We start from the raw sequence: 72,089 nt of genomic DNA, 5'->3' as shown, positions 1-72,089 counted from the left end.
AAAAGGAAGATGGAATTTGGTCCACTGATATCTTAAGGGAACAGAAAGGTAATCCCATTCCCTCAGATGGTGCTTTCTCTTTTGCCCCATAAAAAATTTAAAAAAAAATTTTTAATGTAAATCCCTTGCTGAAACCACCCAGCACCTGTGTTTTTCTTTGCTTTCTTAGACACTTTGAGTGATCAACCATCCAAATCTCATGTTCAGAGATTTTCGTGGTGAATCTGGTTGGTTTTCCTGAAGTTCTTTTTAAATGGTTAATGGAAATTAACCAATGTGTATAGTTCATAACTCAGCTCTGGGATGGCAGCCTTGCCAAATTTAATCCCTCCCTCTGACATATCAGGTGCAAAGTATACTCTGCAGAATCAGCATCCTAGTGGCACATTCCCGGTCCTCGCTGAACTGCCTGTCAGGGAAGCAGCATCATTTTCCAAGGAAATAAATGGAAGATCTTCACTCTTGTACCGCTTGGTGGCCTGTGGTTCATCACAATTAAGATCTACCTGAAAGAAAACTTCTAAATATTGAATTTTTGTTGTTTTCAAATCCAGAATCCAAAAATAAGATCTTTCTAAAATGTGAGGCAAAGAATTATTCTGGACGTTTCACCTGCTGGTGGCTGACGGCAATCAGTACCGATTTGAAATTCACTGTCAAAAGCAGCAGAGGGTAAGTGAAACCACGCTGATCTCTTAGCATTTTGTGACAACTATTGCATTAAGAAAATAAGGGCAACCTAGCAATGGCCTATCAGTTAATGATAAGTGAGAAAACACAGTCAAATCTGTATTTTTTTTCAACACCCCCTCTTGCCTAAATTGGGAAAAGAACATGGAGATTTAAGCTAATCACCTGAACAAATGTGTAGGTTAGAACAGGACATTATTGGGGCCTGAGAATAGCCTCTGCTGTGTTTGAACCCACTCATCCAGATTGCCTGGCAATGCTTCATTAAGGCTCATGGCACCATGGGGAGGCATAAAAGGGGAAATCGAAGCTACAAATGACTTGCCAAAATTGCACCCTGAGATGAAAAGAGAAACAAAAGCTCTCGGACACAGATCTTGAAAGCCCTGAAGCCGACTCCAAAACTCTGAGGCCTCCAGAAATTTTCTCAGGGCCATTTCAACTCCTTTTCCCTCTGCTGACGTCACTAATCTGAAGTTCATTGTTTGTCCAATACACTTGGACTTCCCCTAAGAAACCAGTTTCCATGGATACCGAACCTATGTTAGCCGGTCTGTGTGACTTCCCTCACTCACCATCTAGGTTCCTGAACAAGGCAGGGTAACAGAGCAAACCCCAGGTGATTAACTGAGCAAATTAACCTCTGGAGTCTTCCTTTTCCATCTTTAAGATGAAAATCCATACTAAAAGGATGCTTATACAAGGGCACAGAGACATGGAAGCCAATGTTCATTGTAATGTTTTTGGTAATCAGCAGGGGAAAAGCTAAATAAAGCGTGGTACATTATCCCCCAGCTTAACGTGCATTCATCAAAATGGATAACCCAATCTGTGTGGTCTGTCATGGAGCGCTCTCCATATGTTCAGAGGAGGAAGAGATGGTTACAAACCATATATATATGTATAGTAGGATCCTATTTAATGGAAAATAAAAGCATTGTCTGTGTATATAGACAAAATATGTGTGAATGCATATATACATATGGATATATGATTGGTCTGAATATTCATAGACTAAGGTCTGGAGGGACACAAGCTATGAATAGTATTTCTATTTGGGGAGTGAGATTATGGTTGAAAGAGGCACACACGTTTCATTTATACACATTTTTATCTTTTTAATTTTTTATCATTAGCATGTGTTGATTGTGTAATTAGAATGAGAAAAACGAATTTAAAATTCTAATAAGGAGATTTAACCCAGGGCTCTGGATCTAGAAATTTCTGGATTCATTTAGGCCAGAGGCATGTAAATGCAGAGCTGTCTCTAAATATTTGTACCACCTCTTGAAGCAAAGCTTGTTCTCATGGGGAGGGCAGATTCTTACCCCCTTAGGAGAAATCAAACCAGTTGGAGAAATTGTGTCCTCAAACAGCTGCCTGGCTCCAGCCCCTAGAAACTCACCCACAATTGTGTGACACAGGGTAATGTCTGTCTTTGACTTCAGCTCCTCTGACCCCCAAGGGGTGACTTGTGGAGCAGCGACACTCTCAGCAGAGAAGGTCAGAGTGGACAACAGGGATTATAAGAAGTACACAGTGGAGTGTCAGGAGGGCAGTGCCTGCCCGGCTGCCGAGGAGAGCCTACCCATTGAAGTCGTGGTGGACGCTATTCACAAGCTCAAGTACGAAAACTACACCAGCAGCTTCTTCATCAGGGACATCAGTGAGTTTGCTTGATTATACGTACTTACTAAGGATATAAATGCCATTTGTCACATGTGCACAATGCCCCATGCACTGAGGTAAGGGTTTACATGCATTATCTCTTTTATTCTAACCCCTCCCCCAAAGTGTACAATGTAGATACTATTGTCTGCATTTTAAGGAAGAGAAAATTGAGTCTTACACAGGTTAAATAAGTTGCCCCAGATCTCACAGATAACAATTCAGACCCAGTCCTGCCCCACTAGAAAAAAGTAGGCTCTTGGGGCACCTGGGTGGCTCAGTCAGTTAAGCAACCGACTATTGATTTCGGCTCAGGTCATGATCTCACAGTTCATGAGTTCGAGCCCTGCATCTGGCTCCCTGCTGACAGTGTGGAGCCTGCTTGGGATTCTCTCTCTCCTTTCTCTCTCCTCTCTCTCTCTCCTCTCTCTCTCTCTCTCTCTCACACACACACACACACACATACACACACTAAATAAATAAATACACATAAAAAAAGGAAAGAATAAGTAGACTCTTGGCTATACTTGTATTCTGCTATTCTGCTGTCCAGGAAGCTTCCACAGGGAACCTAGGAGGAGCCCCTCAAGCATACCATACCATACCAGGCTTCCATACTAATTGTCGTTATTCCCAACCAATCTTTCTCCAGCACTGGAAAAGAGTCTTCTTTATTGGAATATAAGACCCTCCAAAATGGACATCGATTTTTTTTAATTTGCAGATGGAGATTTTGCCATTTGTCATTTCCTTTGCCATTTATCCACTGAATTTTCATCATGAAGTAAAATGTATAAAACCACAGAATTTGCTCTAGCATTTGTGGAGAGACTGCCCTTGGTGGGTAGGGAAAGGTTTGCATTTACATAGGATGGCCAGGGAAGGTCTCTTGGAGGTGACATTTAGCTGAGTTCTAAAGGAAAAAAGAAAAATGTCAGTTATGTTAATAATAGAAGAATATTTGAAAAGCATCTACCAGGAACCATGGTCTTTGGGATTTGGACATCCCATAGAATGTCTTCTCTGCCCTTGTCTAGACAAGGGTCCAGAGTCTTCCATGATACTCGCTACTGTATCCTCTGTGCACAGTCTAGTTAGTGACTGGCATGTGACGGGTGCTCAGTCATCATTTATTGAATGAATGAATGAGCATAGAGACAATTTGATAACTGCTGCAAGACGAGTCAGTGCCAGCTGCCATGAAAAGACAACGGAAAGAGCACTAAGTGGAAATTCTCTCATCTCATCCCCAGCAAGGGGCTCCACTCAGCTCCAAGTTCAGTGCAAAGAGGCATATTGACCACAGAGAGGGTGGTCCTTCACCACGTAGCCCAGATATGAGTCTTGTCTCTACAGAATTTCTTCTGAGCACTATGCAGAGGTGGTTCCACTGCTATGGCTCATCTGATTGTGCAGTGGTGAGAAGGATTCTGAGCCTCTCTAGGGGTCAGCCACAGAGGCTGTGGCCACCTTCCACAGGCACCAGCAGCAGGGGTGCCTCATGTTTGCCAACAGGTGCCCAGAGAAGTGAAGTAACTACCTATGGACTCACAACTGGTCAAAGGTGAAAGTCGGTTCAGAAGCCAAACACCATACACCATACACCAAAAAGCCCCATTAGGAAAATAAAGGGTGTTTCTTTGGATTCTTCCACAGTCAAACCGGACCCGCCCAAGAACCTGCAACTGAAGCCATTAAAAAATTCTCGGCATGTGGAAGTGAGCTGGGAATACCCTGACACCTGGAGCACCCCACATTCCTACTTCTCCTTAACATTTGGCGTACAGGTCCAGGGCAAGAACAACAGAGAAAAGGTAAGATGTGATCCAGGCTCCGTGTATTCAGTTTTATGCACATCCAGGGATGAGGATACCAGTAACTAACATTTATCTAGCACTTTCTAAGTGCCTGAGACTGCGCTGAGGGTTTCACATGCATATCTCACTGAATCCTTAAGGTAACCCTGCAAAGCCAGGCAGTATTATCACCACTTCACTCGTGGAGTCATGGAAGCTCAGAGAGGTTAAATGACTTGCTCAAAGTTACTCAGCTAGGAAAGAGGAAGGATCAGAACCACGGAATTCAGTCTAGGGGACGCAAATGGCCTGCACCGAACCACGCTACCATTGCCTCCAGTATGGTTCGTCATTAATTCTTGCACTCAGAATTGATCCTCATATAGGAAATCTGGGCTCCAGGCGCCTAAAATTATTGCTTGAATTTAGCAAGTGTAATGAATGATAGAACATTCATGCTATGTCTCACCCAAAATGGATAATTCCCAGCTGTTCCACATATGGTGAAATTTATCTTATTGGACAGAATGTTAGCGTTCACACAGGCTATGACAATGGCTTTCAAACTTCTTGCCTTGGCATCATAATTCCCAGGTCCAAGATTCACTTTTATAAAGCCCAACACTGCTTCAACCCTGGTTTTAGAAATCACTGGATAAAGGCCTTATTCAGGATAGTATTTAGCATTTAGAAGGAATTCAGTCATTTAGTCACTCCCTGAGCATTATGTTTTGTAGGAGGGAAGGGCTATTCTGGGTGAATTTTACCTAAATATTATTTAAAAACTTCATATGTATCTTCCCTACATAAGATTTATATCATTAATAGATAATATCTACTGAATACTTTCTACCTGATGAAAGTCTTCACTAAGAGTTTTACATGATGATTACCTTTAACTTTTACACATCTTGAGGTAGGAATGATTATTATCCCTCTTTTATAAATGACGAAACTCAGACACAGAGCCTAAAGCATTTTCCTGTGATTACACAAATAAAAGTAAACAATGCCTGGATTTCAGCACGTTTTCTGATAAAAGGATCAGGATATAGTATTTAGGAATATCCAGGGGGCAGCTATAGCAAATCTGCCCTAGTCCCACCATCGCCCAGTACAGACTGAGTGTGCATTGGGCCTTCAGGCAAGGTAGCTGTGCTAAAAAGATGTGAGCTGGACGGAACCATTCCTCCCTCTGGGCTGAGGTAGAAAATGTGTTTAGAGCTTCTATCAGTAGGTGGCGCAAGTTCTATACAACTCCACTGTTTATTGCAACTGTGAAGCCCTTAAACCCAGGTGTACTTGTTTTGAGAGACCAAGCGTTGCAAAAATAGGCCCAGCCCATCTTGTGACTGCATTGCCAAAGACATCCCTCTCCTTTGCAGAAAGATAGACTCTCCGTGGACAAGACCTCAGCCAAGGTCATGTGCCACAAGGATGCCAAGATCCGCGTGCAAGCCAGAGACCGCTACTATAGCTCATCCTGGAGCAACTGGGCATCCGTGTCCTGCAGTTAGGTGAGCAGGCCCACAAAGCCCAGCCCATACCTGAACACTCAGTGGACCCAGGTGCAGGGCTTTGGTGGGGGGCAGTGCAGGAGAATAAAGGGGAGACAGGGTGCCCGGCACATAGTCACTAGAGTCAGAAACATATATTTGTTCATTAACAGATATTTATTTGATGCCCATATTGTTCCAGGTACTGTGCTGGGTACAGAGATACTGCAGTAAAGAAAACATACATAGGTCCTGTTGCTCTAAGGGTCAGCAAAAATGGCTTGCAAGCTGTTTTCAGGACTTAGAACCTTCTCCTAGGCACCCTGGGGGGACACTGAAAGCAGCCATATCCTAGACCACATAAGGGCAGGCTGGGCCCTTCTAACATGGAATCCCTAAAACCCCATTGCTCCAATAATATGTTGTGCGAAGTAAGAAGGGTTTGCTGCCACATTTCTAATTCACATAGACTGTTGGTATTCTTTTTCAGGTTCCAATCCCAGGATGAAACCTTGGAGGAAAAGTGGAAGATATTATGCAGAAGTTTTTAAAGAGACAATGGAATAAGCCCCAAAAGTTATTTTCTACCTAATTTGCTTTTTGCAAAGGTTCATTATAATGTCTTTGTAGTAGTTTTACATTGAAATGCCAAATGCCCACTGAAGCAATTAGCTACTTTATTTATAGATTTTCTAGCTAGCAGGTTGCCACTGACCTTAATGCTATTTAAATATTTAAGTAATTTATGTATTTATTAATTTATTGTTATTGAACACTTCTGTGTCAAGATGTATTGTATGTTTCATACTCTCAGGACCTGATCTGTAAGGAATAGGCCCTATTATGCAAAATGTGAATTTATGTGTTATTTATACTGACAACTTTTCAAACAAGACTACAAGTGCATCAGTTTTATGACAACCAGTGAGAACACAGTGTTCTGATGCCAGCACCAATAATATGTTTGTGATGGATGGGAACACAGAAACAGTTAAACAGAAGCACGGAGACATGAATCCATTTGAAAAGGTTCTGGTGACCGAGATGTTAGTTCCTGTGTCCATGAAGATTTCCTTGAGGTGGTGTTGCTAAAGCAATTCAGGACCACCTGCACTTCTAAGCAAGTTCAGTTGTTTTATTTTTGTTGTTGGTGGTGGGTTTTTTTGGGGGGGAGGCAGTTGGATGCCTGAATTTAGAAAGGACTAAAAAAATAACTGAAATTGAAATTCAGCTTCAGCTACCCTGGCAGTCCCCACCTCCATCTATCTGTAAGACATCGGAGAGTGACCCAGAGACATTGTAAGTGTCTGGAAAGTAAAAAGGTCTTAGGATCCAAGAGGGAGAACAAGTATAGTACGGCCAAGCAAACAAAATTGTCAAAACTGCCAGCTGCTTTTTAATAGCCATGCAAGAAAACACAGAGTTGCAAAGAAAACAATCAAGAATTGCTTACTCATCAGCATGAGTGACCCTGACTGGTGGATATGACCGGACAGTGCCAATCACTAAGGTGCTACTTTTAAGTAATGAATGTGCTTTCTGTAAAGTGATTTCATTTGTTTTCTGTTTACTTATTTCTGACAGTGAACTAATAAAAATATAATTCTTCTTTGCAATAATATTTTGGGCTTTCTCAGCTGACTCAAGTATCCTGTTCCCGCATTTACCAGGATTGCATTACTTTTCCCCTGCCATTTAAGAATTGCCCTTCTTTGAAGCAATTTCACTTCCAGTTTTGCAGAGTTGCCCTTTCCTTTTATAGGACTCCCAAAGTCAGTGTCTTGCTGAGCTCAGGGAATGTCCCTGCGGTCTGACCACGGGGAACTCTGCAAGGGCACTGAACTGCATTATGCCCTCTTCAGGGGTTGGATGTTCTTGCTTCTTTCGCCTTCTATCCTGGAATCAACTCTACTTGCTCCCAAACTGTCATGAAATAAAGCACCAACCTGGTAGAGTCATGAGCATCCCAGCCCATAGGTCCAGACCTGATGTTTGCAGAGGATTTGTCACATGTCTGGATGTGTGCTAAAACCTTGGGTTGAGGAGATCCAGACAACCTTGGGTTGCCTTCCCCAAACAGTGCCCATTCCTGGCACAGCTTAGAAGGCAGCGATGAAAAGTTAACTTCAATAGCACTAAATGCTAAAATGTTCAGTATATATGGTGCCCTGGGGTAAGAACAAAGGAGAAGAATCAGTGTAACCTAGAGTCACCCAGGAAGGCTCAATAGAGAAGGGGAAGTCAAAGAAAGGGCAGAGCCTACCAGTTTCTCTTTGGTGCCTCCCATGGAAAGAGCAAGTGGTGGGATCAGAGAGAAGGAGTACAGTCTCTACTATCTTCAATAGCCAAATGTACATATCTGGGCTTCCTTGCAATGGCAAGGTAATTATAATAGGGATGCTTTAAGTGTCCTTATTTTAAGTGTCTCCTGGAGCCCTTATTCTACTCTGCTTCTGACCTGGAGGAATGGTGGAAAGATTCTATCATTCTCATCCAACATTTGAAACCTATCATCTTGAATTATGAGCCCATACTGGATAGCACGTGGTTGGTTAATAACTATTTGTCCTCCTACAGGGTCTTTCATCTAGAGATACCAAAACACTTAATGGGCATTTAATGAACAACACTAACCAAGAAAAAATAATTAATCATACTTACAAGTACAGACACCAGGAGGCCTTTCCCAAAACTTCCGGCCAGCCTGGGGCAGAGCTCAGATGTTCCCTCTCCCAGCATGCACAGTGCTTTCCTGACATGACCTCTTAGCATCCAATTAAGTTGAATTTCAATGAAGAGTTTTTATCTTTGAAGGACATTCTCCAGGACAATCCTTTTTTTATGGGGAATCTAGCCGCTACAAACACATCAAATGTTCTACCTAAAGAGCTCAGGACCGGGAACCAGGAGACTGGGCCCTGGGCCTGGTCAGCCCTGCTACATGACCATGTGACCTTCAGCAGAACACTGGACACAACCTGCTGCTTGTCCCATCAGTAGTCACTCTCAACTTCTTTCCCTCCCAGTGACCTTCCTGAGCTCTAAGATTGGGAAGCTAAGTAATCACTTTTCTAGTCACCCTGGCTGCCCAGCAAAGCCATGAGACCTTGTTCCAGCTCATGAGATATGAGAAAATTCTGCCTGTGTTCTCCTGAGAAAAGAGAACCATAGCCAATCACTCTTGCCCTCCTTCCTCTCTTGAGCAGATGACATTTAAGAAGTTTCAGAGAATGGGGCACCTGGGTGGCTCAGTTGAGCATCTGACTTTGGCTCGGATCATGATCTCATGGCTCGTGAGTTCAGGCCCACGTCGGGCTCTGTGCTGACAGCTCAGAGCCTGGAGCCTGCTTCAGATTCTGTCTCGTCTCTCTGTCCCTCCCCCACTTGCGCTCTGTCTCTCTCTCTCTCTCTCTCTCTCTCAAATGTAAATCAACATTTAAAAAAAAATTTTTTTTAAAGAAGTCTCAGAGAAAACCCTGCAACCAGAATGGAAGCCACCATGATGGGACTGTAAAGCTACATAGACTTTGGGACTCAAGCAAAATCAAAAAGCTGAACCAACCCCTCTAACCACTTACCCCAGACTTCTTGTGTTAGAAACATAGACCCATATGTGTGTGTGTTTTTTAACCGTGGTAAAATACACATAAGATAAAATGTACCATTATAACCATCTTTGGGTGTCCAATTCACTGGCATCAACTACTGGGAGGAAATGGGTCAGAACACCAGGTCTGCCCCTCACAGCTGGCATGCCCCTAGGGACACCCTGGAGCCACATCCAATGATGCCAAGTGGGGTCCTGGTGATGCCCTGTCTGCCTGAAGAGAGATAACCAGGGTCAGGAAGCTTGTTCCAAGGGCAGCCGGAGCCTGAGCAGGACCAACCGGGCGGGCGGGGTGGGGGTGGGGGGGAGGGGTTGGCAAGCAGCTTCCATGGGAGAGACACCTCTGCTGTTACTTCATTCACTCAACAGTTACTGCTGTGTCCCTGGCACCATCGTCAACTTTCTGGATACAAGGCTAAACAAGACCTTGCTCTCTCACTGTTTCCAGTCTCCAAAGGATGAAATGCTTGAAATTCTAATCACCGAAGGTCACCTCTTGAGGGTTAAGAGCTCTATAAAATGAGATGATCAGTTTAATGGGGTTAGCACAGTACCTGGCCCACAGTAAGCACTCAATAAATGGTAGTTATTTCTACCCAATAGCTCTGTGATCTTGGGCAAGTTACTTCACCTCCTCAAGCCTCACTTTTCTCATCTGTAGAATGGGATAATAAGAGTACCCACTTGACAGGGTGGTTGTTAGGATTAATGGAATAACACTTAGAAAGTGCTTATAAAAATACCAGATCCATAATAAGTACTCAATAAAAGCTGATTGTTAATATTCTTATTATATTACCTATACCCTAAAAAAAGAATAATTCGGGCCCCTATGTCTTTGTGGGCGTAGGGAAATGGAGAGATTGTTGTTAGGAGGTAGTGATGTTTCTTAGAAGTGGGTCAGGATGAAGGATGCATTAATGAGCCAATGAAGAGATCAGTCAAGCTCCTCAGGGCAGAAACCCTTTCTTATAAATACACATCTGGGGGGTACCAAGATGCACCGAACCCAATTCCTGCCTCTAGGGATTGGATAGTCTGAAAGGGGCAAACATGGGGAGTACATATATTAAAATATAGCCAGGCTGGGTTAAGGGTATGCGAACCCTAAATATTTCTTTTTACAAAGGTTTTCAGCTCCGGGGAAGATCCTTTTCATTCCCTTTAACCTTCCTGGATGCAATAATTTGGCATAAACCTGCCAATTCACCTTACCCATAAATCCGATTTTAATCATCTCTTTCCTTTTCATTTCAGTATGGCCCCTCTTCTAACACAGCATTTGCGAGCAGACTGTATTTGGACAAGCCTTTCTCCAGAGGGCCATATTATAACCAAGGAAATGAATTCCCTCTCTCAAGCTCATAAAATGCAAAAATAAAATCAGCATTCTAGCTGAGGGCAGAGGAAACCAGGCGCGCATACTGAACACCCGCCTCCTGCAGGAAGCGCGCTTGGCGGAGCGGATTTGCATTTACCTTCACGCAGGCCTGGGTTCCGAGGCGCGGGGCGTCCTGGCAGCCGGCCTCCGCGGTCGTGCGCAGCCCCTCCGCCTAGTGCAGGCCGGTGTGTGACCCGCTTCAGGGCTCTGCAGATGCTCGCTAATCTCCCCTGCCTCCTTTCGAAAGGAACACAAACCGCCTCTCCCCTGCCCATCGCCCCAGCTGACCAGGGGTCTTCCCTGGCTCTTTGCAAAAGGACCATTGCTAACCCCAGCATGGGGGGTTCCAGAGAGCTGAGTGTTGTGTCAGTGACCCTGGGGTTTGGAGGAGAGGGAAAGTTAGGGGACAAATCATAGTGTCCAGTGGGCTTCTTCCTTCCCACACCATCATCCAACAGGCGCACACCAAACACTGGTGGAGTGGGGGCCCCACTGCCTGGAAGGATCCGAGGCACAGAGTGTGTGTGCACCTGGCTCTGAAGCAAGAAGACCTGGGTTCAAATCCCTGCTCCCCACTTACCAGCTTTGTGCCCTGGGGCAATTCCTTAATCTCTCTGTGCCTCAGTTTCCTCACCTCTAAAACAAGTACGCTGGCCGTGCCATCCCTCCTGGGGATGTTGTGAGAATTTAAGGAAACCAGTTCCACGGCACCCAGCACCTAGCAAGTATACCTCCAAGGCCAGTTGCAGTTTCTGTTTTCATAAAGTCAAGCCCAAAAGGGGAAGCAGTCCTAATTCCTCCTTTTCTTCCCTCCCCATGTAGATGAGGGCCGGTTTGGGACATGTACATAAGCTTTCAGTCCTGACTCAGAAATCTGTGTCCTCCCACCCACCAGCCCTCTCCTGCCAGCACACAGCAGTGACATCTCCCCCGGATCACAGCATACAGAGCGGTACTCCATGCCAGCAACTACTGCATAGGTCTCTGCTCTGCCTTACGAAACATTCTCTAGCCATGGTTGACCCCTTTCTCTGAAATCCCTCTGTTTGCACTTTTGGGTGCCTTAGAGGCTAACCAGACCAATGGTCTCCCAACTTGTTTGAGCCAGAATCCCTTTGCTCAAGCGGAATTCCTAAATGAAGTCCCACCATACACAGGCACCTGGGAGGATGGTGGCCAAAGGGACTTTAGTTTTATCAGCAATGCTCTAATTCTTTACAAGAAGAATGCATTATCATATTTCCTGCATGATTAAACATTAATTTTTTATAAAGTCCTATATGTAAAGCAGACAAAAGCAGAACTACTCTGCCTGAAGCCTCCCACCCACTCAGCCCAGCCACCCTCCCTACTCACCTCTATAGCCCTGGGGCCCCACGTTGACACCTCCAAACTCTTCAGAGCCCAGTTTGAAAACCTCTCATTTTATAAGATGAGGAAATTGAAGGCCAGAGAAGTTTGGTGCCTTGCCCAAACACCCAGAGCCTGATTCTTGCCAAGGCTCAAACTTGAACCTGAGTCTCCTGACTCCCGTTTTGGCTGTTCCTGACATGTTAAGTAATAATTCCCAGAAGATTGCTATTAAACTGACCAGCCTATCCCCAGTGAGCAGCAGCACCTGAAAACCTAGGGGTTCCCACAAACACTTGCATACTAATTAGCTTCTTAAAATAGTTGCCCAGCTCCTTGGAATGTGGTGTCTGAAACCTTAAAGCATCCTCTGCTTTACTCCAGGGAGAGTAGAAAAGAACCGGCAAGGACACGCACCCTATAAGACAAAGGAAGTCATAATTCGGGCTGCCACAGCACTGCTACCAGCCCTAGAGCACCTGATGCGAATAAGAAAAAGGTATCTCTTCTTCAAGGCAAGCACAGCCCCATACCAGGGTACGTGACTTACTGAGTGGGGAGCAGGCTAGATTTCTGCTCCCTCTTGACCCCTCAACCAGGGACCCTTGTGCAGGACACAACCTGCCCAAACACACATGGCAACGATGGTCATGGTGAGAGTGGTAGGTGCTTGGAATAAAGGAAGTTGAAGGGGAGGGAAGGCTTTCATTCATTCATTCATTCATTCATTTAGCAAATAATGACTCGGTGTTTACTGTGCCAGGCCCACAAGTGCAGAGAAGAATACATGAGCAAGGTGGGCAGGTCTAGTGCCTCCAAGATCTTACAGCCTCAAGAGGGCTGAAGACAACAGCACAGACAATAAGAGTACAGTGTGGTTGAGTGTTAGCACAGGTAAGGAAAACTGTGGAGTTATCTATGGGGATTTGCCTTCACGGATGCTTCAGGCTGCAGGTAAGGGAGACCCCATTAACAAGTGACTTGAGCAATAAGGAGCTGTGAGGGCACCTACAAGAAGTCTGGAGGTAAGGTATGGCAGGATGTAATTGGGCAATTTGATGACATCATCAAGAACTCAGACGGTTTTCAACTTTCTTCTCCACTAGCTTCAGTGTGCAAGCTTTTGTCCTGGTATTTGCCCTTTAAGATGGCTGCTGCAGCCATCATATCCTCATGTCACCATGCCTGAGGACTGGAAAGGCAGTTCTCTTCTAAAATTTAGAGGGTTTTAAAAAAAAATTTTTTTAATGTTTATTTATTTTTGAGAGAGAGAGAGAGAGAGACAGAGACAGAGTGCAAGCAGGAGAAGAGCAGAGAGAGAGGGAGACACAGAATCTGAAGCAGGCTCTGAACTGTCAGCAGAGCCTGATGACATGAACCATGAGATCATGACCTGAGCCAAAGGTGGACGTTTAAACAACTGAGCCACCCAGGCGCCCCTAAAGTTTGTTTTTAATCAGAGAAGACAGTCTTTCCAGAGCCCTTGGCAGATATGCTCATGCCTTACCTACCAGGAGGATGGGAAAGCAAGAACCTCACAATTTCTCTCTCTAAAGTGGGAGGCAGGCCCTGACAGCAAGGGAGGAGCTGAGTGGGAAATGGTTACTGTTTAGGCAACTAACAGTGCATGCTACAGGACTGCAAAGGATGACCCAGAACCTAGCTTTGAAGGCGGGCATCTGTGGTAGGCAAAATTATACACCCCTCCCCCAAGATGTCCATGCCTAGTCCTCAGAACTTGTGAATATGATGAGATCATCCCAGATGATCCAGGTGGAACGAGTGTAATCACATGAGCCCTTAAAAGTAAAATACGGTAGAGGGAGAAGTCACAGATGTATGAAGCATGGGAAGGATTTGACCTTCAAGCTCTTGCTGGCTTGAATACGAAGGAGCAACATTTCAGAGAAATGCAGACCTCATTCCTATAGCCACAAAGAGCTGAATTCTGCAAGAACCTGAACGAGTTTGGAAACAGATTGTTCCCCAGAGTTTCCAGAAGGGAACACAGCCCTGCCTTGGTGAAGCACTAAGCAGAGAACGCATCCAGGCCCACCTGGACCTCTGACCTTTAGGTCTGCAAGATAATAAATGGGTATTGCTGTAGGCAGCTAAATATATGGTAATTTGTTGCAGCAGCAGTCAAAACTAAAACAGTTCCCAAATTAGAATGTATCACATGCTGTGACTTTACGAATTAAGAAGAATTACCAGGTAAAGGGAATAACATGAGCACAAATCTGAAAGAAAGACATGTTGGAAACCAGAAAGCTCCTTTGAACTGAAGCATAGTGTGAGGAACAAAAGGAAAGGAGTAAGATAAAAAGATAAGAAATAAGAATGGGGAATAAGGGAATAAGTAGGAACTAAATCCTACTAAAGTAAACCAAAGTAAGAGGGTCCTCAAGTGTCAAGCTTGGGCTTCACCGTGATGGCAACAGAAAGTCATTGAAGGGTTGAAAGCAGAAAAGTGATGGAGTCAGATTTTCATTTTTTCTGGATCGTTCAAGTTGCTATGTGAAGAATAGACAGGGAGAGAAGGCAAGTAGGCAAGGTAAAGGTCACAGTAGTGGTCCAGGTGAGAGATTATAAGAGATTGGACAGGAAAAATGCTAGTAGGGATGAAGATTAGAGGATTACTTTGAAAGAAATGAAGGAGAGAATTGACTGGACCTATTCATTGGACATGAGTGGTAAGAGAAAAGAATCAAGAATAAAGCCCATTCATTTATTCATTCATTCAATACACCTTTGTTAGAACCTTCCACAGTACGTGGTCCAAGGACTGAGGGAGTCACAGGATGCTGCCTAAAAAACAGGCAAAAAGAGACATAGCCCTACTTACATAGAACTTCGAGATTTCTGATTTGATCACCTTATTCACTGAGAGAGAAGCAGGGTTGAGTGTGGAAGGAACAAAGATGAGGGACTAAAGACGATGAGCTCCCCTTATATCGGTGGACATATACATGGGACAACCAATGGTAATATCCAATAAGCCTTGGATATATGGGTTCAGAGCCCAAGTGTGAAATTTGAGCTAGAGATAGAGAGCTGGGGATCACTGTTATATGCAAGAAAATTCCCTTCAGTTATTTAGAAGACAATGCCTTTGAGGAGAGGGGAAGAATTGGGAAATGGGAATGTGCCTTCAAAAGCTTTCACTTCCACCTTTTTGCCTTGGGAACAACCCTGAATAAAATCTGGGACTGTCTTCTTCAAGTCATGCTGGCTGAGCTGGTACCAGGAAGCCCAGTGGTGTTCAATAGAGGTTAATTGAGTAAGGAATGACTCAAGAAGGCAAACAAATGAACCCCAGTGGGCAATTCTCTCTGGTTATTTGCCATCAAATGGAAGACATGTTTACTCTCCCCTTTTCCTAAGTAGTTCCACTGCCCTAGGATGCAGTCCCCCATGATTTGAATGGCTGAGTTTAATTCCAGTATTCACTTAAATTATTTGCTCACTTCCAAAATGGAATCTCTCCTTGGATGACTAATGCAACTTTCTTGGGAGGACTAAGATGTTGGATGTTCAGGGTTTCCAAATAAGCATTTGATTTAATCATGCTGGGGTGATTGTAGAAAAATGGGTGGTATCCACATGTGTACTTTACTATTTTTCACCTCTGGAATTTATATATGAGGTATAAAAAGAAACTAATCAAAGGCAACCATTTTGCATCCCATAAGAAACCTTTGGGATTGAAAACCAGGAGCAGTAAGAAGTATGGGCAGTCAAAGGGTGTCTGAGAGGCGCAGTCGGCTCAGGTCATGATCTCACAGTTTGTGAGTGCAAGCCTCACATCAGGCTCTGTGCTGATGGCACAGAGCCTGCTTGGGATCCTGCCTCTCCCTCCCTCTGCCCCTCCCTAGCTTGTGCTCTCTCTCTCTCTCAAAATAAATAAATAAAAACGTAAAAAAAAAAAAAAAAAGAAGTATGTGCAGTCATTAGGAATATGCCCACGTCACACTGGAGAGGTTTTCACCCACTCAGCCATGTACTAGCTGTAGTTCCTTACCACTATAGCATCAGTTCTCCAGGCTACCAATTGGAAGCAATGATAGCAGTTCCTGCAAAGGGCAGAGTGAAGATGAAATGAGATAATGCATGTGAAGAGCTCAAAATAGAGCCTAGAAAATTGTGTATTCTCAATACATGTTAACTAGTGTATTTGTTTGCTAGGGCCAATTAACAATGTACCACAAACCAGGTGGCTTAAACAACAGATATTTATTGTCTCATGGTTCTAGAGACTGGAAGTCCAAGATCAAGCTCTCAGCATGCAAGCTGTGAGGGTGAATCTATGCCTCTCTCCTGGCTCCTTGTGGTATGCTGGCTACCTTTGGTGATCCTTGGCTTCTGCTGCACTACCCCAATCTCTGCCTTAATCTTCCCCTAGCATTCTCCCTGGGCGCCAGCCTGGGTCCCAACTTCCCCTTTTTGTAAAGACACTGGATTAAGAGGCCACCCGCCTTCAGTATGACCCCATCTTAATTACATCTACAATGACCCTATTTCTAAGTAAGGTGATACTCTGAGGGTGTTAGAACTTCAACGTGTGAACTGGGGGAGGGACACAGTCCAACCTATACCAGTAGGTTAATATACAGTATTATATAATAATATATACAGTGTATATACAATATTATGTAATAATAATAATAATATACAGTATTATTACTACTATCATCATTCCTATGCTCAGTTCAGCGTAGCTTACCAAGTAAATATATCTATCTTTGTTTTTAAGTTTTTATTTTGAATTCATTTCAGACATAGAAAAAATTGCAAACATAGAACAAGAGCTCTCTTATAACTATTACTGAGCTTCCCCTAATATGAATATCATCCATAATCTTAGTAGTATCTAAATCAGAAAATTAATGTTGATACAATACTATTAGCTAATGCACAGGCTTCATTTTTGCCAATTGTCCCACCAATGTCCTTTTTTGGCCCAGGATCCAATCCAGGATGAACATTGCATTAAATTTCATGTCCCTGTAATCACCTCAAATCGAAGATAGTTTCTTGGGTCTTTCTTAGTCATTTGTTATCTTGACATTTTTGAAAAGCAGTGATCAGTTATTTTGTAAAATGTCCCTCAATTTGGATTTGCTTAATGTTTCCTCATGATTAAACTTGGGTTCTGCATGTTTGTCAAGAACCCCACACAAGTGACATCTTCCTGTTCTCAGTGAGTCCCATCAGGAGGTGCATGGAGTCAAAGTATCTCAGGGCTGGTGATGTCAACCTTGATCACTTGGCTTAGGTGATGTCTACCAGGTTTTCGCACAGGATATCTTCTATTTTTTTCCTTTAGAATTAATGTATCTGGTGGAGGGATACTCAGAGTATGTTAATATCCCCGTCATACTTTTACCCACTAACTTTAGCATACACTGATGATACTTGCCACAACAATAGCTTTGCCTGATGGCGATTTTCTATTTTCATCATTCTTTCTGCATCTATTAATTCGGATTCTACTATAATGAAAGCTTACCCTTCTTATATTCTTTTTAATAAAACATCCCTAAATCTGAGGTTATCAGAGGTCATTGTATTGACTCTCCCAGGATCCTTCTTGGATCTGATTCTTGGGTCTACACAGTTCTGAGGTATTTACTTATATGCCTACATAAATGAAAAAAAATCTTCCTTATTTTGCATTTAAACCTCATGGTTTTAGTTCCCATTAATAGAATCTTTGAGGGAAGCATGCACTAAATGCTTTGCGGGATAAAGAGGATGTTTAAATTATTCAAGAGAAGTGCTTTTATACAATTTGGATGTACCCATTTACACATAAAAATTAATGCTAATTAGATATAATTTCCATTTATTCATTAAAACAATCCCAAAGCATTCCAGAAATCCTTAGTTAGCCTAACGTTATTTTAGGCACTTGAAAACAAAATTGCTTTTCTTAAAAAAGAAAAATCCTGACTTTGTCTTTTATGAAAACACTATTGCAGTAACAGTAGGGCCTTCTTGCTCCTCTTTTCCAGCTACCCTCCTCATTTCCTTCTCCTAATCCATCAGGCACTCGTTCCACAACCACTACCAGAGACCCTACTGTGCGCCAGCCTCTTGTCTAAGTGAACAAAACCGACCTGAACCCCTGCCCTATCAAGCTTCCAGATTCATGGAGGGAGATAAACCACAAACAAAGTAACAAATCCCCAAAGCGGTGGCTGCCTCAAAGAAACATGAAGCAGTGAAAGAGAAGAGAGAATAAGGGGCAAGGGAACCTTTAATTTAATTTAGGTAGAATGAACGGGATGACCCCTCAGATGAGGTAGATGAGTTCAAATGTGACAGAGAACTGAAAGATGTGAGAGAGAATCCCCGAAGCTGGGGTAGAGGGGGTGGGGGCGGGGGTGCTGGGCAGAGAACATTCCAGGAAAAGGAGTAGCAAGTGCCAAGTTCTGTATTCACAGAAATATATATATATATATATATATATATATATATATATATATATTTGTGTATTCTTCCCCAAACTGGTCTACTTTTGCTATATGCACACAGCCCTACTTTTACTAAGGCTTAAGCTTGCTTTTAGTGTCTTCCAAATTCCTCACCTCCATTTAATTTAACATGTAGTTTCAAGTATCTTTCATCATCTGGAAGAGTATTGTATATACTATAAATAGATAGATAGATAGATAGATAGATAGATAGATAGATGATAGATAGATAATAAGCATACATATACAGAGAGTGTCCAACTCCTTTTTTTTTTTTTTTTTTTGGTGATTGACAGCTGACAGATTTAAGCCTCACCCCTCCCTCTTACCTCCTGACCCATACCCACATTAGGGCAATCTGATAAGAAAGCCTGGGTGCTCCCTACAGCATCAGAACCAATTTTTTTGTGAAGATTCACAACACACACACACACACACACACACACACACACACACACACACACTAGCTACATGTGGCTACTGAGCACTCGAAATGCGGTGAGATGTATAATATATGTAAAATACACACTGGGTTTCAAAGATAGTATGAAGGAATGTAAAATACTCCATTAATAACTTTTGTGAGCCACCTTTTATGTGGCTCAGTTGGTTTAGCATCCAACTCTTGATTTTGGCTCAGGTCATGATCCCAGGGTCATGGGATCAAGCCCTGCATCGGGCTCCATACTGAGCATGGAGCCTGCCTGGGATTCTGTCTCTCTCTCTCTCTCTCTCTCTCTCTTTCCCTCTGCCTCTCTCTCCCCCTTGTGCTCTCTCTCTCAAAACATTTTTTTAAAAAATAGCTTTAAATATATATATATATACATATATATATATATAATTTTTATGTTGATTATATGTTGAAATGATCTTTTGTGTACATCAAGTTAAAATACTCTTAAAATTCATTTCACCTGTTTCTTTTAACTTGTGTTAGGGTGGGTACTAGAAATTTCTAAATTACATATATAGTTCATATTTGTGGTTCACTTTCTCTTCCTGTTGGAAAGCACTAATATACCAAGGTATTAACAATGGGTATATCTTAGGGTTTTAAAAAAATATCCTTCTTTCAGCTTCTCTGTATATTTTGAAAATGTATTTAAAAGTAAAAAGGTACTTTCCTGCAATTCTTGTCAGTGGAGGTAGGGGGACTGTTTAACAGCCTAGGGGTGGAGAGATTGCCCTGCTCAAAAATTCCAGAAAGTGAAAATATTTTCTAATAAGTCATAATTCTAAAACTGAAGTCCATCCCCTGTCTGTAGGTGCTCTGTGAGGGATAGGCAGCTTCCTGTAAGCTTTGGAGGAAATGACATTCTAATGGTGATTATAGAGTTTGCAAATGCATTGATGCGTCCAGGCCTACAAGCCCTAGGTCCTTAGATGTAGGACCTGCTAAATGTGATGTGCTGTTGTCATAGGAAACAAGGCATGACTGGCCCCACTTTTTTGTATGTGCATGCCTGGAGTGGCCATTTGTAGCTGATCCAAACTCTGGTCTGTACAAACCTTCAGTATTCAGATCCTTCTTCACCGACCAGGAGGACCAAGCTTAGGATGGCTGTCCAGGTACAGACCAACCTGATTTCCTGGGTAATGTTTTGGAACAAACTGCGCATACTTAGTCATGCAAAAATGCTATTGTTTTCAAGAGGCCAGAATTCAGAACATACTCGGCTGGTCCAGCGACTGAATTGCTGACTCTCAACCCAGCCCTTTGTACTTAGGTGGCCAGCTCTTTCTACCAGAAGAAGAATGGATAGTAAGAGAAGAAGGAGCAGAGGAAAAAAAACAAATGGATTTAACTGAATGATCACGTAAAAACTGTAAATTTCATGTCACTTTTCAGAAAAATTCACCATCTGTTTTCAATGATTTGTGATTTTGTTATTTGTCTCTTCTTTACACAAACACATTTAGAAAATTAAATCTGAGTAATTTCAATTCTGTAAATTTTAAAACTTCACTGGGTAAGAGAACTATTGAGTACTGAATCTCAAAAGACAAGTATGTATATACAAATAAGCAATTTGTGCTTTATATTTGGCCCTAGAGTCAAAAAAGGGAAGAAATTAACTTTGAAATAATGACAAAGTTATTTGAATATATACAAACAAACTTTCATTTTTGGATTCACTTTTTAACTCTATAGACTGAAGCCATCATTAGCTACTAGAATTTGAATGCCAAGTTTTTTTTAATAGTTATAATGAGTATAATTCACATATTATGCAATTGACCATTTAAAGCATATAATTCAATGGCTTTTATTATATTCACAAAGCTGTGCATTCATCACCACAATCTATTTTAGAATATTTTCAATATTCCAAAAGGAAACCCAGCACTCCTCAGCCATCAGGCTTCAATCCCAGCATCCCTCTCCTCCCCGAAAGCCCTAGGCAAGCACTGTCTACTTTCTGCCTCTGTGGGTCTGCCTATTTTTTACATTTTATATACCTAGAATTACACAATATGCAGCCCTTTGTGACCTCCTTCTTAGCACAATGCTTCCAAGGCTTAAACAGGTGACAGCTAGTATCAGTATTTCATTCTTTTTATTGCTGAACCATATTCCATTGCATCCATATGACACATTTTATTTATCCATTCATTAGTTGAGGGACATGTGGGTTGTTTCTGCTTATTGGCTATTATGAATACTGCTATGAATATTCATGTACCTAAGACTAATTTTAGGCTTAAGTAATCCTTGCTTTATGACATGGATGCATCCAAGGAAAGTGAGTATAGAGCAAACTTCTGCAAAGCAAACTTTGCTTACCAGAGATTGCCAGTCATAAATCATGTTTTCCCAGGAAGACATCTAACAGCCTGATTTGGAAACATCAAGAAAGCCCCTCCTGAAGTTGTTTGGTCTTTTAACAGATTCGAACACGTCGATATTTATTGCAAAACTTCCAGATGAAACATGCTGTTTGTGGTGGATTAATAGTTTTGAACTATTAAACAATGTTTTTCTGTGTATTTCTTTGCACCCCTGTCCTGCTCCTCAGTCAGTCATTCACTGCCTCAGGGAATGGATAACTCAGAGAAGAGAAGAGAACAAAGTAATTGGCTTTTGGCTTTTGAATCTCAAAACCCAGGCAATAAATTTGGGAACATAGCTGATGAGTCAGATCAAAGCTTCCTGTCCCACTGCACCCCAACCAGATTAAGTTTTTTGAGAATTGAAGAAAAAGGAGTGTATGAGGAAAAATGAGCCCAAGAGGAGAATATGAAAGAACTCCATGAAGGTTTATGAGATCGTAGAGCATGGTGAAGGTGGGGCCCACGAGAGGTGCCAAGATCTCAGAGAAGAAATGGCTTCATGGTTTGTGCCTTGGTAGAGAACCTAGACGGCTTCATAGAGACTTCCTTTGGCTCATCTTCACCTTCTGAGAAGATGGAACGGTGACCTGATGCTGCAGAGAGTGGTCCTGAGGTAGCACAGGGTTTTAGCACTATACTGAGTGTCTCAAGCATGAGGGAACCACAGTTACTCTGTATGTTCAATACAAGTACAGACACAACAAGGTGCCTCCTTTAGACCTGACTTGGAACAAGGGATGATGTAATAGAGACCTATATGGACCAGTGACGAAGGTCCAGCACAGATTCTGGAGACCTTAGGAGATATCAGCATGGCTAAATCACAACCAAAGACCAGACACCTTCTCCATCTCAATCCTGTGTCCCCAATGTCTTGGCATAACGTTAACACCATAGCACTTAGACTCAACACTGGGGAAAGGAGAGGGAACTTCAGATTGACCAAAATTAAGTTTTTACTACTCAGAAGAAGAACAGGGACTCTTAAAAGAAATTTAAGAAAAGTATATTTCTGAGTTAGTCATCTAAGATTTGTACACGTGGGTTTTTTGCTTTTTGGGTTTTTGTTTTGTTTTGTTTTGTTTTGTTTTTGAGAGTGCTTCAGTGAAAACAGGAATGTAGTTCCCATGCTGTCAAAGTTCTTATTCCCTGGATCATATGATTTTACCTCTTTTCTAGAGGTGGTCTATCTGTTGTTCTCCTTAGTCCCCAGAACTTTGCTACCTTTCTGTCCTTGGATCTGACCTTGCCTCGCCTCACCCTCCTCCTTATTATATTAGTTCTTCCTATAATATACATCCTATATTTGGAGTTATTTAATGCCTATAATGTTTAATGGACTGTAAGCTCCATGAAGGAAGGGACCATATCTATCTTACCCACCCAGAACTTAATATAATTTTGATCCATAATAGGTTCTCAATAAATGATTGAATAACTTTTTCCTATAACAACACACAAATGCACAGAATACATGTAGAAGTATGTTCATTGCAGCTTTGCTGGCAATAATACTAAATGATTCAAACTAAGTGACCAAGAGAGTTAAGTGAATTAAAGTAATTAGAGCACCTCTGTAATATGGATTAGTGTGCTAAGCAAAACTACCAGAGAAAGAAAAGAAATCTCACAATTTATTTCAAAGTCAAGTTAGATATTATTCCTTAATTATGTCCTGCCTTAGATAATCAATGCTTTTGCATTCCTCTCCATCTCACAAAGAGAACTGGTTTGATGCTTCCTTTTGAAAGACTCAAGTCCAAACTTGACATTCTCTGCATGATTTAGGAAGTTGAACATATTTATTAGGATATCCATTGGTTGTCACCAATGATTATGACCATTATCATCTCCGAAAATTTGCTCAATCCTTACTATGTGCCAGGCACCATGCAAACACTCGGTGAGTGTTATTCATATTGAATCTAATCAACTTGTGAAGTAGGTATTTTTATACCAACTTTACAGATTAGGCTCAGGGATTGTGGCAGAGAAACCATAAAATAATCCTCAATGGTGCTACCTCCTGGTGTGCACACCTTTGTGTAATCTCCTCCCCTAAGTCTGGGAGGAATTTGTCACTTGATTCTAACCGAATACAGCAAATGTGATAGGATGTCACTCCCATGATTACTTCATACTATATAAGACTAGCAGACTGGAGTCAGAGACTCCCCTTGAGACTTGGATGAGATAAGTAGCCATATTGGAGAAGTTCATGTGGGAAGGAATCATGGGAAGCCTCTAGAATCTGAGGGCAGCTGACAGCCACTAAAAAGAAGGGGGACTTCAGTCATACAATCTGCCATATATCCTCAAGGAAATGAACTCTGCAGACAACCTGAATGAGCAGATTCTTCCCCAGGTAAGTTTCCACATGAAAGCCAGCCTGGTCCCTACCTTCATGCAGCCTTGTGAGACCCTGAACAGAGGATCCAATTAAGCTGTGCTCAGACTCCTCACCGTGGAAATCATTGAGATAATAAATACATGTTATTTTAAATCACTAGGCTTGTGGTAATTTGTGATGCAGCAATAGAAAACAAATGCAGGGAGGTTACGTTTCTAATCCTAAATCCCCCAGAAGTTGTGGGACTGGCTGTCTGACCCAGGCCTGTTGTCTCACAAATGCAGGTTTATCGGGACCATACCCTGCTTTGGCTCCCCCAAGTGGTGCTTTCAAGATTGTGTGAGCTCCCAGCCTGACTCCAAAACATGACTTAGCTGAGTTTCTCTAATCATTCAAAACAAAGGCTCATCCCTGACCTGGATCACCTAGGGGATCGAACTATCTTTTCACATATGCTGAAGCTGCCTGATGCAGCAACAATAATATGGGTCCGTGTTGGGCCCTAGTCAAGAAATGTCATAGATCAGTGGCTCTGGAAGGACTTCCTCAACATGTGGGCTCTGATACACATTCACCGCACCTCATAGTGGGGCTTGATGTATAGACGGTTAGTTAGTTACTCAGTGAGCTGGATGGCAGCAGGCAAATTGTAGCACTTCGCTTTCAATGATTTGCTGTTCAGTGGCATCAGTATAACACCTATCAGTGTCCTATTAATCAGAATGGACAATCATCTAGTCTTGAGCTCCCAGAATTCCCTGAGAATATCAATGTATGAGAAATAATTATGGCATTAGATATGGTGCTGTGCGCTTCTATTATTGTCTAGTGAAGGCATTTGTAAACCACATCAATTTACTACTACACTAAAGGCAAAATGTTATCTAAGAGATGGATGAAACTATCTCTTATATATTATGGAGACCTAAAACCATAGTAGTTCACTCATCCAATATCATCATATCAGCAACCAGAACTTACAAATTTCTTCTTTACAAGAAGCTCTCATGAAAATATTTTCTTTATTTGCTATATCCTCCTATTAAGGTGGATGGAGAAAATCAATACAGGGATTGATTCTTTTGCAGGGAAGCTAAATGAAAAGGGAAATAAATACATGTATTCTATTTTGTCCTGAGTCTTGTTACAGTTGGAAGCATTTCAAGAAGCAAATGTTAAAAATAATGACATTGAGTAAGTGCATATTTTATGGCTTATTTATTAGTTTAACTCTTATTTGCCATGTATCTACCAAGTTCAGAAGCTTACTGTGTACCTGGAAAGAATACAAAAGTAATACAGGGGCGCCTGGGTGGCTCAGTCGGTTAAGCGTCCGACTTCAGCCAGGCCACGATCTCGCGGTCCGTGAGTTCGAGCCCCGCGTCAGGCTCTGGGCTGATGGCTCGGAGCCTGGAGCCTGTTTCCGATTCTGTGTCTCCCTCTCTCTCTGCCCCTCCCCTGTTCATGCTCTGTCTCTCTCTGTCCCAAAAATAAATAAAAAACGTTGAAAAAAATTTAAAAAAAAGTAATAGAAATCTGATCTCTGTTTCTAGAGGCTTTCAAATACATGGATCTAAAAATAACCACTCAGGCTAATTCAAGCACAAAGAGCCACTGAGACACGTCTGGCCATTCTTATAGACATATTTCATCAGTACACACGGACACAGAGAAAAGCCTGGAAGTAAGTACATCACAATGTCAACCATGGTTACCCCTCAATGGTGAGATTATACATAATTTTTAAAAAGTATTTGTACTTCTTAAGTAAATAAAAATAGTCTTTAAAAATGAAAAGAAAAGGTCTTTCAAACCATTAGGTCTACATTAACTAAACAGATCCACCAAATCCACCAAAACAAGGATGCACATTCATTCTTCTTTTAGCAAAAAGCTATTTAGGGGTAAATAAAGAATATTCACGGTGCCATATTTTGTTAAATTTTGTCTTCTTAGAACTGAGTGATATCGACAATAGTGTTTAAGCATTCCTTCATTACTTTCCTCTCAGTAGAAGTTCAGGCTTAATTTATTATTTTGTTTTTGCTTTGACTAAAATTTCAAAAATTTTATAGCAGCACATGCTATGAAAGACCTGATTGTAACACAACACCTTTGAATAGTTTGCATGAAATAAGCCCCAGGAATGCTGGAGGAAGGGGTTCTTGGGATTGAGAGTTGAGAAAACATCTGGCAGCAGAATTCAGCCACAGATTAAGGGCACACATTGTAGCCCCGTTGGATGCTGGGGAGGAAGTGGTTATGTTGAGCACAAATGCAAAACACTCCATAAATGACTTTCTCTACTGCCCATGTATGAAATAGCTAGAAGGATGTTCTACACTCCCTACAACACCCCCCAGAGAAAAGGAGAGGGGTCTTTGATCTTTCTCCCTGACTGCTCCCCTCCACACTGTCACAGGCCATGCATGCTCATGCTGGACACTTCACCACGTGTCCAGCCTCTGGACAGCAATGCCAGCTGGAATCCCAGACGGCTTTTTCACTGTGGGTGTAGGCGGAGTGAGAAGGGTTCTTTATATGTTGACTTTCATATGTTGAGTTCTCTATTCTTCAAATTAAATACCTTAGCAATGGGTGAACCCCAGAGGGCTGAGTTTGCCACACTCAGTCCCACAGCTGCTTCTCCAGAGCAGGGATCACATCTGCCTTACTCCCCACTGGAGACCTGGCACCTCAAATAGTACCTAGCACATCACAGGGGCTTGATAGGTAATTCAAGCATTTATTTATGTTTTTAGTTTTTATGTATTTATTTTGAGAGAGAGAGTGAGCAGGGGAGGGGCAGAGAGAGAGGGAGAGAGAGAATCCCAAGCAGGGTCTGTGCTATCAGAGCAGAGCCCGATGTGGGACTTGAATCACAAATCGTTCATGACCTGAGCGGAAACCAAGAGTTGGACGCTTAACCAAATGAGCCACCCAGGTGCCCCTCAATAGGCAGTTTAGAAGTGATGTAGTGAAGGAGTGAAGGAATGCAAACTTTCCCTTGGTCACTTTCGAAACCTCCCATCTGGAATAATAACAGTAACCTCCTAACTGACCTCCTCCTTTCTACTTTCGCCCCCTCTATAATCCATTCTCCACACCAGAGCCAGAATGATCTTTTTAAAAACAAATAAGATTATAAAATTTGATCATGGTGATGGCTGAACAATTCTGTAAATATACTAAAACCATTGAAATGCACACTTCAAATGGGTGAATTTTAGAAGTGTGTAAATTTTATCTCAATAAGGCTCTGAAAAAATTGTCATTCCCCTACTCAAAATCCTCCACTGGCTCCCCCATTTCACTTAGAATTCACCAGATTACTTACTGTGACTTGCAAAATCCTATCCCATGGTCTCTGCCTACTCTCCATCCTCATTTCCCACCAGCTACCCACTTCCCTGCCACTAATCCCTGAGCCCGCCTATCTTGTTCCTGCCTTAAGGTCTTGCACATGCTTCTAGCTCTGCCCACACTGCTCTTCTCTATAATATTCTGAGTGATGCCTCTTATTCAGGTCTTCCCACTCTGGCCCATGCTATTGCCAACCACCACCATTCAATTCCACTTTTCATCATACTAGGTTTTCATCGCACTTCTTACTCTTTGAAAATTATCATATTGTTTTTTTTCTTTATTGTTTCCTTTACTCAAACATAAATTCTGTGAGGGGAGAGACTCTTCTTGTGTTTACCTCTGAAGAACAATGCCTGAGACACATAGTAGGTACTAACAAATGTACATTAGATGTTGACTGACTGTTTCCCGCATAGACAGTTTATTCTGCCAAGCCTGTCAGGGAAAAATTAGTATCTACCTTAGTATATCTTTATAACTGCATATATATACATATATATATATATATATATATATATATATATATATATATGTATATATATAAAGAAAAAATTCTCATTGCTTTGGAGTAATTTTTAATTTTTTTTACATGCATAGCAAAACTAGCTAGCTTCTGTCTAGGAACAGCATTTCCAAAGTTAAAAGATTAAAATAATGTTAATATTCCACTATATAAAGATATGTTATAATGCTGCTAAAGTTTTAAACATATGTACTTTGGGGGGTTAGGAGTGGAGTCGGCAGGTCTTCCAGTCTGGACGATTACTAAAAGCAGCTGGGTACTTACAAAAACACCTAGACCGTAAGAAGTACGTCCTCATTCTACTTTCCTTGACTGTTTAGAACTCTCAGAAAACCAAGGTGATATTTGTAAAACATATGCGCAATTACAGAAAGTTTTCCTTTTAATTCTACACTCTAATTATAATTTCAAGAATGATACAGCTCAATCAGAGCCACACCCTCTGAACCACTTTTAATAACATCTAACATTCACATAGCTTTAGTTGCTTCAAAGAACTTCCACATGAATTGTCTCATGTGACCTTTGCAACGGACTATGGGAAAGAGAAGTGTTGTTATTAGTACTTTTTTGAGGAGGAAACCCAAGTTCAAAGAGTTAAGACTTGAGCAAGGTCTGTTAGTAAGGAGGGATTCTAGCCAAGTGTTATTCTGACAAATCTCTTGCCTTTTTTCCCTAAGGCCTCATTTGGGAAACCATAACTGTTCCTACATATTAAGCAACAAAAAGTGATAGCGATCAAAAATGCTGCAAGGAATTAATAGCTGGTAATAGGATTAAGAGAGATTTGTATTCAATGGTTTACTTCATGTTAATAATCTGTGTGTTCCTGAAAAGTCACCAGTTTGGCCTCTAGTATCACAAAGTGCACACATACACAATCTAACTTGTTTGTTGTAGCCCTATTGACTAATGGAAATATCACTAATGCTTAAGCAATCTGGTTTTTATATTTTTAATGATTATTGCCACTGTTTATAAATGGTTTTATAAACCATAGGTTGAACTTTTAAAGCTTTTCATGAGGAAATCAGGTTTTAACAAATAACGCTTTATATCAGGAAATAACTTTTTAGCAACATTTAAGAAGTGCTTGCTTACTTTCAGAGTTTTAAAAAAATCTTTAGTGTCAAGAGATTTGTAAGATTTTATATTCTACAGGGAACCTCATTGACATTAGGTAACTGATGGCCTTTTTTAAACCCACAGGATGTCTGATATTTCTGTTCTAGTTCTTATCATGCATTAATTTCTCATAAGTCTTTGATAAATCTGTCAAGCTAATCTTCAAGGATTTTTCCTTAAGCTGTAACTACTTAGCATTCCCATCAAAACTGACACAGCTTCTCCAAAGCAATTCCAAAAACTAGTATATCCTTACATAAATACCTAAGTGTTTAATCCCTAGAGACACCTCTTGAGCTGCTATTCTGGTTAGTAAGAATAAATTCTGACGTATAAATACCTTAGGAGAAACTGTAACAATTCTTTCTTGAAAGTTCTGTTGATTACTTGGAATGAGAAAAACCCTCAACCAGTTTATTCACTATTCACGTTTTATTATTATTCTTGGCAACCAACTGTCATTTAGAAATCAAACTATACTCTAAGTAATTTACATTTTCTTTTTTTTCCCATATCATTCTTTCCCAGTCCCTCTCCCTGCACAGCTCCACCTCCTCCACAAAACTGACAATTATTTTACTTTCTGTGAATAAAGAACATCTCAGTTGCCCACCGTAATGACCCATTTATCTAGTCTTTGCCATTAAAAGTAACTCCTATAGGTATCATTAGTCCAATAACTCATCTTCATGCAGGACCTGAGGGGCTACTAGATCTCAAAGTGCTCTCTTTGAATCAAAGGTTTAATGATGTTCTGCAGTTTTTAGATTAAATATATTTTATTAAGAATCAATTGCTTCAAAGTTTGGAACAGCTCTATCATGAAACTAACTTGCTATTTCATCAGCATATGTATCTGAATTACGTCATCTCCTGGTTCTGTTGTGTGAGCCACATACATGGAGATCAAGAGATAAATCTGTTCAAGAAGACACGAGATGCAGAAGACAAAGTAAAAGTCTAATATTCTATGAATGTATTAATCACACAAACATGTGATCTCAGTAAGCTGACAGGAACAATGTTCTCCCAGAACTGCTAAATTTAGCTTACTGGCTAATAAACTTTGGTTTGGGCACCACCTAACGGCAGAAAATGTTTCTTAAAAATCCTACTTTGCTTTCTGAGGCTTGCTCATTTTTGTATTTTATATTGATTCAGAAAATGTCTCTTCTTTATTGAACTAGACAGTTTTAAGTGTTCAGTTTTCTTAAAAAGATTAAGCCCTTTCCATGCCTACTTTGGAACAATAAACCACCTCTTACAAGGGGAAAATGCCCCAGTGAAATGAATATTCCAAAACTGCTACTCCATCCTTATTTAAATTTAGCCTCATAATTTAGAAAGATGTTTTTAATTGAATCATTTTAATTATTTAAGAGTTCTCTAACACTTCCACACTATATATCTTTATAATAACCTGTCACAAAGAAAACAGCTTATCTTCCTGAAAACATGGTACTTTGTAGAATTGAGTGATTTAACATATCTAATTAGCTGCTAAAACCAATTCTGAATGCATGAATAGTGATATACACACTTTTAAACCATACATGTTAAGTGTTTTTCAAGAGGCCGTTGCCTGAACCTAATGGTTGTTTCGTTTTGTGATTCCACAAAGAGGCAAAATATTTGGGGTAGTACAGACCAAATCCAATGTTTTAAGAAAAAGTATTTATTATTTACACCACTGAAATAGTCCCGTAAGAACAATATACACCATGTTTATTTGAAAGGACTGGATTCCTTTCAAATACAAGATCTGTATAAAGCAATACTGTCAACACAAACAGTGGTCACATTACATATCTGTGGGCTTAGGCATTGCAAATAATTTTTTTTTTTAATCTTATGGCTAAATATTTTCACTGAAACACAGTGTTTGCACTTAGACAATATACAGCTGGAACAGAAGAAAAACTTTTTGTTCATGCTTTTTAGGGCTGAACCAGTGATACGTCCCACTTAAAAACGTATTGCCTTTAATTGCTTTTATGACAATGGTTTTAGGCAGAAGTGCTTCTACTTAACCACCAAAAAGACACTTCTGTTCCTTAGTTTTATTCTTCAGTCTTATGTTTCTATTTCTCATACTATGAGACATACTTGTATCACAGCTGATGTTTTCCAGTTTTACTCAAAGAACACAGACATACATAGAGACCAAACTGAGACAGATCAAAGTGTAGAGATGTAAATAGTGCACAGTAAGAAGAGAAATCGTGTCTACAACAAAGGAATAAAAAAAAACTCTCAGTGATTTTAAGCATACCAAACTAGGTTCCTTACGCAAAAACTTTTTTTTTTTTTTTTTTTGGTTTTAAAGGGAAAAGCAGTAGCTTCAACATGGGTTTGGCCTTAGTTAGACAACAGCACAATGAGACAAAAACGCAAAACATAACTTGTTTCCAAAGCCACAAAATGACACTGTTGAGTATATATTTTTGTCCACTTTTTTGTGTGTGGGGGGAAAAAAACTCAGTACTCAATGCTGGAGAAAATATTTTTCAAGAGTAACAGTATATTCATATAGGGGGAAAAGGATTTTTTAAGCGTATTGCTATGATCTTCAAAAAATATAAAATTAAATTTACAAAAAAACTGGAAGACCAAGTATAAGCAGTCTGATATTCGCTGCAGTGTCCAGCACTATCATAATGATTTCTAGCAGAAAAGCAAGAAGATCGTGATCTCAAGTATCCTCGGTAACTGCTCATGTAACTGGTAACTACTGTCCTTGCTTCTTTGACAGATACCTGCAAGAAATAAAATAAAGATGTCTACCCTGTATCACAATAAATTCACAATAACAATCTAACTCCTCCCAAAGGAAGCAGTTAATTTTAATAATAAAACTTTTCCAGATGAGTAATAATTGTTAATAATCACTAATACCTGTTGACTGTTTATGTGCCATCCACTGGTTTTGTTTGGTTGGGGGTTTTTTGTTGTTGTAGAGAGAGAAAGAGAGAGAGAGAAAATGAACAGGGAAGAGACAGAGGGGGAGGGAGAGAGAATCCCAAGCAGGCTCCAGCTGTCAGCTCAGAGCCTGATTCAGAGCTTGATACCATGAACCACCTGAGGCGAAATCAAGAGGTGGACACTTAACCCACTGAGCCACGCAGGTGCCCCCCCACCCCGCCCGCCACAATGTTTTAAGTACAGGTATTAATTTGTTTAGTCCTCACAACAGCTCAATGAAGAGCTTTTATTTTATTTGAGAGAGAGACAGAGAGAGAGGGTGCACAAGCAGGGGAGGGGCAGAGAGAGAGAGAGAGAGAGAGAGAGAGAGAGAGAGAGAGGGAATCCCAAGCAAGCTCTGCATTGTCAGCAGAGAGCCCAAAGGAAGGCTTGAACCCACGAACAATGAGATCATGACCTGAGCCAAAACCAAGAGCTAAACACTTAACTGACTGAGCCACCCAGGCAGGCCAAAAGAGCTTTCTTTTAGAATTTATTCCTATTTTACAGGCATGAAAAGGGTAAGAAATCTGCCCAAGTTCAACGAACTAGAAAGTGGCAGAGCTTAGATTCAAAACAAGGCTCTGGAGACTGCACTCTCTCCCTTCGTACTGTATGACTTCCTAATGTGAAAGTGATATATTAACTAACATTGCAATTTTCATAAAGAATTTCACACTCATTTAAAGACCTTATTTTTCTTGAGTAAAGACTGTGGGCCACAGATACTAAAAGACTCTGATCAAGAGTGTAAAGATGTGAAGATGTTAATTTACTAAGTAAACAATTTTTCCTTCACATTATTTTATAGGAATCTACCATTAAATTCAAAGTTTTATCTCTATTTCTCACATGTATAAATTACTATACTTAGTAGTATTGGGTGGGAAAGAGTTCTTAGAAGACCTGGACAAGTTTTTTTTGTTGTTTTGTTTTGAATATTTATTTTTGAGAGGGAGAGAAAGAGGGAGGGAGGGAGGGGCAGAGAGAGGCAGGGACAGAGGATCCAAAGCAAGCTCTGTGCTGACAGCAGCAAGCCCAATGCAAGGCTCAGACTCAAGAACCATGAGATCATGACCTAAGCTGAAGTCGGACGCTTAACCAACTGAGCCTAGATGCCCCAAGAAGACCTGGACAAGTCTTTATGGTGCAAAACGTGCTCAATTTGTAGCATTTATTATCTCCATTGCTTAGTTACACCATCTGTAATTTGGAGATGAGAATAAAAATGCCTGCTTTATCTTCCTAATAGAATTATGAGGATCATCTAATAAGAAGCTATATGTCAGCACAGAGCCCAATGCAGGGCTTGAAGCACTTGAACCCACAAAAGAAAGAGCTTTCTTTTAGAGTTTATTCCTGTTTAGCCTATTTTAGCCTATTACATGAATGGTTTCTTTTGTTGCTGTATTAATGCAACCAGATCTTTTAAAGATCTAATTCCAAAAAATTACTTGCAGTACACATAATCCTGTCCACTTCTCCAGAAGTTATCCCTGCTTCATTATCTTGATGTTTATATGCAGTCTATATGTAGATTTGTGCTTATGTAGATATGTTTGTGCTTAGAAAAAAGGCTAGAAGATCATAAATCAAGATGGTAACTGTGGTTCTCTTTAGAAAAGAAAATCATTAAGTAATTGTTTCTCTACTGGATTAAAGTTTTCAAATTTTTCTGCTATACAGAGCAATTACTTGCAGAGTGATTTTTAACAGAAAAAAATTTGTGTGTTTTATTTTATCCTGACTTTATTTTACATATAAGAACAGGGACTACATTCTCGTATGATTTATAAAAGGGCGACCTATCTAGCGTCACAGAATTAATTTCCAAGTAGCATCACAAATGTGTACCAATCTCAAATCCTCTCTCCTAGAAGTATTAAAGACCCTAAGAGATGCGGGTTTATGAACAAGTTAGAGGTTAAGATGAAAAGGAAAAATACTTTTGGGGGAGATGTCACTGGATTAGAAAACAGTTTTAGAATTCACGCATCTTAAATAAAATTCAGAATTATGTGTACACCAGGGTCACCAGATAATTTTTTCATTCATTAATGTAAATGGGAAATGAATAAGCAATTAGCACTTACCTTTCCCAATATTTGTGATTTAGGTCCAAAAAGTCATCTAATTTTGCTATTTCCTTGAGGTACTGAGTTAATTTTAAAAGTTCCTTGTCTTTATCTCGATTTAGGTGCGCTTTCATAAAAGGCCTTATCTGTTAGGAAGCAAACATCCAACACTTCACATTACAATAAGGAAACTGGCACAAATCTACCCTACCCTCTCATTAGGATTCAGTAATGAGATTAAAGTATCACTAAAGAGGACTTTTGCACTGTCTCAGTGTAATAAACTGACAGTCACGCTATAATGTTCCTAATGCAAGTTAAGAGTTCTTCCACCTCATTTACCTTACGTTACCTTTTCAGTCTGAACCTGGCAACACCAGCTTTCTTACGGCACTTGAACTCTACGTGGCTTCTCTACTTTGTAAAACTGCCAGACTTTTTCCTCTTCTATCAATCCAGCTGCTTCTTACCAATTAATTCATGCTACCTAACTCATAAAATGTTAATCCAAATACAAGCTTGATCTAACAGGGGAGTGAAATAAATTTTAACAATGATGATTTCCATTTCCGTGTTTTTCTATAAAATTTTACATAGCTATTATGTATTTATATAACATATTTTCTCTCGTTTTACCGCAAGTATTTTTATCATTAAAGTCCCCGTAAAAGTATTTTTAGCTCCGCAAGAGTTTTCCCATAAAAAGAAGTCATATTTTCCAGATTTTTAAGGTTGATATATTTTACGATGAAAAGCATTCATTTCAAAAGCGTGAAAGTCAGGATGGTAGATAGGGTAGAGAATTGTTAACTAGTAAGGGATATTTCTATCTTGACTTGGTGGTAATTACATGTGTTATCTTTGTATCTATTTGTTAAATTATAAATTTTATGCACTTTTCTTTGTCACAGTTCCAATAAAGAGTTTTGTCTTTTTAGGTTATCAGTTCAAATATCTTTATAAAACTCAAGACAATCTTTCAACAATTTTTAATTAATTTTAGATGAAACGATGTCTGGGATTTGCTTTAATTACAGAGAGGGAAGTAGGCTGGGTACAGAGCAAACAATCATCTAAGAATTAATAAGTTGTTTAAACTGAATGATGCAAACACAGAAGTTCATTATATAATCCTATATAGTTCTATTTATATTTGGATTTTTCCATTTTATAAAAAAATTTTTTAAAAATCATATTCTTAAAACACACATATAAGGAGAACTGAATAAATCACACTTAGTAAAGTATTAATATATCCTTATCATGATTTAGAGAAAATGCAAACTGCTTATTAGTTATTAATTTTACATAGTAAACTGAAAAACAGAAGACATTTAGTTCTGTCCCCTGTTAAGTACAATGAACCCAAAGAAGTCCATACCCTATCAAGAATAGGAAACGTCTTAAATATTTTACATATATATATATATATATATATATATATATATATATATATATATACTTTTCTTTTCTGTTACTGGAAAAACACACCACCAGCTTAAAATGGACATAAGAAAATTTTCCCTATGTTCTACTCGCATCAGAACAGCTTGGTGTCAGGACCCCCATTAGTCAGTTAGGCTTCCACAACTTTAAGGGCACCAATCAGAGCTGTCAGGGGGAGTCTGCACAGATGCAGGCAGTTGTATATTCTGCCTCCAAACAGATAGAGTGGGCAGTGCTGTCTCACAGCAGCAGCTATGCATGCAGGAGATCAGGAAGATTCTCTTCAAGAATCAGACCTTGCTTAAGCCCTGGGGCTGGGAGTAAAGAGGCATGATATCAGGATGTGATGAAAGGAGTTTCTACATAATCTTGGGCAGTATTATAATGTTTCAAAGTATTCCTTCATTCAAGTAAAAAAAGATAACATACTAACTTTTAAACTATTAACATACAATGTGCCAATGGGATTCCTAGTTTAACAGTAGGAAGGGATTTTGACTAAAAGAGAAAGTACAGTTTCTGTGGCTGGTAAATAAGATTTACCAAGGTCCTGCTAAGTTAGGTTGACTTTCTAAATATTTAGTCTTAAGCACTATTAAACAGCAAAACTAAAATACTCCTATGACTCTGGATCTAAAAGTTAAACTAGTTAAGTGCAAAAAAAGTCTATTATTCACCCAACTTCACTTGATCTAGCATAATCATTTCTTTTTGTACCATTCTTCAAAAATGATCTCACTAACAGGATAGGCAACATATGTGACCACTACAGTATCATATCAAAGAAACATTTTTAGGAACTTAAGATGGTCTAGATTATCTGCATTTTCTTATATCATCATTCCCTTGTACAAATAACAATATGAAGTTTTCAGAGTACTGATTTATCCATGACCAAAACTCAAGTTTTGTTAGTTCAGTACTGTATTTATTCATAATTCACAATGCCTTCCATATTCCATGTCAAACCTTAAGATTGGCAAGCTTATATCATAAGTTTGCTCTTTTATTTATTTTTTTTAATTTTTTTTAACGTTTATTTATTTTTGAGACAGAGAGAGACAGAGCATGAATGGGGGAGGGTCAGAGAGAAGGAGACACAGAATCTGAAACAGGCTCCAGGCTCTGAGCTGTCAGCACAGAGCCCGACACGGGGCTCGAACTCACGGACTGTGAGATCATGACCTGAGCCGAAGTCGGATGCTTAACCGACTGAGCCACCCAGGCGCCCCAAGTTTGCTCTTTTAAAAAGAAGCAGTTTTTAAGATCTCTGTGAAATCTTTTTTGAGACTTCTATCAAGAGCATTATGAAACCATGACAACAAAACACAGTAAGAATATTTCTCAATTTCAAAACGGCTTCTATGTCAATGTGGGCAGATCATTAATAATTACCTTCTTTTTTTTTTTTAATGTTTATTTTTTGAGAGAGAGACAGAGTGTGAGTGGGGGAGGAGCAGAGAGAGAGGGAGACACAGAATCCGAAGCAGGCTCCAGGCTCTGAGCTGTCAGCACAGAGCCCGATGTGGGGTTTGAACTCACAAACTGTGAGATCATGACCTGAGCTGAAGTCAGACGCCCAACTGACTGAGCCACCCAGGCGCCCCAATAATTACCTTCTTAAAAGAGGTTTTCAAAAGGAGACATGTGAGAGATTACCTATAGAATGTTTAAAAATATCTCTCCTGAATTAAAATCTGGGCAGTTTGGAGACTTAGGTATTTTTAGGAATTCATTCAGTGATTCTACAGACTACCTTGTTTAAAAAAATAATAATAATCCTGCTCTAAACTAACATGAAGAACTAGAAGTTTATATCATCTTTGCATCCAGAGATAAGTAGGGCCCAAATGTGGGCTGGAAAAACAAAGTTTCTTCTAAACACACATGAAACTAAGGATTATGTAATTTTTTTAAGTTAAAGCTTTCCTCAAAAATCACTCCTTGAACATCATGATGACTTCACTTCCTGTCCTGAGCAGGTATTAACCACTAGTTTCATTTGGTTTAGATCAAATGAATCTTTCCTCAAGAATTTATTTCTGTACAACACCCGGTAAACTACGCACAAGAAAAACACTTCTTCCAAAGCCTCAAACAGACACCATTTTTAAAGAGGAACATAACCACCAACCTACCTCAAGTACTTTTCATCCAAGTCAATAGTTTTTACAATTGCTGCAACTCACTACTGAGATCAGCATTCTGTCTCTCAGCTATCCTCATACACTAAAGAGTATATCCAGAGTCTATAAGGAAAGCTTAAAAAATGTACTTTCTTCTAAGTTTTCTCTTTTAAAGTTATCAAGAACCCAACTTGTGGAAAGGTTCAGGACTGAGAATAAAAATATCTTAGGGTTCATATTTCCATTTCAGATTGAGATTCCACTTGTATTAGTATAATATGAAGCTATCTTTTCCATTTTCACATCGTACTGACATTCAGGCAACCATAGGTACCAGAAATGTAAAGTTTCAAATTTTTCTCTTACCAATGTTATGCTGCCACCATGATTAAATGTTACCATCATATCTACAAAACTGCATCTGACTTCATGCTAAAATCACTGGCTTAGGAATCAAGTCACTTAGATTCTAACTCAAATTCTGTCATTAACCAGTCACATACATAACTTTGGGCAAGTTACAAATTTTCTGATCCTCCGATTGTTTACATAAAGTTAAGAAGATAGACAAAATGATTGAGATTCCTAGCTCTGGCATTTTATAACTCTAAGATCTCTACTTTTCCTGTATGAATTTTCAAAACCCTTAGTTTCAGTTTAAACAGGAAAAAATAAGCTTTTACTGCCAGCTTTCAAGCTAACATCAACTAATATCAGAAATTCTAAGATTTGTATCGCTAATAAAATGTTTGATGCTTTCATGCTTTCACTTATGATGCTAAAAGTCAACAAAAGCCCGTATGTTGCTCCACAAAGCTGATTAAAAACACCTGGATAAATTGGCAAACTAAGAAGATATCAATGTGGGAAACAGAATGTTCAACTGTAGATGAATTTTTCTAAATGTGTAAGCTTTCTTGCCTGTGACCATAATATAGGACTTCTGAAAATTTATGAAACTCAACAGTGCTAAAGTTCTACCACAAATTCCAGATTACATAAGCATAGTAAGTAAAATTATGTCTTACCTTTAATCCATTCTGTGGGTTCATTAGAAAATTTCTTCCAATGTCATCAAACATAATGGTGTTTTTTTTGCTGTAAAACTCCGAAAACTTTCCCCATATAACACCAAGAGGCTTCACCTTAGAATAAAAGTTTAGATTTAACTCAATTTTATCAGTAGTTCATCCTTTCTTAAAAGCAGAGATACCTCAAAATGCCCTGCAGAACTGCATCAGAGCACTCGCTTTCTCCTGTAGGACGCTGACAGCTGGCTATGTGAAAGGATCAAAGGATCACAGATGAGATGCAACACATTTTAAAACACAATGGATCTCACAATGTTAACATCTGAAAGGTCTGTTCATGTCTACCTGACTAAACTCACTGTAAGACTTTCCATAATTTTAATGTGAAGATTGGAGGTCAAAGGAGGGGTAATTATTTAAAAAGAATCTGAAGTAATTGTCTGAGTAGTCACATGACTTCCTGAGCTAATACGTGCCCCTCAGAGCCTGAATGTCACATGGGGTCTGTTTTCAAAATTAGAAAACCTTAATAATAAACAATGTACCTGGCTCTATTAATATAGAACTTAAATATTTTGTAGAGGAAAGAAAATTGACTCTGCCTTTAATTTAGTGGCATAGGTGCACAACTTCTAGGGCAACTGCTTAACTTCAAACGCACTATAATTTGTAATCTCTCGCTTTTATTTCTGAGCTGTTGTTTTTACAGAAGGAGAGTAAGAAAGCACGTGACCAGGGGGAGAGGGGTAGAGGGAGAGAGATCGTCTTAAGCAGGTTCCACGCTCAGCATGGAACCTGACGTGAGGCTTGATTCCACAACACTGGGATCATGACCTTAGCCAAAATCAAGAGCCAGATGGTCAACTGACTGAACCACCCAGACGCCCCTAGTTCTGAGTTCCTTTTTTTTTTTTTTTTAAGTTTATTTATTTATTTTTGAGAGAGACAGAGACAGCATGAGCAGGGGAGGGGCAGAGAGATAGGGAGTGAAAAATAATCCCAAGCAGACTCCCTGCTGTCAGCAGGGAGCCTGATGCAGGGCTTGAACTCACAAAATGTGAGATCATGACCTGAGCTGAAACCGAGTCAGACGCTTAACCAACTGAGCCACCCAGGCACCCCTAGTTCTGATTTCTTAAAATAAGTCTTCAAAAAGATAATTCCTTACACATTCCTATCTGTTGGTACTTGCATATATTCTCTATAAAACCACACAAGAATGTAGGAAGAGAAGACTAACTGGCTAGAGGGCCAGGTGGGAAGAGGACTTTTCATTACATACTTCATTTTTGAATATCAATTTGTTATACACATTTAGAAAATTTTTTAAATAAATTAATTTTTAGAAGTATTTTTTGCTGAAGACAGGAGTCTCATTTATGGTAATATGAGATTCTATGTTAATAATATTATATGAGATTAAATGGTAGTATACAAATGATAACAAAAGTTGTCATTTAAAAATATTCTTTTTCACTTTCTACAACATATTTTAATATGGAGAAAGAGTTTTTTCTTCTTAGTGTCTTAGCTACTGCAAAGAATGATATTGAAATTACTTTACTATTTAAAATACTTTAATTTTATTTGCCTTAATTACTTTTAACTATTTGTTTACTACTGAAACAGACCCCCCAAATACTTCAAGACAAAGATGGAACTGACCCAGTAAGCCAATTCTTCATTTTCTTAGCTAACAAAAAGACTTAAGAAAGAGGACAAGAGCTCTGGTTTATGACACCCAGGGTTAGAAACCCTGCATCCTCTTAAATAGTGCTGTCACTTTCTAATTACGTCAAGTGCACTCTGTTCCCTAAAACATGGACTACTTTGTTCTCAATTAAATACTGCTGACTATAGGAAAAAAACATGAAAACACAAAAAAGCACACAAGAACATTTAAAATTACCTATAATCCAATCATTACCAAGGATAATAATTAGCTATTCTGATAATACTGTATTTGCCTCGTCTTTTTTATAAACATCAACAGCTTTTGAGTTCACAGATGTTTTGTTAAGTGGGAACCTGAACCAAATAAGAGCTAAAAACTATTTCTAACAGTCGGCAAATACTGCCCTCTAAGTATTTTTTTCACTTTAATGACGTATCATGAAAAATTTTTCATTCACTAAATATTCTATTACATCATTCCATTACATGAACAAAAATTTTTATACCCAATTCTCTACTATTGGATATTGAGGATTTATTCACTTTTTTTTGAAGTATAATTAACAGTGTTTTATTAGTTTCAAGTGTACAACACAGTGATTCAACAATTCTACACATTACTTGGTGCTCCCCACGGTAAGTGCAGTCACCATCTATATCACCATACAACGTCATTACATTATTGACTATATTGCCTATGCTGTACTTTTCATCTCCATGACTTATTTATTTCATAACTGGAAGTCTGTACCTTTTAATCTCCTTCATCTATTTCACCCATCTCCTCACCTATCTCCTCTCTGGCAACCACCAGATTTATTTTTATTTCTCTCTAATTTTTAACTATTATAAACACTACTATGTTTAACACTTCCCAAACTCGTTTTAGTGTTTAGATTTTATGAATGTACTATTTCAGTACATTATAATGTTTTTCCCTTCATGTATGAAGTATTTCCTTTATTGAATAAATCTCCATCACTTAAATAAATCTATATATGATTTCAATGATTTCAATACAGTCCCCAATGGGCTTTCCTAGTTTGCTAATAGTTCTCCCCAATTCCTACTAGTTCATGAGCTTCCCAAAGCTATAGACTATGTCTCCTCATCTCCAACAGTGCCTTCCACAATATGTTCTAGTAGGAGTTCAATAATAGGACTGGTTACTTGATGAGTAAACAAATTAAAGAACTCTAATCTTTTTAGCCCAACCTTTTCCTCGGACAGTCTTGTTGTTCTTCTCTAGGGCTACACATACATCATAGCAAAGTACATGCATTATGGTATCTGTTTTTATTTATCAAATTTTATATGGCACGGGGCGAGTATGTTTTGGTTTGCTTCTAGTGTTTTCCTTGATGACACCTACCCTGTTTTTAGCAACACTGTGCTGCCATCATCATGGAATAATTATCCATGACCGTTGACACTCCTGCCTCAAGATCCTTAATTCTATCATTAAAATTCCAATCTATTAGCCCTACATACATCTTCCTATGTCAAACTCAACTGATGCCTTCTATCCTCTCAGATATACTTCCTAACTCTTTCTGTAGTTTATTCCATCGATATAAATACAAAAAGTACGCTAGAGGGGCGCTCAGTTGGCTCAGTCAATACAGCATGCAACTCTTGATCTCAGGGTTATGAGTTCAATTCCCACAATGGATGTAGAGATTAGTTACAAAAATAAAATCTTTAAAAAAAAAAAAAAGGTACGCTAGAAAATAAACAAGTCTTTAAACAGAAGATGATTTTTTTTAAGTTTATTTATTTTGAGAGAGAGAGAGAGAATGAGAATGTGCAAGCATGGGAGAGGCAGAGAAAGAGGGAGAGAGAGGATCCCAAGCAGGCTCCACACTTTCAGCGGGGAGCCCGATGTGGGGCCTGAACTCCTGAACCCTGGGATCATGACCTGAGCCGAAACTAAGAGTCAGTCTATTAACCAACTGAGCCACCCAGGTACCTTGGAAGTAAAATGATTTCTTACATCTATTAATCCTCTCCTTGGAGTATGTACTGTTATCATAGCAGCACTGTCCAACATGAAGGTAATCTTATAATTTGCATTTGTGCTCACTCCCAGCTCCTATAAATACAAATATTCATGTGGTTAAAACATAATAATATGAAAAATTCCAAGCTTTCTGAATACTCCAGCTACAATTTCCTACAATGCCAACTTTATACCCTACTGGCCACCACACCTTGCTCAACAATTAGCAAGTGTTTTAGTTTCATTTTACTAAGTCAATAAATGAGTCCAAAGAAATTAAACTAGAAACAGACTACATCCCATTTTGTATTTCAGAAGAACATCACTTCTTTAAGTATTACAACCAAGGCAAAAGAAGGGGGGAAAAAGGATTGTAAATGGAGGATTAAAAAAATGGGGGAGCTGTGCTGTACTTTTTTTGAAAAAGACTTAATTGTTCAATACAATCCACTATTGAACAGACTTTAAACACATCTCTATTCCTTTTTTTTTCAATATATGAAATTTATTGTCAAATTGGTTTCCATACAACACCCAGTGCTCATCCCAAAAGGTGCCCTCCTCAATACCCATCACCCACCCTCCCCTCCCTCCCTCCCCCCATCAACCCTCAGTTTGTTCTCAGTTTTTAAGAGTCTCTTATGCTTTGGCTCTCTCCCACTCTAACCTCTTTTTTTTTTTTCTTCCCCTCCCCCATGGGTTTCTGTTAAGTTTCTCAGGATCCACATAAGAGTGAAAACATATGGTATCTGTCTTTCTCTGTATGGCTTATTTCACTTAGCATCACACTCTCCAGTTCCATCCACGTGGCTACAAAGGGCCATATTTCATTCTTTCTCATTGCCATGTAGTACTCCATTGAACACACCTCTATTCCTAATAATGGCATTTGTTTATCTACTAAATGCCCTCTGATGAGATGAAATCAATTCAACTTGGAGCTTCTAAAAAGACAAATGCAATTTCAAAACATTCTTAAATGGATTGTCTAACACTTACTTTCATTTTAGCTTCAATCCACTTCATATTTGTTGCAGCTAAAATATGAAGAATGATAATATGATACAAATGAAAAGCTTGGACTTCATTTAAAATTTTTTTCTTCTCTATAAGTAAGTTTTCTAAGCAAGATTAAAAGTTCAAATGCATCACAAATAAGAATTCCTAACATATTTATGGTAATTTTAAGTATTCTTAAAAATAAACTTATTTTTAGTGTGTCAACACAAAATGGAATTTTAACAACTCTTATCTAAAAGATACAGGTCACCAATGTTCAAAAGAATTTTGAATCTAGGTAATTCATAAATTAAAACCTAAACTCCTTTTTAAAAACAGCCCTAAAACTATTTTCTTATCAATGCAAACTTAAATATAGGGTGCCTGGATCTCCAATCTATTTCCACATTCCCACTGCCATGCAATGCATTGGTATCTATGCCAATATAAGCAAATCAGTGTTATGTGCCAAAAGTTGATGCCAAAGTTGACTGCTAGGTCCGATGAAAATTAGCATTTTGCCAGGCTCAGGAAACTTAGTGCTTATTCAGTCTAGGAGCTTTTAACAATGAGTCTGAGACAACTAAATTAATAAATTCTATCTATGTATCTGTTCATTGTGAGACACCAACCAGTTTCTCAAGATCACTGATATTAAAATTCAACCCTGTTTTATATGCCCTTCTGGTCCCAAGTTACTAGACTAAACTACATTTTAAACATTTTACCTAATTTTTTTTTAATTTTAAAAATTTTATTAAGTAAAATGCTTAAAAAGGAAACGAGTTTAATTATTTCAAGTGTGTATATGTGTATGTATGTATTTTTTAAAGGCAAAAGAGGTACCTGAGCTCTCAAAATAAAAATCTTTGCACACATATACAAAAACAGAAAGAATCACCTTACACACAAAACTGGTCAGTTGAACTAGAATTTGAGAGACTGATGTATCTACAATGACAACAATCACAAGATAGGGAAAAACAATTTTTTTTTAATTCAGTATCTATTTTGGGTCTATAATACCCAAATGAAAATAAAAATATTCATAGCTAATAAAAAGGGTTTCCAATTAAGTAATTACTATACGACAGACATACTGACACTTTTATCCTTGCAACTACCCTGTAATATAGGTTTACTTATCTTCATTTCTCAGACAAGGAACTTAAGGCTCAGAGAGATTAACTGACCTCCCCAGTGTCACAAAGTAAGGACCAAGTCAGAAATAAAACTCTATTTAGCTCTAAAGTAAAGTGTCTTTTTCAACATACGGCCACAAAAATATCATAATTTATAAAAATAACTTATTTTAAACCTATGATGGTAAAAAGTTCTCTAAATTTCTAAGTCTAGTTTAATAACATTTAGAGGAAAACCTTTTTTTCTCAAATGTCATCTTAGGTGTCAGGTGAACAAAAATATGTTCCCAGGAAGCTCTCTTCTCTGTACGTTATAAATCAAGAAATTATGTATTTAACTATGTATTTAACCTTAATGGCTATGAACTCATATTAATACTGAACAGAAATTAATAATTTCCTCTGATTAAAAGGAAAAGTACAAAGGAAATTTAAAGATTGAAGTAACAACTATGTGGTCACTCATCAAAAACCCAGTACAATTAAATGCAGCATCTTTAACTGATGAGATTTTATTTAATTCATAATCAGGATAGCTCATTTATGCCTATGACTTGCCAAGAGGCAACGTTAAATGTTTGAGAGGTAAGATATAAATCAACACACTGCTTCCCTTAGCAATAAAGTCTTACCAGAAAAAAATGTCCATTGAACTAAACAGTGTGCTCAGTATGTAATAAATTTACTTTTTGGAGCAAACTGATCTTATTACGGACCTGTAAGTTCCTGGAATGGGCCACCAACCACAATTTAAGCAATATTGCTTTAGTCCATCTATTAATTTCCCTTAAGTAAATTCACATTCCTTTACTTCTGAAGAACATCACTGTGATTTTTCTACACATATCTTTCTCCAAGTGTTTTGAAACTACAGTGATAAAGGAGAAAGCAACAATATCTGGAGGCTTCAGAGATTCTACAGTAAAGATCAGAAAGAAAAGTTCTCATCAGGGTGAGGTCTTACGGAAATAAGATCATTTTTGTTCTGACAGCATCATCTACTCTCTTTCTACATTTAACTATTTCAATGGTAATGGTAAATGTAAGTTTAAATTATGTTGCAAAAAAGTTAAATATGCTTCATTAGAAATTTGCTAAAGCAAATGAAAAACGTATCATACATATTTAACCTGAGGTCATGTTAAGTCACTTTATAAAGCAGAACAACTTACAGAACAACATTACTTCCATAGAAATCTAAACAAAAAATATAGCTTACACCAAATAACAATGTCATAATCCTCATATGCAGATGTGAGGAATTCGTGAAGATATGGCCGCATTAATTCTACTCCAGTCTCTGCACAAGACCTATGGTCTAAAAGAAAATCAGTCACAGATGATTATTAGTTTGTTATCATAGATAAGTACGTGATATCAACGAAACTTATAAAATGTAATATAAACATTCAGATGCAAATTACATAAGACTGAATTACATTGGCTGATAAACAGAGGTCTTTCAAAGCACACAATTTAAAATCCTTGTAATCTAATTTTAATTAATCAACTTTAATTTGTGAAGAGCAATACCCAGAATTCAGGCTTATACAGTAAACTGTAAATTTATTTTTCACATAGCCTCTAAAATATAGATGTTATTTTGTGACATGGAAAGCAAACTAGAGCCACCTATACTCACTTTTAGCCATTCACCTTCCAGATAAAATCACATTTCTCCAAAATGACAGGCCCAATTAACTTAATTATCAAATTTGAAAATAAGTATACATTAACCTATGACCTGTACTTAAAGTTTAGGATGAGAGCTAAATAAATTCATGCTTGTATCAGGAGTTAACTAATCACTTCTTAGCAATATTTTTGGATGAAATAAACATCTTCTTTCTCTTTTTTTGACATGAGAAATTTTAAATTCAAGAATCTGCCCTGAACATAATTAAATGAAAAACCAGGGATAAAATATCAAAAATAAGTTTTAGGGGCGCCTGGGTGGCGCAGTCGGTTAAGCGTCCGACTTCAGCCAGGTCACGATCTCGCGGTCCGTGAGTTCGAGCCCCGCATCAGGCTCTGGGCTGATGGCTCGGAGCCTGGAGCCTGTTTCCGATTCTGTGTCTCCCTCTCTCTCTGCCCCTGCCCCGTTCATGCTTTGTCTCTCTCTGTCCCAAAAATAAATAAAAAACGTTGAAAAAAAAAAAAAAAAATTTAAAAAAATAAGTTTTAAATAATCCTCATAAAAATTTAAATGTTAATCAACAGGGAATACCTTGGTTAAATTATGATGCATCCATTAACTACAGTACTGTGTGACTAAAAACTATATACCTTTAATTCACAATGAGTATATTGAATGACTGCGATATTCAATATATCTTCAAGTAAAAGTAAAAAGGATACACATACAAACACACCCTGGAAGATACACACCAAATATAAGAATAGTTATCTTTGGGTTTTGGGGTTACAGGTAACTTCTAAATTTTCTATAGTGAATGATTTACTTTTTATAATAAGAAAAGCTTTCAAATATTTCATACTGGAAGAAAAAAAGTCAACAAAAGGAAAAAAAGAGTTGTTATGGGTAACAGAAGATGAAGCACAATTTCAGCTGACTTACCAAATAACGTATAATCAACATCTAGTACCAAAAGCTTTTTCCCTTCCCTGGGAGGATTCAAAATCTCCACTTTGTACTCCTTCACTCTGCGGGAAATTTTCAATAGGTTTTCTTCCCTAGCAGAAAAATAAAATCAGATGAAACATTCACCTTTTTTTTTTTCACATTATAACCCATTTCCTTTGATAGTGAAAAGCACTTACCTATTTTCTACTTCAACTACTTCATCTTCAATATCAAAGTCGTTGACAACATCATCATTGTCTGGAGGTGGACCTAAGACATCTTCCTATTAAGATGAAAAAATGGTTTTGTTTTACCAGATTATCTTTAACATAACAAATGCATGCATAGCATAAAAAGCAAATAAAAGATACAATCTGAGTTCAAGAATCTTTCAAAGATAGACTGTGAGACAATTTCCATATTTTATACTTCATTATATATGTTCACTGGACAGATTTAACCATGTTAAATTTGACCATTTGCACTACACTTACAGCTAACTATATACTAACAAGTTCCCTAATATTTGTTTTCTGCTGAGTTAATACCACATACATTGGGAAGCTTCAATTTTTCACTGACTGTTAAACTGACAATTTTACTACAATTAAAATTATGATATAACAGTGTAATATAAATCATAATATCTTCAAAGGGACAAATGGTAACAAAAGTAAACATTTACCAAGCTCTCCTCACGAGTTCCCATCATCATGATTTTAGTATTTGGTTTCAGTTTGAGAGCTCCAAGCTTAACATCATTTTCTGCAGGTTTGCCTACAATACAAGCAAATGACTGTTTTCTCACTAAAGTTCAGGTGCTGGTTTCACTATCCCATTATATAAAACCCTAACATTAAAAGGTTTGGTACAGATTCCACAGCAGTTTCTTTTTTCTTAAATTAACAAACTGTCACTGCTGAATTAGCAATGTCTAACACACTAAGAAGTAAACTAACATAAGATTTTTTTTCCCCAACTCCATCTAAGAGGAACACTTTTATTCAGCTAGCTAAATGAAACAAATTCATGTTATATTTTGCCATTCAAAATGAAGATGTTTTCCAAAAAGTCTTGAACATTGAGCACCTAAGATAAAACTAAAGATTTACTGGGGCACCTGGGTGGCTCGGTCGGTTAAGCGTCCGACTTCGGCTCAGGTCATGATCTCACGGTCCGTGAGTCCGTGAGTCCGTGAGTCCGTGAGTTCGAGCCCCGCGTCGGGCTCTGTGCTGACAGCTCAGAGCCTGGAGCCTGTTTCAGATTCTGTGTCTCCCTCTCTCTCTGCCCCTCCCCTGTTCATGCTCTGTCTCTCTCTGTCTCAAAAATAAATAAACGTTAAAAAAAAAATTAAAAAAAAAAAAACTAAAGATTTACTGCTACCCAAAATTCACCTTTCCATGGTATGATAAACACAAACACGTTTAAGCTGTATATGAACACTGCCTATAATTTTTAAATCATCATTATTTTTGAAGCAGCAGAGATAATTTAGGGAGAGTAGAAGAACCAAACTGTAATGAAAAAGCTGTGCTAGAACAAAGATGTCAGAAATTACGCTGTTTTACCTGAGGCTTCTGTGCCAAAAGTTTAACAAGCAAACACCAACTGTCAGAACAATCAAAAGTAATCTTAATAGTGATGGTATTTTCAAGTAACTTTTAAAATTCACACTTTTGGGGCGCCTGGGTGGCTCAGTTGGTTAAGTGGCCGACTTCGGCTCAGGTCATGATCTCACGGTCCGTGAGTTCGAGCCCCGCGTCAGGCTCTGTGCTGACAGCTCAGAGCCTGGAGCCTGTTTCCAATTCTGTGTCTCCCTCTCTCTGACCCTCCCCTGTTCATGCTCTGTCTCTCCCTGTCTCAAAAATAAATAAAACGTTAAAATTCACACTTTTACTATAAAACAATTTTAGGAATATCCTTATCAAATAAATCTCCAAGGGGAAAGACTTACTAAAGAGAAAAGATAATAGCTAATATAAAAAAATCACAAACATATCAATGCAAGAAGTTTAAAGCGAAGAGAGAATTACCTTTAACTTTGAGTCCAAGTAACTTTTGGCGTTCTGGTAGCACTCCTGTAAGGGTCTTAAGAAATTGCTTGAGATCTAGCACAGTATCATCTTCTGAAAGTGTGGTCACTGAATATTCCTGTCCACCCCATTTTACAATGATAGGGAGAGCCATCCTTGAAACATACGATCAAGCAGCTTTTACTCAGAAAAAGATTCCTAAAAAAAGAGAGATATACAAGTAAATAAGTTAAAATAGATACATCAAAGATGTAGCCAAACTTGTAACTAAATTTTAGGAGCAATGTAGTTTGAGTCTTTCTTTACAAATTGATGGTGGAGAAACAAGCTTTTCTCCTTACAGAAATGCTACCAGAACACCAAAAGTTATTAGGATTCAAAGTTAAAATTCCCCTACCCTCCCAATTTTTGGCTTAAGTTACTACTTCATAACACTCAGATTCTGCCTGTCCAATCGTTAAGCTGCAATGATAAGCTACCTATACCTTCCTCTTTGACCAGGTTTATGCTACAGGCAAGTTTCTCCATGATGGACCATTCATATTTATTTAACATTTAAGAAGTGGTACAGAGAGTTGTTAAAAGGGCAAACTCTAGAGTACCTGGGTTCAGATCCCAGCTTTCCCACTTACTAGCTATTTGACTTTGGGAAGTTACCAGACTCTTAGTGTGTCTAGGTTTACAGACTCTTAGTGTCTAGATAATACTACCTACTGTGGGGTTCTTATGAGGGTTAAATTAGCTAATATTTATAAGTCACATAGACCTGGCACATAGAAAGCACTACACAAATTAAGCACTGGCTAAATAAATTTTCTTAAAAACTGGAACTGAAGTACTCCAGGCACTGTGCTAAATAGCAAACAGCCATTATTTGTTTCATATTTAGTAAGTTGTACAGTTTTCATGCAATGTCATTTAACAAGGTTGATAAGAATTGTCCCTCTTTTACAATTAAGGAAATGAGAGTTCGGAGAGTAATCTTCGGAAAAGTATGTAATCTTTTCATGGGCACATAGCTGGGAACACAACAGGTCTTCTGACTAAATTTCATGTTTCTTCTACATCACAACTGTGTCTCTTGAAAGATCAGTAAATACAAAACCCACAGACACAGATATAAGCACACAAAATTATACAGGAGCCTCTATTCTCATCAACCATTAACATGTAGGTCTCTTCCCTCTAAAAGCTGTCTACCAGTTTTCCTAGGTACATTTCCCGCACAGGTCAGAGAACGGAATTTCCTAATTTCAAAAGTACTGGTCTTTACAAATGCTATCACTTATTTAATGAAATATTTGCTTGCATTCTTCCTGAATTATGACCAACAGCAAGGCAGCAAACTGAATCATGTGAAAATAATTTAGAAACTTAAACTGTCTTCACCATGTCCACTAAAAGATAGCACCATAAAGTCACTTAATACTTACTCTCTTATGTTTACAACCTACACTACTGAAATTTAAATAAAGTGTGTTAATTTAGGGCAATGTAATCCATTTTAGAGATAACTTGCTAGCAAATGTTATGATCGTCAATAAAGCGCCAAACAGACCTCTTGAACCAAACTGAAATATGGTTTAAATACTATTTTTCTGTGAAGGTGGGAATAAAAATGAAAATTCACAAGAGCTAGGAATGCAACCAGTACTAACAGTTTATGTTGTGTTGAGGGGAGCATAGAGTTTGGAGTGAGGTCACCTGAGCTCCAGATGAGTTTAGACAAGTCACCTCTAGACCAGCATTCTCAAAGTGTGGTCTCAGACCAATGACAGCATGACCCTACTTGGTAACTTGTTAAAAACATAATTGGGGCTGGAGAGAAAGGACCTAGCAATTTGTGTTTTAACAGTCCCTGTCCCAGCCTTCCCCAACCCCACCATTTCTGAGGCACACTAAAAGTTTGAGAGCCAATACTCTAGACTCCTCAATTTTCTCGGCTAAGAAAGAAAATACGCTGAATGGCATGGGCTCTTATGCTTAATAAAGTAGTATACAAATGTTATACATCACCTATACCTCTAGTGGGAATTCCAAGTTAGCAAGTGCTCTAAAGGACCAAGCATAACAAAACAAATACCACTAATATTTTTAAATTCATAGCCCTAAAACTACTTTTCAACTTCATTTCTACAATAGTGAGATCATTCACAATGCAAACGCATGAGTCATTTTGTTTTCACATTTAACCTTTCTCACACAATTCTAATACAGGAAAACCTTGGATTCTGAGTAACTTGTTGTGCGAGTGCTCTCCACGATGTGCAAATTTTCCTAATAAACTTTAACTTGATAAACGAATGATGTCCTGCAATAGTAGTATGTGACGCTACATGATCACATTTAAATGATCCCATGATCACAACTAAGCCAATGGTTCTTGAAATTTGCTTTGATATACAAGTACTTTAGATTACAAGCATGTTTCCAGATCGAATTATGCTCCCAAACCAAGGTTTTACTGTACTTTGTATCTTTCTAGGCCCTATCAGATTTATAAACTGAAAAAGGATTTGGGAGGGGGGTCAATTAAACCCAAACAAGTAAGTAAGGTTCACACCTTTAGGGTGAACCTAGAGTCAGGAAGAGCTGTTTGGGTTAGCTCTTCTGCCTAACACACTGTACTGACTTGCCTAGTCAGTTCCAAAATTCCTGACCCCAAATGAGGTAATTAAGATCTACTTAGCAAGAACAGTGCTAAGGATGAGATAACACCCTTACAGCACTTTGTAAACTGTGGAGAGGAAGACAAATGGTGGAGATAACAGAATAAGGCCAGCACGCTAAACAACTTAATTATCTCACTTAATCTTTACAATCCTGAACAACTATTGTCTTCATCATAGAGATTCAAAAACTGAAAAAGAAAGAAAACAACTTGTCCAAGACCACACAACTAAAATGTGGCAAAGGTGGAATTCTGAAACTAACAGCAGCAGAAGTTAACACCTTGGGAATTGGGAGTAGGTTAACTTTTCAACAAGCCTATAGCACAGCAGCAGCAACTGCGTGGTAGTGCAGAGGCAGCAGCCCTGGGACAACATACAAGCATAGTCCATACTCAAAAACCCCCGGAGGCTGGGATGCCTTCAATAGGAAGGAGGAGGAGAGATGATCAAACCCCGGAGGGGGGAGGAATGAAGTTTGGGGACGCAAAACCCACTGGGGGACGGGAAGCCCACGACACAGACAAGGCCGGATGGGAGGGCGGCGGCCCCTGCGCCGAGCGGGCCGGGGCCGGAGGCCTGGGCCGCAGACTAGGGCAGACGCGGCCCAGGGCGCCCACAAGCAGCCTCCAGCCCTCCAGGGCCGACCGCAGGGGAGGCCCGCCGCGCCAACAGCAGGGCTCAGCTTCGGCCCCTCGGCCCCAACGGCCTCTCAGTGGGCAACGCACCGAGGTGCCCCGCGTCCCCTCACCTGGAGCGCGGCGGAACCGGCAGCAGTGGACGCAAGAACCGGCCGCGGCGGAACAGAGGGTGACCGGAAGTGAAAGACGGACCGGAACCGGCTAACGAACCGGAAGTTCAATTTTGAAACGGAAACGCGCCGGAGACCAAACAGCTTCTCGTGTTTGTCTTTGGTGAGGCTAGTCCTATATAGCTGCTATCAGGGATCTCCTCACCTGGCGACGGAGCCAGGCCTTTCCGAGACAGTTACCCCCTGTTCAGATACCTACGATCCCTGGATGGCTGCCCGTCCTCCCCCGTTCTGCGCATGCGCCCTCTAGTGGGCGCAGAGCTGGTGGGTGCTTAAGGGATTTGATGTCTTTGGTATTGTTTCGCCAAAGTCGGAGGTGGGTCAGTGGTGTTGCGCTGGCTTCCCGGGGGGTGCTGAGACCTTCGTAGGACTCTGCCGTAGGACTCGTGTGGCTGTGTCATGTTCCGGATGAGGGCTAAAAGGTGACCTTTGATGACTGAAGACTTTAGACTCCCTCCTTGGCATCAGGGGCTACCTGCACTAGTGATTTTAGGAGCCTAAACATCTACCCATTTTATCCAGTGTAAGCGTAAATTGAGGACCGTCAGGAATGGGAAGGGGCAAGCCTAAATCGCTCAGAAAACCAAGGCAGCGAATCTCAGTATGAGAGCTGCCATCGAGGTTACTCCAGTATAGAATTTTGCCTCCACCTGCCCATCCCCGCCCGCACTCCATTTTTCCCTCTGAATGCGAGGTAAACCGTTTACAAACCCTGACAAAAGAACTGTAGATTTTAATGGAAATTCAGAGCAGTTCCAATCTGATTCATACAATGAACTCCCAACGTGCATCACTTGATGTTAGGCAGGAGGAAACAAAAAAAATAAATTGCCACTAGATTGTTGTATATGGTGCCAAGCAAAACTTAAAATTTTGAAAAGGAAGGGAAAATGAGAATATTGGCCTCACATAAGCACCAGTCTTTGAATTATGTATTTTTTTTCCTTCTAATTGGCAGTGATGTAACTGATTCAGGTTTCCCTTTTGGCTGTGACCAAGAGAAGCAAAGAACCAAGTTTTGTGTCCTAACAATTTTTTAGTTAAGGCAAACACTATTTTATGTTCTCCTTACCTCTCTCTTTTGGTAATTTTTATTGCACTAGTAATGCATGAAAAGTCTCTCGTTTTTAAAAATGAAACATTTTCAATAAAAGGAAAAAACTATATACCCTCTTTCTTTAAAAAAAAAAAAAAGGGGGGGGGGCGGGGGCAGAGAGGGGAAAGGAAAACCCCAAATTAAAAGAATTTGTACAAGAATCACACATTAACAGTCCAGCCAAAGAGATGGTCAAAAACCAGGGACTGAACTCTAGAATGAATTACAGTTTTCTTTCAACCCAGTCTGTACCTTGTTCATGTGCTAACCAGTTGCTTGGCCACTTTATATTTTTTTGCTGTTATTAGAGAAGCTTGTTTTTGTTCATCATAAGTGTCAACTAAAGCATTTTAAAGTTTAATTCTAAGCAACAGGAATCATAAAGAGATTCTTCTTTTTAATAGTAAAATAGCCATTAAACGAAAGATCTGATAAGTTTGGTGTTCCCCGAGTGTGGATAATTTAATAATTCCTAATTGTTGAACAGTGGCATTTCTCAGAGAATAATGGTAGCAAACTATTTTGGACAGAGTCCATCTAACAGATGATTTGCCTATATGTCAGTTCTTCCAAGTCCATTTCTATTAAGGTAAACATTCATGAAATCAAAAATTATGTTAATAAAGGAGCTGGATTCCTGGTAACTAGGAATAAATACAAAATGGACTTTTAAAAAGTGCTCATAGCAACTCACAAGTGCCATTAGGAAGTGAATAATTAAACTTCTGCCTCTTGTTGCTCACTAGACCCTCTCTTCTAATGTACTTGTGCCTCACTCATAATTCGTTGAAGCAACTAGAGGCCTGGGAATTCCAAGAGTTTCAGTAGGTTGTTGGGTCTAAGATACTAAAAGAAACATGGAACCAATTTCATAAAATCTGATGTTAAACTGCTGATATCACTGTGATCGTGTTTGGATTGTGAGGCTAAAGGACATTGCTGCCCCCCAGCCAGACATCCACTACCACCTTGCTTTTACCTCCATGTTCCCCTGACCTGTTTACTTCCTTCCCCTTTCTCTCATGCCATTTTCTTTCTCTCCCCCCCAGTTGAAAAATACTTCCCTTCTTTCTTTCTTGTTTTCTTTCTTTTAAATTTTAGTTACTACAGCGCTTTATTTCTCTCATCTAGAATCTGTTCCCTTGACCTTTCTCTGACTGCAGTCAGTGTACTGGAAATGGTCAGAATCTGGCCCATATGGCAGACTCCACAGTATCTTAACTTGGCCCGGCAAGTTTACTTTCTCTATTTAGGTTGCTTTTCCAAATGGCAACTGAAAACCACAACTGTCTTTAAACCTCAGATCTTCCAGTTTACATCCTGTTCTTGGCAGATGACTTTCTCTTATATTTTTGATAAGAAAATAGAAGGTTTCAAAAAGGAATTGCTTCAACTTCAGACCTCTGACTCTATAAACTAAATTATATCTGTACTTGTCTTTGCCTCTTTTGCTTCTATTTCAATGTGGTAGTTTCCTTCCACCTGAAGCCAACCCTTATACTTGTGCTCTGGCTCCTTCCTTCTCAGCTTTCTTTAATTCTGTTATCCTCTCTCACACCTATATTTTTAACCTTTCTCTCTACTGGTTCATTTCCATCAATGATAAACATGCTTTGATATCTTGCCATCAAGATACCTTTCCTTTCACAGCTGAGAATTTCAAAAAATTTTTCTTTAATGTTTATTTATTTTTGAGAGAGAGGCAGAGTGCAAGCAGGGGAGGGACAGAGAGAGACAGAATCAGAAGGAGGCTCCAGGCTCTGAGCTGTCCCACAAACCGTGAGATCATGACCTGAGCCAAAGTCGGAAGCTTAACCAACTGAGCCACCCAGGCAGCCCTGCTGAGTATTTCAAACATTGTTTATATTTGTGTAAACTTGACACAAACTGTAATTGTGTATTTATCTCAAAAAAAATTGTTTAGTGACAGTCTGTCACTATATTGTAAGCTTTGTGAGGAAACAGACCATATCTGATTAATTCACCATTATATTTTTGGAGTCTAGCATTGATGTTGGCTAAAGCAGGTAATCAAATATTTGCTGAATGGATGAATATTAATGAAGAAAACATCAAGTAATGAGAGCTTGTTATACAATAGTACATATTATGCATAGAATACTGCATATCCATGAATGATGATAATTTGTATATGACTCTAGATGCACAGGAAAGTTCTGACATACACACCGAAATGTTAACAGTTCACGGCACCATAGGATGCACTCAGTATCTGTTAAATGAGTGAATTAAAATTCTCTCTTGATGGCATCATAGAGGAAGTGATTTTCATCTTGTTTATATTTTTCTATATTTGGATTTTGAAATGCAATAACTTTGCATTTTTTAAAAAATTCAAATAAAAGAGATATATCCTTAACACATAGTTTTATGCCTATCTTTGCAAGTCTTTTCTATGCTGTAGACGTATACCCATTTGTATGCACAGTTTATGTGTAATTAAAAAAATAATTACAGATTTACAGGCAGTTGCAAAAAGGGAGATCATGTGCACCCTTCACTGAGTTTTTTTTCCAATGATTATGTCTTACACAGCTATACTGCAGTATCAAAACACTAACATTGGTACTTGTGTTTACATATAATTCTATGCCATATGTTACACGTACAGATTCACATAACCACTACAGTCAAGATACAGAACTCTTCCATCACCACAAAGATATCCTTTTGCTGCCCTTTGTACCCACCCACACCCCCATTCCTCCTCCCATTCCTAACCCTTGGTCACTAATTCGTTTCCCATCTTTATGCTTTTGTCATTTCTAGAATGTTATGTAAATGGAATCATACAATATATGCCTTTTTTAAGAATGTTCATTTATTTATTTTGAGAGAGAGAGTGAGCATGAATGGGGAAGGGGAAGAGAGAAAGGGAGAGAGAAGAATTCCAAGCAGTCTCTGCCCTGACAGTGCAGAGCTCGACTTGGGGCTTAAACTCACGAACCATGAGATCATGACCTGAGCCAAAATCAAGAGTCAGATGCTTAACAGACTGAACCACCTAGGCGCCCCAAACATATGTCTTTAGAAATTTTTTTTTTCATTCACCGTAAGACACTTGAGAGCTATTCAAACTATTGTTTGTAGCAACTCCCTTTTGTGGCTGAGTAGAATACCCTGGCATGGATTTACCACAATTTGTCTATTTATTCACCAGTTTGGAAATTTTGGGGGTTTTTTTTCTTTCAGTTTTTGGCTTTTACAAACAAAATAGACCATTTATAGGTAATGTAATTACTGATATGTTAAAGCTTCAGTCTGCCAATTTATTGTTTGCTCTTCCTTCTGCTTTTGGTTTTTCTGTTTTCTTTTTCATGTCTTTCAGCTGGTTACTTGAACACGATTTTACAAGTCCATTTTGATTTGTCTGTAATGTTTTCAAGTATATCTTTTTGTATAAATTTTCAGTGGTTGCTCTAGGTATTACATTATGTATACATAACTTATCACAGCCTACTGGAGATGGCATTTTATTAGTTTGAGTGAAATATAAAAACCTTAACTCCATTTGAGTTTCTTTACTCTCCCCAGTTTGTATTTTTTTTTAAGTTTGTTTATTTATTTTGAGAGAGAGCACGTATGCAAATGTGCATGCATGGGAGCAGGTGAGGGGTGGAGAGAGTGAGAGAGAATCCCAAGCAGGCTACGTGCTGTCAGTGCAGAGCCCAATGTGGTGCTTTATCTCACAAACATGAGATCATGACAAGCTGAAATCAAGAGTCAGATGCTTAACTGACTGAGCCACCCAAACACCCCCAGAAATTTTTTCTTTAAATACTTCTTCAGGTCTACCCTCTTTCTCCTCTCCTCCCAGGACTCTAGTGGCACAAATGTTAGATCTTTTAGTACAGCTCACAGGTCCTCAAGACTGTTAATTTTTTTTTAATCCATTTTCTTTTTATTGTTCAGATTGGGTCATTTCTATTATATATCTTCAGGTTTACTGATTCTTCTGTACTCCTCTATTCTTCTGTTGAGCCCATCCACTAATTTAAAAAGTTTTTTACTTTAGGATATTGTAATCTTTCAGTTCTAAAATGTCTATCTGTCTTTTCTTTATGTCTTTCATTTCTTTGCTGAAACTTTTTGTTTCAAGCATGTTCATAATTGTTTATTGAATCATTTTTAATGCTGGCTGTTTTAAAATCCTTATCAAGTAATTCCAACATCTGTGTTCTCTCAGTGTTGGCATCTGTTGTCTTTCTCATCCAAATTGAGATTTTCCTGGTTGTTAGTATGAAAAGTACCTTTCTACTGTATCCTGAACATTTGGGGTATTACATTATGATACTCTGGATCTTATTTAAATCTTCTGTTTTATCAGGCCTTCTCTGACACCACAGAGTGGGGTTACGGGGATGCCACCTTATAACTTCCTGGTCAGGGTATAAGTTCATATCCCCATTAGGCATTCTTTGTCACCCCATGTGACGAAGGGGTGTATAGGAGTGGGAGTTCAGGTTCTCCACCAGACTTCAACTGAAAGCCCCCATAGTTGGGAGGTAGAAGGATGCCTCATCGCTACTCCCCACATGGCCTCCACTGACATTATGGGAGATGGGGTTGGGGGAGGACCACATTTCCATTAGAAGATGGTAAAAGTTCTGGCTTCCCACTCAGCTTTCTCTGACACTACCCTGGTAGAGGGTTGGGGTACCTCATTATAGGCTGGCATGAGTGAAAGTCTACATTTCCCACTGGGCTATTGCTTACAGGGGTGGGGGTGGGACCACCACTTTTTCTGATACTTGGTTGGTGTATGGCAGTATGTTGGGCGTCTCCAAGAATACTCTCATGTTCAGTGATACAGCAGGAGTACTCACAGGACTCAATGTACAGTTGTATTCCTCAATGATATTTTCAGTAAATGTTACAAAGCATAATCAGCAAAGGAAAATTTTTGTGGAGTGAAGTCTAGAGGAAACCAGGCACAAGATTCTAAGAGTTCTCCCCCAGTAGAATTGCCCAGGATGCACTTAATTTTTCCATCAGTGAATTGTGAGAATGGGTATAACATGTTGTCTTCCGGGGAAGTTCATCAGAAACTCAGTGCCCAAGGTTTTTTGGTCTGGTCATATAGGTACCCACTGCTTAGCACCAATTCCAGACCCTCAAAAGGAAAGCAGATGTACAGTTTAAACCCTATCATTTGCATGAACAGTCAAGGCACAGTGAAGCATCTGTATCATTTAAGGAAAGTTTAATAATCGGTGTCGGGAACTGTTTTTATCAGTGAAGTTCCCAGAGGCTAGCCAAAGGCCCACCTTGCAAGCAGGACGTTCTATGGCTCAGGCCTCTCAATGTTAACCTTTTTCTGCATGAGTGGTTATTAACTGAATGTTTCTTTCTTGCTAGGCTCTTCCTTTCCTGGTGCTTTGTCTAGAGAGAGCAGGCTTTTGGGGCCTTTTTTGTGTCTGAGCCTGCTGGCATTTCTAGGTTGCCTGCATCTCCAGCACCCGGTCTGAGAAATATGAAGCAAAAAGAAAACCCAGGGAATTCACTGCCATGTCTTTGAAGGTAACTAGCCAATCTGCCTTTTCTCCATCTTTTCAGAGTTTTCATGTATTTGTTTCATAATTCCATCCAGGGTTTTTAGTTGTACTTAGCAGGAGAGATGGGGAGAAGTGCAGCTACTCCACCTCGTCCCAGACCTGGAAGTCTCTGCATTACTTTTATAATTAGGAAAAAAGTGAGTTTTAAAATTTTCATTGTGTTCATTGAAAAAAAAATATGTATATTACATAGATTTAATTGATTTTATTGAATTAAGAACGCTTAACCTGAGATCTATCCTCTTAAAAAAAGTACCATATGGTATTGTTAACTATGGGCACAAAGTTGTATGGTAGATCCCTGGAACTTAGTTTTAAGCCTGAAATTGGTAGGCTTAGTTTAAATAGAGGGTCAAGGGGTGCCTGGGTGGCTCAGTCAGTTAAGTAAGTGTCTGACTCTCTGATCCACTCAGCTCATGACCTCACGGTTTTGTGAGTTTGAGCCCTGCATCGAGCTCTGTGCTGACAGTGCAGAGCCTGCTTGGGATTCTCTCTGTCTCTCTCTCTCTCCCCCTCTCTCTCTGCCCTTCCCCTGCTCATGCTGTCTCTGTCTCTCTCAAAATAAGTAAATAAACTTAAAAATAAATAAATAAATAAATAAATGGTCTAGAAATTACCAACTATAGGGGGAAAAAATCATGACTTGATTGCACTTATTCTAATAGTAAAGTTTATTTCTCCCAGTAATGAAAATAATGTGTATTCATTATAGAAAATCGATTTTACTTTATTTAGTAAATGGAATGAAAATGTTAAAGTCAATAAAAATTACAGGGTGACAGAAGATCCAGATTCATTTAACTTTGCCATCATTTTATAGGGAAAATATCAAGAGGAGAAATTTTCCTATAGTTGAAACAGGCCCCCATAGATGGCCCTAGAGCCAGTTTTCCAGGCCCAGTGTTAACTGCAAAACACGTGCTTCTTGTATATTTCCAAAGTTGTGCATTGGAGGTTGTATCTTTTCAGTTGTGGGAGAAATAATTACAAATGTCCCTATCCACAAATTCTAGACTAATGAACTATTTCTGAAATGAAAATTTTAGTATAATATATTGCTAACTAATCAACATTCAATTTGAAATCTTAAACAAGAACATCAAATTGTTATTATGTTGCAGCATTTCACATTATAATGGCAATTTCATTTATTCATTTTCTTTATCCATGGTGACTCATAAGTGGATAAATTAATATCTCCCATTCTTTAAGAAATATTAATGAAATGTCTAGACTGTTACAATTTAAACATTTACAGCATGACAAAGCAAGCTTTGATCACCAACAAGCTATCTGTAATGAATAGGCTACCATTATTTTATTCATTATATTTCCAGTTGTGAGGAAACATTTCTTTAGCAATGTGTTTATGTCCAAAGAGTATTAGATAGGGTTCTAATGCAGCCTTGCCTAAAATTATCGTCCTCAAGGTGATCAATTTCTCCTGACCTCAGTCCCTGTTTATAAAAATGAGTTTAATGGGGCGCCTGGGTGGCGCAGTCGGTTAAGCATCCGACTTCAGCCAGGTCACGATCTCGCGGTCTGTGAGTTCGAGCCCCGCGTCAGGCTCTGGGCTGATGGCTCGGAGGCTGGAGCCTGTTTCCGATTCTGTGTCTCCCTCTCTCTCTGCCCCTCCCCCGTTCATGCTCTGTCTCTCTCTGTCCCAAAAATAAATAAAAAACGTTGAAAAAAAAATAAAAATAAAAATAAAAATGAGTTTACTGAATAATCAAAAGATTTTTTTTAATTCTATATTTCAGAATCTCTAGGGTTTCATTCAGTAGTTCCCAAATAACAGCGTGTAGACCTGTGACATAGTTTCCATCAGTTTTCCACTTGCAAAATGACAAATAAAAAGATCATGTAGTACATTGGAAAAATCATGTTCTTTCTTTTTATTGAAAATTAGTATTGCCTCTCTCTTGTTCACATTTATCTTTGCTGGAATTTCCAGAGCTTCATTATTCACATTGAAATAAACTTCAGAGAGAATTTACATTTAGTACTTAGAATTTCATTGATAATGTGAAAGTGGTACTGTTTTTGATGCTGTATAAATATTACTTCAGATGATTTGTTTTGAAATAGTTTTCCTGATTTTAAATAATGGAAACTTCATCAGGCTGGGTTGAGCCAAAAAGATGGGGCTGGGGAGGAAGGGAGGCATCAGGAGGGCATGGTACCTGACCTAGGGAATTCGTTGAATGTTGTTGAAACAGGAGCCAAGGCAAGTTTAAGGTCCTTAACAATAAATCTACAGACCTTATTTACCCCTAGAGTACTGCTATGAATATGACTCTGACTCCCAGTCTATCACTCAGCTCCAAATCCCCAAGTCCTGAGATCCACTCATACTGGCCTAACTAGGTCACATTGATTCTGGACCCATCAACTCCTCAAAGTGCATCAGGTTCTGCCTGAGCCTGCCCCTGTCTCCTGGGGAGGGTTCTTAGAGAAGAGGCCTCTCTGTAAGGCCAAGCAGCCACTCCTCAGGTGTCCTCTACATTGACAGTTAATGGTGTTAATTCTCTTCCTGACAGCTCTCAATATTACTTTTTCTCTTCTTAACATTTTAGCTAATTCAGTGTTCATTTATCCGCTCTTTTGTTTAACGATAATCACATCTTATCAATAAACAAGTCATTCATTTTCTTTTTATCCATCCATGTCGCAGCTCTTCAGATTTACATTAACTTTAAATTTTGCCACCTACAAATTTATTTTATGCCATCACTATTACTAGCCTTTATAAGAAGTATTAAACAGTTCCAAATTAGTTCATGGTTCTCAAATATTGAAATGTTTCATAATTTAAATATGAATCCATTAATTTTTTTCTTAAACTTGCTCCCTCTGGATTTGATTACATTTTAAGAACTCCAATTATGACACTAGTCAAGATTATTATTCTCCTTTTGGTATAGTGAATCTAACCTGTAACTTTTTTCTCTTCACTGCTTTCCACCATAATATTTCTAATTGGCAGTAATCATGATAGCAGCTGTTATTTATTCATGCAAGCACCATAGATGTGTTATTTCATTTAATTCTCACAACAGCCTTATGGATGTTAGGTTAAAATTTTTTTGTCCCAAAACACAAAAAAGGGCAAACTCTGCATTCTGCATTTGGCCCATGGTTTGAGAAAATCATTGGCAGCAGTCTGTTTAAAACTAGAATCTGTTGCTTGGTGCTCTACCTCTGACCTTGGTTTAACTCAATTTCTGCTTCCTCAACAGGGCTGGGGAATGCAGCTTCAGGACTCCAATAGCATATCACTGGCATTGCTTTTTACATGTATTGATTTGTATTTCCAATCAATGATTAGCACATCTGATGTCTGATACCATTCCCTCCAGAGGTCTTCTGTGACAACTGATATGGACATGATACTTTGACGACAATGTTACTGGGGAGTTTAAGTTAAACAATTGAAATACTATCTTCAGACTATCTAGAAACAGAGAAAATGACATTCACTTTTAAATAAATTTATAAACACTATCTTAAAAATTACAGTTCTGCTGAGCTTCCATTTGAGCAATTGTGTAATCACATAATGACAGGAGAAAGACTAAAGAAAAGCAAATTGAAAAATAGTTTAGGAGACAAAATTATTATGTTTTCCTGGATCAGTAGAAGAGACTTGTTTAATAGCAATATCAAAAATAATATACTTTTTGTAGAAATTGAATAAAATGGAAGCAATTTACTAACAAAACTCCTATTTATGTGATGTATATTTATGAAACGTTGTCCTGAGAACTGTAATTCTAGAATGTTTCCATTTGAGCACTTGTATACCACTTAACTAATAGCAATAAAACTAAAAAGAGAAAACACTGAAAATTATTTTATTAGGCAAAATTCTTGCTATGTTCTTGGATTATTTTAGTGGACTTGTCAACAACAACAACAAAAATACTGTAAAAACCATACCTACAAATAGAATAAAATGGAAACAATTTCCTTTTAAGAATCATGTTTAAATAATATACAGTAATAAAACAGTGTCTTAAGAATTATAATTCCATCTTCCATTTGAGGCATGGAATGATCACTTAATAGCAGTGAAACTAGGAGAAAATATCAAAAGTTACATTAGGAGAAAGCAAAAATGCACTTTTCTTATGATTCCGGTCTTTAGAAATAGGCTCATTAGAAGGCTAGATCAATTCTGAAGGTGCCTCACTTCTGTTTTAATGTTGTGTGAACAGAAAAACCAAAATCCAGCACTTGTTTAGAGATGTTTCTTGTTGCCAATGAAGAATGTGCTGGGCCAAGGACATCCCTCTGTGGAAAAGATTCTTGAGAGGTCCAAACTGGCTTTCCAGAGAAAAGAACATGACAGGAGGTTCTCTTGTCAGGAACGATTTCCTGGGACCCATCTGTGCTATCTGACCTCTGACAGGAGGATGACTTAGAACAACAGAGCCCAGGGTCAGCTGCCTTCCATTCAGGTGAGAGGATTGAATCTGGCATAATTAAATGACCAAGGTCATCCATGGTGTCATTCCTATTGGCCTGTATTTCTGCAAGTGCATGTCTTAGAGTTGTCAAAAGAAGGTCTTGAGGATCCTCCAGCACGGAGAGCACCAGAACAACTTATCTTGCTGTTGTGGAGGAAATGCTGTGTCAGGATGCAGTCAGCCTGAGGACTGTGATCCACACAGGCACAAGATCCTGGATCTTCAAGCCATCCCAACTTAATGGACCTCTTTCCTTGTACCAGGGAGTTTCAGCAGCTCCTGAGCCTCTGCCAAATGCCCATTTTGGGACATCAGGGACATAAAGATACTTTTTGCAAAGTCGAGATTTAAATTCTTCCTAAATCACTTATTTCTCTGAAGTATGGATTTGATTTTCTTACCAACGTTTTTTTCAGCCAACAGATATCTCACCAAATATAAGCCTTTTTCCCTCATGATAATTGATAATCAAAGACCCAATGGTTCTTTCTGATTTTCTTTTTTTTTTTTTTTAATGTTTATTTATTTTTGAGACAGAGCATGAACAGGGGAGGGTCAGAGAGAGAGGGAGACACAGAATCTGAAACAGGCTCCGGGCTCTGAGCTGTCAGCACAGAGCCCGACGCAGGGCTCGAACTCACGGACTCACGGACTCACGGACCGTGAGATCATGACCTGGGCTGAAGTTGGACGCTCAACCGACTGAGCCACCCAGGCGCCCCGTTCTTTCTGATTTTCTAAAAGGATTTGGCTTGTATTCTATAAGTGTCCACATCTTCACATGCATAAAGGATCTTTTCATCTGCTATGGACAGATTCTTTTCTCCCTTTCCATAGTAAATCACTTGAAGTGGACTGCTTCATAGTCCATTTCCTTCATTGGTACAGTTTAGAAATGACTTTAAGTTTCTGCTGAAACTCTGGAATCTCACTTTAAAACTGGATCTCTCTGACTGCAATGAAGCTTGTGAGTTTTTGTGACTCATATGATTTGTAAGTACATTTAGTGTTTTTACTTCTTCAGATAATTCAGTGTATATTTCTTTAATAGGCTTTAAAGACATATTTACTTTAGCTACATAAATCCGTTTTTTTCAGAACTCCATTAGGCTAACATAAGTAAATCTTCATGGCCTTGGATTAGGCAATGGTTTCTTAAATATGATACCAAAAGCATCAGCAACAAAAGGAAAAATTGTTAGGTCACATTTCCCAAAAAGTAAAAACTTTATGCATCGAAGGATATTATCAAGAAAGTGAAAAGACATTCCACAAAATGTGATAAAATATTTGAAAATCCTGTACCTCAGAACCAAAGCATACCTATCTTATCCTTTGTGGGATATACAAAGAACTCTTACAACTCAACAACTTAAAGACAACTCAATTACAAATGGGCAAAGGATCCAAATATTTCTCCAAAGAAAGATTGAGTCTCTCTTATAATATCAGCCCTCAGCTCAACTTGCTCCAAATGCTTTGATAGCTCTTCAAAGTCTCTCTTATAGCCCCAAGTGAAGAGTTGGATATTTCCAGGTATTTATGAATGGCCACAATTTTTGTATTGATGATTTTGGTCTCAAGTCTGGTTTACGTTAAAGAAGAATGAGAGCCTCCAGATTGTCTCAGAATAAGGCTCATTTTCTAAAAATATTGATGTCTTTTCTGCACAAGAGCAGAAACTCCAATGGGCAGTTTTTTTTTTGTTTTTATTTGCATAAAATTATATTTTTAATAAAAATCTATGACTGGAAATACCATTATATTTCACAGCTACTGGTGGGGCTCTGTGAGAAGCACTGTTCTAATTAACTCTTATTCTTCAGCTATCAGCTCAAATGCCCTTTCCTCATGTAGGCTTTTGTGAACTCACAGACTAGGTCAGGTACTTGATTATGAACTCCAGAGAAACATAATCCTTTCCTTAAACTTACAGTTCGTAATCACATTCCCCATTTCCACCTAGAAACAGCCACCGTCCTGAATTTGGTGTTAAGCATGACCTTTGCTTTAAAGGTTAATACATAGGTATATACCTCTAACATGAGGGGCGCCTGGGTAGTTCAGTCGATTAACCATCGATTTCTGCTCAGTTCATGATCTCCCAGTTTGTGAGTTTGAGTCCCGTGTTGGGTGGGCTCTGTGATGACAGCTCAGAGCCTGGAGCCTGCTTTGGATTTGGTGGCTCATGCCCTCTCTCTGCCCTGCCCCCACTCCTGCCCTGTCTTTCTCTGGCTCTCAAAAATAAACCTTAAAAAAAATTACAAAATGGGGTGCCTGGGTGGCTCAGTTGGTTAAGCATCTGACAGGCTCAGGTCATGATCTCACAGTTCTTGAGTTTGAGCCCCATGTGGGTCTCTGTGCTGACAGCTCAGAGCCTGGAGCCTGTTTCGGAGTCTGTGTTTCCCTCTCTCTCTCTGCCCCTCCCCCCACTCATACTCTGTCTTTCAAAAATAGATAAATTATTTTAAAAATGTTTTTAATTAAAAAAATGTTATTCAGGTTTGTCTATTAAGCTACATCAATTAAATCACATATGGCATTCTGTGATTACTTTCACACTGTTAATGGGATTCGGCCATTTTATGTGTGTGCTTGTATTAATTTTCACTGCTGTATTAAAAATCTGTGACATAGATACATCACAATTTTATCATCCATTTTATTGCCAATAGAAATTTGAATCTGGCCAAAGTTTTTGCCTATTGGGACTCTAATAAGCTATTTTACATTGGAGTTTCTTATAGTGTCTTTTGCTTCATGTGTGCACAGATACTTTAATTTTATCTTTAGGAATAGAATTGTTTGGTATATGATCCGTGCTTATATGACCCTACCAGGGGATGGTAAATTGCTTTCCAAAGTTATGCCAAATTATATCTCCATGAGGAATATATGAGTTTGCCCTGCTCGATACTTTTTTTTAAATTAATTAATTTATTTAGAGAGAGCACTCGCGTATGTGCAAATTGGGGAGGAACAGAGAGAGAGGAGAGGGAGAGAATCCCAAGCAGCCTCCACACTGTCACTGCAGAGCCTGACACTTGCCTTGAACTCAGGAACCGTGAGATCAGGACCTGAGCTGAATTCAAGAGTTGGATGCTCAACCGACAGAGCCCCTACCTGGCTTTACATTCTTGTCAAAACCTTAGTACTGTGTCATTTTTACATTTGTGCTAGTCTAGTGAGTTGAAATGGTTTCTCATTATGGTTTTAATTTTCACTTCCCTGACTACTGATGAGATTAAGCTTTTTTTTTTTTCCATTTCTGGGCATTTGGATTTCTGTTTCTGTCAAGAATCTTTTTGCTTATTTTCTGTATGGTTGTTTGTCTTTTTCTTAGTGATTAGTAGGAGTTATAGATTCTGGATACTAATATTTTGTGCATTATATGTGTTGTGACTATTTTCTTCCAGTTATGCTTTTCATTTTCATTCTCTTTATCATGTCTTGTTGAACAGAAGTTCTTAATTCTGAGTATGTTTAATGTTTTACCTTTTGCTTTATGGATTGCTCTTTTTGTATCTTCTATAAGAAATTTTTCCCTAGCACAGATCAGATATTCTGTATTTTATTTTGAAGCTTCAAAATTTTTACTATTTATATTTGATCCATGGAAATTAAATTTTGATTGTGGCATTAGCTAGGAATCCATTTTTACATGGGCTTGTTTTTCTCTTGTGTAAAACAAGTCTGAAGATAGCAATCTAGCAATTTTACTCCAAGGTGTTAGAAAGAGACTATTGGACAGACGCACCAGGAATCATATGAACAAGTTAATTATAACGTAAGAGCAGCAACAACAATAAAAAATCTGGAAATAACAGAAGGAATTTAATGTGGAGAACTAGTTTTAGAGCTTTGGCAGAGCTGAAAATAAGGTGAGGCATCTCGGAAATCGACAACTGCAGGGAACTGCTGCCATCTCTAGGAAAGAAGACAAAAGGAAGAGCTATAGTATGATTGGAGCCCAGGAACCAGGGTATGTGGCAGGACCCGGAAGTTAGAGGAGGAGCCTCCAGCACCACTGGATGTAGTGTGCAGCCAGAGCTGGAGCCATGGTAGAGCGTGACCAGCAAGAACTGGACTATGGAGTAGATGCAGTCACTTCCTGAGATGCTGCCCTCTAGTCTACCATCTGTGCCTCTATTGGCCAAACCTAACCAGAAGCCAGTGGGCAAGACATCCTGAGAAATGTGGGCTACCAAGGTCAGCATCCTGTGATATAGAGGTAAGCAGGGAAGGTCAGGGAATGGATTTGAGCACTAACAGACCAGTGACAGGCATAAGACACCTCTCACATCTGGCCCTAATGTACCTTCCTTCTCTCATTTCTACCACTCCTTTCTCTCTTGTTTTGTCTCAGCCATGTCAAGTTATTGGATATTTCCAGGCTATGCTATGTATATTCCCATTCTTTGGCTCTTTGTTTAAACCATCCCCTCGGCTTGGAATTCTTCCTTGTCTGCCTTGAAGTCTTACTCATCCTTCCAAGTATTAGTTTATGTCCTCATCCTTGAAACCTTGAAACCTTTCCAGTCACATTTGTAAGTTTCTCACCCTCCAAATACCCTTTAAGTATTTGGGTCCCTAAGATTCTGTCCTTGATCCTCTTTTAGCTCATGTCACTGGGTGACCTTAGTGGGTGATTTCGTCCATCCCCATGACTCTCAACTTCCACTTAAGTAGTGATGATTCACAAATTGTGTCTTTCCTAAACGCCAGACCCACATATATAGGTACTGATTAGACATTTCCACTTGCCTTTTTTATAATGCCTCAGATTCCGTATGTCTGAAACTTAACTACCAAACTCCCTCTTCCAGTATATTTGTACTATATTATATTCAATTGCCCATTGGCCATATTTAGAAATCACCCAGTGCTACTCCTTTCTTATGATCCCTTCCCCAGTTATAATCAATCATACCAAATCCTGTCAATGCTACCTCATTTACATCTCTCAAAGATGCACTCTAAAACTTTGGCAACATATATTAAAAGTCTTAAAGATAATGTTATGGGTTGAATTGTGTCTCCCTGAAAATCATTTGTTGGAGTCCTAACATTTAATACTTAAGAATGTCATTAAAAAATTTTTTTAATGTTTATTTTTGAAAGGGGGGGGGCGCACTAGTGGGGGAGGGGCAGAAAGAGAGGGAGACACAGAATCCGAAGCAGGCTCCAGGCTCTGAGCTGTCCCCACAGAGCCTGACATGGGGCTCGAACTCCTGAACCACAAGATCATGACCTGAGCTGAGGTCGGATGCTTAACCAACTGAGCCACCCAGGTGCCCCAAGAATATCATTTTATTTAGAAATCAGGTTATTGTAAAAGTCATACTGGAGTAGGGTGACCCCATAATACAATATGCCATCTGGGCTTCAGCTCTTAGAATGATAGCATCTTTTAAGATGTGCATCTTCCCATAAGGTCTTTGGTCTTTTGTCCACCCATGTTCCTGTCTTTTCTGGTTTGATGAGTCTCTTTGCTAGGGCCATGCTTTTTTTGAGGCAAGAAGGACCCTCACTGGGTCTATTTTATTCCCTGAACCACACTGGGTTTCCCTGAACCACACTGGGTTGTGGGTAAACTCTGGGGTCTTGTCACCTTCAGAGCTTAATATGGGACTGGGTTATGGGCCCATAAATGCACTTAAACTACCAGATGAGTCTGTCACTCTCAATTCTTGCTAGGGTTTCAGCCATTACATCGTCAACCCCCTAGCTACCTCCCAGCAGGTACCATGATTTCTTCCGATTTCTTCCTCATGGACACCTACTGATATTTATCTCTTTTGCATTATCTCCAATTCTCTCTCTCCCCCTTGGCCTTGGGAAGTCTTGCCACAGTTTTGTGCTATCTAGATTTCTTAGGCTTCTGAGCATCCCTTCACTCTCTATTTCTTAGACTTTTGTTCTGTCTTCTGTCCATGAAGTAGTCAGCTACCCAGTATTCCATCGATGGCCTACTTGTCTTTTCCCAGGTTCTCTTCCACTCCCAGAGAATTAACTACCACTTCTGTGTTGACTCCTGAATGTACAGTTCCAGTCCAAAATCAATGCCCAGTTGCTGTATCTGTCTTCATGATCTCCCATAAGTCAATAAAAACTTACCTCAAATTCTAAGGGGATGCAAAGAAAGGATCTCTCATTTAGATATAACTGCAGCTGGCATCTCTCTGTCTGCACAGCTCAGGAACTTGATCATGTCACTTCCTTGCTCCACATCTTGAGGAAAAACATATAGTGGTCTACTCAGGAGCATGGCCACTTGACAGAAGGGATCATTTTATCATTGTTTAGAATTGTTGGCAATGTAATCATTCTTATTATTGTTTTTAAATACTCCACAGACAATGCCCCCTGTCTTTGTCTACACCCAGGGTGGACCGTTCCAGTTGCCTTCTCTTTGGTGTGCCACTGAGAACTGTAGGTCTCCAGCCTCCTCTCCTTATTTCCCTTCTGCCTTTCAAGTAAGGATCTAAAGAACGCTTTGCTGTTTCTCACTTCTGTGTTTTTTATCATGCTCTCCCCTCTGCCTGAAATTCCCCCATTCCATACACATACATCATCCGGCTTCCCCCTACTCTTTAAGATTCAGCTTAGTGTCACTTCCCCCAGGAAGCTGCCTCTGCTCACTCAACTCTGAGTTATGTGTCCCTTCTTGGGCTTCCATAATGTCTTCTAAATACTGAACCTCTGCATTGTCCACATTGTACTCTAATCTGTTCATTACTCCATCTTCCTCAGTTATTATGCACAAACCCAAGGTAGTCCTATTCATTTTTATATCTCCAAGATCTAGGGAAATATTTGTCTCTTAGTATGCCTTCAACAGAGGTTTACTGAAAGAGTGAAAAAATGAAATCATTATTTTATATTTCACCTATATTGATTAAGGTTTAACACATTTAGTGTTTCTGAACTATTAGATGTACATGCTGATAGTAAAGGGTGTTTAGTATTATTCTTAGGATGTAAGTTATAAATTCTACAGAACACTTATTTTCATGAAAAAAAATGTTTATTTAGTAATCTCTTAGTATCTTATTTCACTTCCTTTCCTGATGCCCTTTAGAAACCCTCATATGAACTTTCTACATATTTACTTAAGGCCTGACTAGTCTCCACACAGGCTGCCTTGATTCTGCACCATTCACAGATCGAAAGACATTTTTGAGTTTTAAAGAATGTTCTTCTCTAGATCTCTACAGATCTTTTGTTGTAGTAAAACAGTTATGCTCAGTGACTGAGAGTTTGGGATTCAATTATTATTCCATTCATTTAACTACACCAATAAATGGCGATAGAATTCAGCATTCTGAGCTACAATACGGTGGAATTTTAAGAGGCACTTGAAATTCTTGACAGCTGAAGTAGGGCCGTTTTAAAATACACATGATGGGAAACTCAATTGTGAAATGTTCTCTTTGCAGTCTTCTCCAAAGAGATGCGTCTGGAAATGACTTCTTTTTCCAGGGGAGAAAATATAATCTGCTCCTCTCTTCCCATCACTGCCTTTAATAAACCATCAAGTCTTACAGATTTTTTTTTCCTCCCAATGTCTCTTATAACCATCCCATTTATTTTAACTGCAGCAGCCTTATGAATGTTCCATCACTTACCATATCTTATGTAGTGATTCTTTAGTGTTGAAATATTTTTAAAAAGCTGGAAGCAGGGGCGCCTGGGTGGCGCAGTCGGTTGGGCGTCCGACTTCAGCCAGGTCACGATCTCGCGGTCCGTGAGTTCGAGCCCCGCGTCGGGCTCTGGGCTGATGGCTCGGAGCCTGGAGCCTGTTTCCGATTCTGTGTCTCCCTCTCTCTCTGCCCCTCCCCCGTTCATGCTCTGTCTCTCTCTGTCCCAAAAATAAATAAAAAACGTTGAAAAAAAAAAAAAAAGCTGGAAGCAGTGGTGTACTTGTAAATGTATCACAACCAGCTCTTTGGGTACCGAAGCTCTGTTTGTAGCACTTGCCAATTTCCTTGGTGTAAATACTCCCACCAAGGCAGATTTCAAGCTATCAATTTGATGTCACTGAATAAAGAATTAGAGAGAGATGTACACACTCAGCTTTCATGAGCCAGTGCAGAGCTGCTACACGTCTGCTCCAGCACACCACTGGCTAAAAGATTAATGTTTCTCAAGCACCATTAAGTAGACTACTCCCAAATTCAGGAATCTACCTGGACCTCTAATGCTAACTGTGGAAACCACAAATATGGTCTGTTAACTCTTCTCTATCACAAGTACTATGCTGGGCTACTTGATTGAAGACTGCAACAGCCATTTAAGTGATCTCCCTGCTTCCACTCTGGCCCTAGAATTCTCCACACAGCACACAGACTGATATTTTTAAAATCTTAATTTGATTATGTAACCCGCAGGGAGGCAATGTGCCACACCAGGGACTATGCCTGCAGTGTTTCATGGAGTTATATAGTGCCCAGGCTGTATAATCAGCCATACCTAATACCTCTGCCCTCTGCTTAAAATCCTTGGTGGTTTTTTCACAACACTTGGGATTTGTATAATATTTATACTTGTGTAACAGATGGTGTAACATGGCCTCCGAGGGTCTATCTGATATGACCTGAGCCTCCTCTCAATCCAGCTCCATCTGTTCTGTTCTAGCACATCCAGCCCTTTCCAGGGCCCCACCAGGAACTCTCCTCTTCTTGTTCTTCCCTTGGTAATCTCATTTTCTGAAGTCTCTGCTCACAAGACACTTTCTC

At 39.1% G+C, this 72,089-nt stretch overlaps 2 protein-coding genes and 1 long non-coding RNA gene across 6 annotated transcripts in view; 2 read left to right on the top strand and 1 right to left on the bottom strand.

The window, feature by feature from the left end:
* Positions 1-7,269, top strand: part of IL12B (interleukin 12B) — a 16,516-nt gene extending 9,247 nt beyond the window's left edge. For 3 of the 4 annotated variants that reach the window (XM_058721812.1, XM_058721822.1, XM_058721831.1), the window contains 6 exons: positions 1-48; positions 555-672; positions 2,139-2,356; positions 4,015-4,172; positions 5,540-5,671; positions 6,141-7,269. The exon at positions 1-48 is cut by the window's left edge and continues 228 nt beyond it. In XM_058721812.1, the coding sequence (XP_058577795.1) occupies positions 1-48; positions 555-672; positions 2,139-2,356; positions 4,015-4,172; positions 5,540-5,671 (674 nt within the window). In that variant the 3' untranslated portion in view covers positions 6,141-7,269. Of the gene's footprint in view, positions 49-554; positions 673-2,138; positions 2,357-4,014; positions 4,173-5,539; positions 5,677-6,140 lie in introns of those variants that run through there. The other variant, XM_058721817.1, reaches the window with a different exon arrangement.
* Positions 7,270-30,317: 23,048 nt separating this feature from the next.
* UBLCP1 (ubiquitin like domain containing CTD phosphatase 1) lies at positions 30,318-52,284 on the bottom strand. Its single transcript, XM_058721793.1, has 11 exons — positions 52,151-52,284; positions 48,731-48,928; positions 47,383-47,474; positions 46,895-46,980; positions 46,692-46,807; positions 45,333-45,431; positions 42,972-43,009; positions 41,967-42,065; positions 38,297-38,413; positions 33,715-33,842; positions 30,318-31,416 (listed from the first exon to the last, which is right to left on the bottom strand). Exons 2-11 carry the CDS (start codon positions 48,882-48,884, stop codon positions 31,389-31,391), a joined length of 957 nt encoding a protein of 318 aa, XP_058577776.1. The 5' UTR covers positions 48,885-48,928; positions 52,151-52,284; the 3' UTR covers positions 30,318-31,388.
* Positions 52,285-52,346: 62 nt separating this feature from the next.
* Positions 52,347-62,734, top strand: LOC131507269 (uncharacterized). Its single transcript, XR_009259426.1, has 3 exons — positions 52,347-52,632; positions 58,686-58,847; positions 62,122-62,734. It is a non-coding gene; the product is annotated as an uncharacterized LOC131507269 (long non-coding RNA).
* The last annotated feature ends 9,355 nt before the right edge of the window (positions 62,735-72,089 follow it).

Source organism: Neofelis nebulosa, chromosome 1 (genome assembly GCF_028018385.1).
Source record: "Neofelis nebulosa isolate mNeoNeb1 chromosome 1, mNeoNeb1.pri, whole genome shotgun sequence".
Lineage (NCBI taxonomy): Eukaryota > Metazoa > Chordata > Mammalia > Carnivora > Felidae > Neofelis > Neofelis nebulosa.
Note: the sequence above shows the minus strand (reverse complement) of the source record. Positions and strands in the feature narration are given on the sequence as shown.

Coding starts and splice junctions, on each gene's coding strand:
- UBLCP1 (XM_058721793.1), bottom strand. CDS start 48,884: ATGGCTCTCCCTATCATTGTAAAATGGGGTGGACAGGAATATTCAGTG. Junction 47,475..48,730: donor ACTTGGACTCAAAGTTAAAG/GTAATTCTCTCT, acceptor CTTGTATTGTAG/GCAAACCTGCAGAAAATGAT. Junction 42,066..42,971: donor GGATTGAAGCTAAAATGAAA/GTAAGTGTTAGA, acceptor TTGTATTTATAG/GAGCTGGGAGTGAGCACAAA.